The sequence below is a fragment of the Rhinolophus sinicus genome, linkage group LG04, assembly GCF_036562045.2.
Source record: "Rhinolophus sinicus isolate RSC01 linkage group LG04, ASM3656204v1, whole genome shotgun sequence".
In the NCBI taxonomy this organism is placed as follows: Eukaryota; Metazoa; Chordata; class Mammalia; order Chiroptera; family Rhinolophidae; genus Rhinolophus; species Rhinolophus sinicus.
Genome location: NC_133754.1, coordinates 67,402,752 through 67,463,699, shown reverse-complemented (window position 1 = coordinate 67,463,699; position 60,948 = coordinate 67,402,752). Strand labels below are relative to the sequence as shown.

At 45.9% G+C, this 60,948-nt stretch overlaps 1 protein-coding gene and 1 long non-coding RNA gene across 2 annotated transcripts; one reads left to right on the top strand and one right to left on the bottom strand.

The window, feature by feature from the left end:
- Nucleotides 1–292: 292 nt before the first annotated feature.
- Nucleotides 293–16,438, bottom strand: DUSP4 (dual specificity phosphatase 4). The gene is made up of 4 exons (XM_019750552.2): nt 15,564–16,438; nt 6,134–6,279; nt 4,910–5,129; nt 293–4,331 (listed from the first exon to the last, which is right to left on the bottom strand). Exons 1-4 carry the CDS (start codon nt 15,994–15,996, stop codon nt 3,946–3,948), a joined length of 1,185 nt encoding a protein of 394 aa, XP_019606111.1. The 5' UTR covers nt 15,997–16,438; the 3' UTR covers nt 293–3,945.
- Nucleotides 16,439–16,700: 262 nt separating this feature from the next.
- Nucleotides 16,701–25,156, top strand: LOC141571041 (uncharacterized). Its single transcript, XR_012495531.1, has 3 exons — nt 16,701–21,329; nt 23,759–23,815; nt 24,852–25,156. It is a non-coding gene; the product is annotated as an uncharacterized LOC141571041 (long non-coding RNA).
- Nucleotides 25,157–60,948: the final 35,792 nt, after the last annotated feature.

Below are 60,948 nucleotides of genomic sequence, written 5' to 3'. Positions count from 1 at the left end.
ATCTCCAACTGTTACTTAAAATGAAAAGGAGACACATAAAAACACACCAGGCACGTGGTAACTAAAGGAAGGTCTCTTTGCCTAGAGAACTTAGGTTCTTAGAGATTCCTACCAGCCTTCTGTCACCGTCCTTGAGTGGTGTTCAGGGAGCAGCAACAGGCTCACTGATTTTATGAGCCAGTGTCCACTGTAGAGATTCCTAAGTGCACAAGATTAAATGACCCAGATCTTTCCTCCTCTTCCAAGTCATCGTAGCAGCAGATTTCAAGAAAAAGATAAACTAAGCCAGAAGTGGTTGAAAATGTATTTATTTTTCATCAAATGATCTTTTTCAAGCAATAAATAAAAACAGATGTGTTGACTTTTCTAAAAAACAAAACCAAACAAAATCCCCTAAACTATATACATCCTACAGAAATACAAGCATATCAAATGTAGAAATGACATCACTCTGAAAGGTGGGGCTATTTACAGAAGTTACAAGTATTGCATTGCTCTGTCTTGAAGAAGCCTCTTCCTGGTGTGACTCATAAGCTCTAAGGAAGGACAGGTTGCTCCTGTGCTCCTGGGGGAGGAGGGCTAGTAGCTCCAAAGAGGTGAAACTCTCCATCCTTTTTGATAGACAAGGAGACACTGTATCCAGCTCCCTAACAATGCTCCCCAGATCGGCTGACTTGCAAGGAGCATGAAATGGTGCCACATTCAGGTCACCTGCTCCGTGACATGAGCTCCTGAGAGACACGATCTTGTCCCCTCAGCTGGGCTGGGACTGGCAGTGAGACCATGCTGAGCTGGTGACAAACGCACTGGCTGTGGTTTCTGTGAGACAAGCTAGCTCTAATACCCAGACCCAGCCTCCCACAGCACCTTGCCATCCAGAAAGCAACTTGGTTACACACGGAGAGCGCTTGGGGAGCTTTGAAACATGCTGGTGCGTGGGTCGCTCCTCCAGAAACCTGGGTTTAATTGGTCTGGGGTAGCCTGGTAGCAGGATTTTCAAAGCTCCCCTTCTGATGCTAATGGGCAGCCAAGGTAACCACCACTTTAATATTCATATTACGGGCTTGGGGGACAGCCCCCAATCTAACCGCACCTTCCCCTCACATTGGAATCAACCATCCTGCCTCCCTCTGTCCACCTTCCCAAGGATTTCAAAATTTTTCTCATGACTTCCCAATCTTTTTGAAAACTATCTGGAATCCACCTGGAATGAGCACTCGAGGACAGTGGCCTCAGGAGGGAATGACTGAAGCTGGGAGCTCCTGCCACCGGCTCATGGTGACATCAACTTAATACTGCTCTGTGGAAAGTACTCCCCAAATACCCTTGGGTAACGCAAGATTCCCTCCCAAAGGGAACCGACAGCATTGCTTCGTCTCTACAGAAGACACAATAAAGTCTACTGCCTTCCGCAGCCCACAGCACAGTTGATAATCAGTGAAAGTGACAATGCTTTCTGGCCATTACAAAACTCTCACATCACCAGAAACTACTTCCTGGGAGGCATGTCTACTGAAACCCACTGGCCACTTGAACTGATCCTGTAGTGTCTTCATTAGAGCTTTTCCAAGTCATCAAAGAGGCTTCTGATGGGAGACCAACAACCAAAAACCCCCTTTTCCAATCAAGCCAACTTCCTATTTTATTTCTACCGTTTGGAGACTCCAAGGCTGTTATCAAGTACAAAGAAAATGGCTTTATAAATAGCAGTTTGACATTGTGCGAAAAGACTTGAATTAGCAGGGACGACAGCCTGGGGCTGGTCCTGAGCTCCAACGGGACACGTGGCTGGAATCCAGTCTGGGAAAGCAGGATACATGGGTTTTGGCGATATATAGTCATTCTAGAAAAAGTGAATCTGTTCCAAGCTACTTTCCCTTCTCACTCTAGAAGCGCGTCTTCTCAGAACTATCTGCTCTTAAAACCCATAGCTTTTCAACTGCAGAACCCATTTGGCCTCATTCATCACAAAATATGAAGCAACTTCCGGGGATCAAGGAAAAGGTGGGAACACCCAACTGTGCTGTCTCTAAATAGTTCCAATGACCAGGGACGGCTGCCCGTCCATGCCTCACTCCTAACTAGTCAGCCAAGCAGCTCCTGGGGAAGGAGGAGCCCCAGGCTTTCCTAAAACCAGGAAGTGAGAACTATGGCATCACCCAGACAGGACTTGACAAAGGCAGGATGACTGATGCCAACACAGGTTCATGTTTATGGAAGGAAATGGAATGAACCAGGTCCTGTCTGGTGTGCCAGGATGAGAAAGAGCATTCCAACACTTCTGACATTGAGGCTGCAAGTTATTTATGGCTCAGCAAGACTGTTCATTTAAATTTACTCTCTCAAAGGGCTAATACAAACAAAACAAAACGCTCTCATTTCTAGACAAATTTGCAATTACCTCTAATCTGGCACTCCATAACAACACTGTTCCACAATGTTACAAATGAAATAACACATAGTTTGTTCCCTTCACCCTCCCCCCAAGCCCAACCCACCAACATCCTTCTTCCTCCAAAAGCCATTCCTCCATTTGGAAAGACCCCTTAATACGGCATTATCCCAAGAAAGGATTCTAAAATGGCTCCCGAGTACCCATGATGCCCGTCACAGAAGTCCAGCAGCCAGCTCCCCAGCAAAGAGTCTCCCCTGACCCCTCACTCAAGCTCTCTTCCATTCTAGACTTCAAGGACACCTGAAATGTCGTGTACACTCCCCTTTTTATTCAAAAGACGGGCTTCAAAAATATTCACCTAAACCAAGAATTTGAAGAACACAAGAATTTATTGGTGTACTTCATTCCAAGTACACCCCCTGAAATCAAAAACTCCAATTTAGGCAAAAGAGACAAGATGGTGCTTCCACTTACGAAAGGATTCATTTTGGGTCTGTCTCTAGTTAGCTGGTTTCCCCAATGGCCTTGCCAATGATTCCCTGTAGGAAAATCTGAATTGCACCCAATTTTTCAGGAGCACCTAAAATGATATGGCATTTATCACAGATGCTATATAAGTCCTCAGGCAGGTCTATGCAGAAAATGCTCCCACCGCCAAACTGAGTTATTGACCATCAGGGAGAAAAGGTTGTGTTGTTGTGGTTTAACATCACTTCAGTGGTCCAGGTAGCCAGCAACCAGCTTTGAACGTAAAAAGTAGTCCCTTCCTTCCTTCCTTCTCCCATCCCACCCTGCCTGCTTCTCAGTGGCAACAAGTACAAGCTGAGCTAGCGAACGGGGCCATAACCTCCGAGGTCCCGCCGCCTGCCTTCCTAACCGCTTTGACATGAGCACGCTTTGTGCTGCATTCGACATCAACATAAATATATTCTACAGTCACTGTCACTAGACTCCTCGTACTTACATACTCTGAGAAAATGCTTAATAAATACTTTTATTATTACGCATAATTATTCACTTGTTGGTGACCTGGAAAGGAAAACCATGTCCTAACATTTCTTTTTTTAAAAACTCCTGTAACTTAACGGCAACAACAAAAAAAGGGCCAAGCACACGGAACCAGGCACTTCTGGCAAACTTGTTTTCTTCTTGTCCCTTTCCCTAACCCCCACCCCGCCACCCCCTTAGTAAAACTGGATGGGCACATTTTGCCAGGACCTGTGGGTTTCATAACTTCAAGCCTTGCTGCTTAAAAAATGAGGTAAGAAATTCCTATCTGAAAAGTAAAACTGACACACAAACCAAACCAAGGTCTTCCCTGCCCGCGGAGGCAGCCGTTATTGCTCTAAGTTGGAGGGGGGCTGTTTGTTTGCTTTGAATATGTATTTGAAGTCCTTATTGCCATTCTGGTGGCCCGGTGGTCGGCCGAGGAGAAATGGATGGGAAGGGGCTTGGTCGCCGGCCCCCAACTGGTCAGTCTGACTCGCTGCCCGCCCGCGGCCCCCCACCCCTTGCTGAAGGCGCCTGGTTTGGGGGTGCTCCGAGCAGCCCTAACAGGTGGGAGAGGTGGTGATGGGGCTGTGCAGGTAGGGCAAGCTGCTGGGGGCCGCGTGAACGCCCACCGACACCGGGAAGCTGAAGACGAACTGCGACGTGGGCGTGGGGGTGGCCTTGCCCCGCTCCCGCAGGGGCCCCGACGGACTGGCGGCCTCCACCGCGCAGGACGTGGCCAGCACCTGCGACTCGAACTGCAGCAGCTGCCCCATGAAGCTGAAGTTGGGCGAGATGATGCTCCGCCGCTGCTTGACGAACTCGAAGGCCTCCTCCAGCCTCACCCGCTTCTTCATCATCAGGTAGGCCAGGCAGATGGTGGCCGAGCGCGAGATGCCCGCCTGGCAGTGCACCAGCACGCGCCCGCGGCACTCCTTCACCGCATCTGGGGGACAGGGCGTCCCGTCAGTGCCCGCCTCCCGCCGCCGACCCGATCCTGCCCCCAAACGCCAGGGCAGGTGCGTAAGCCGGCCGTGGGGCGGCGGAAGGAGGGGACCGGGATTGGAGGAATAATGGGCAGAGGAGGGGTGGAAAGAAACCTATGGGGAAGGGACTGGAGAATTCCACCTCAGAAGGGGTGTGTCGGAGACTTAAGGAAACCCATGCAATGCACTACACTTGGTGAAAACGCGTGCTAAATCCAGTGAGATCCCAGCATACACTCAAGGACTTCCATTTGCACCATCTTTGTCTTTCTCCCCATCCCCTAAGCCTTATCTAGACATCTCGAGACAAGCACGGAAAAGGTGATTGGCTCTATCGGCCAACAGCCCTGGCGTAGGACCCAGTCTTCCTATTCCCGCACAACACACCGCCCACCAGGCCAGCCGTCCTACTGAGCGAGGAGGAACCGGGTACAGCCGGGTCCCGACCTCCTACGTCCCTCCTTCAGCACCAGTTACAAGGGCTCCCTGTCTCCCGCCCAGCAGCCTGGGCCCCAGCGCCCAGCCAGGGCCGGCCTACCGATGTACTCGATGGCTTCCATGAACCAGGAGCTGATGTCGGCTTTGTGGTTGTCTTCCACCGGGATGCACTTGTACTGATAGTGGCCTTCAAAGTGGTTTGGGCAGTCGGAGGAGACGTTCAACAGGGCCGTGATCCCCAGGGCGTCCAGCATGTCTCTCCGAGCAGCATGATAGGCACTGCCAAGGTAGAGGAAGGGGAGGATCTCCACAGGACCGCCCTACACAGAGAGGGGAAACAAAGACCCCCAACATCACGCGTAAGGCAAGCAGCTTAGGACAGGGACAGGTGGGCCGTCACAGGCCCTGGGGAGAATGCCTGTGGACACAGCCCTTCCAGGTTTCCTCTTCACCTGCTGGGGTTTCTGGAGGGAACGATGGGCTCAGTGGGACTCGCGCCTTTACACTGCACTCTGCCAGGGACAGAGAAGCCAGGACAGGGAACGCCTTGCTCAGGCAGCCCACCCCCCGGTGAAACATGGATGGCAGACACAGGCCATTTGCTGCACCACTTGTCTGTAGCACTAAGAGTTTCCAGCTGCCAGTCACCAGGCTGTCTGTTGTGTGGGTCAGGGCCTTCCTTGGTTGGGTGGGTCTTCACTTAGTACATGGAAAACATGCCATGTCGGTCTCACAGACAAGAGGAGGGATCTTGGCAAAATTAGGTAAGCTGGGCTTAATGACAACTTTCTGAGTCAGATCAACCAGTGATCTGGGATTTGGGGAGCAGGGTTGTCAGAGCCCATAAATTCACCCCTTCTGTCTAAATAAAGGGCTAAAAGGGGTGAGCTTGTAAGAAATGGGGTGGCCTCAGCTGGTTTTCTTGGAGGAGGGTTGGCTCACCATTTATGTCCATTTAGCATTTACAATTGGCTCGCAATGGGGACAGCCTGACTGTTCTGGACCTGGGGGTTGGGGTCCACAGGCCACGCCTCAAAGAAGGGTATTCTCTCAGCTTCCTACAGGAAGGTCATACACGTCTAGTTTCAGCAGGTCTCCTAGTTTGTCTGCACATAACTCTAGAGGTTAATCAGGGAGTTATGTCTAAGTGGGGATAATAAGTAAGAGAGGGAAGGAGAAGGGCTCCAAAGAATAAACAGAATTTATTCCTAACCTGCCATCCGTCCCAGCCCAGTATCAGGATTCACTACCTTCCCCCCACACTGCGGCACTGCATCCAAAGCCTCCAACAAGCAGAACTCTGACGAGAAGCACCCCCACACACCTGGTCATGCAGTGGGGTTCCACAGGAGCTGCAGCCCAGGTCCAGAGACTCCACAGTGCTGGGGGGCACCACGGGTGGGATGGCTGCCAGCGCCTTGGTTTTGGAACAGAATTCCGGGTACTCCGAGGAAAACCTCTCATAGCCACCTTTAAAAGAGAAAGAAGTTCAGATTAATAGGGTCACTAAGCCAGCAGGAAACCAGAAAGAGCTTGAATCCTACCCGACTGAGAAGAGCTGTTGAGAAGCAAGGGCTGGCTGGACCTACATTGGCCACTGGGTGGCGCTGTGGGCCCAGATAGACTGGCTACAGACCCTTTGACAGAGATGCAGTCTACATTGGGCCAGGATTGCACTCTGAAGCCAGGAAAGAAAGCTTTATGCCCAAGACTTTGGTTTGGGACGCAGATACACAGAGGAAGATGCACAGGGTATGCAGAAGGGACTATTTCACGAGGAGTCCCTTAGGGTGATGACAAGGCACGAAAGAGGGAATGGCCACTGTGGGTCTGCATGAGCACTAAGCAGCCTATAGCCAGTTGGGCCCTGGGACCTGCAAAGATGTCTGTCATCCCAACATCAGCCCTTCCTTTGGAGAGGTTCTCCAATGTGAGAGAGAAGAAAAAAATTACCCTGGCACCAGCCCTTCTGGATCTCAGCAACGGAACAGATGCCAATTGCACAGCCTCGAGAACAGCTGTTCCATCAACAAGGGGCCAAAATGAGAGGAAATGGACTTAAATCTAAATAAATCCCTCTTGCTACACACAGGTTTGGGGCAAGGGAGGATTTCCTGACCTGAGAGTGCTAAGCCCTGGAATGGTTATCTGTGGGATCATCTTCCGGGGAACGAGGAGGCCTTTTAAGGAAAAAGAGGTAAACTTATCTGGAATAAGGTCAGTGCCAAGCAGAAAGGCACTGGCTGGACAGAGGCGGGCAGAGGAACACTTGGAGAAGAGAAATGCCCAGCCTGTATCTCTGATTTTCTTGTGATCTCTGGGATTTTGCTCTGCGCGTAATCTACGGTCAGTGTTTGGCCCTGCTTGTATTTTTACTTTGCAGTTTCTGTGGGACCAAAGATGGATTATAAGTTAATTTGGTCGGTGAAGATGTCAAAACTTCCAGTTGTAAGTCCTGGGGATGTAATGAATGTACAGCATTGTGACTATAGTTAACAATACCATCACGTTTGAAAGTCGCTAAGCGAGTAGATCTTAAAAGTTCTCATCACAAGGAAAAAAAAATTTTTTTTAGGCAGGTACAGAGACAGCTGTTAACTAGACTTATTGTGATCATTTTGCAATATATACAAATATCGAATCACGTTGTACACCTCAAACTAATATAATGCTATATGTCAATTATACCTAAATGTTTTAAAAACCCACAAACTTACTTAAAAATGCTTCATTCATTCACTCATGCATTCAGCAGGGCCTATATGTCTAACAGACCCATTCAAGTGGGTCGCGTATGTAGCTGGCACCTTTAAATCTTTATGACTAAGCGATATGGTGCCACTGTTCCCTATGATGTTCACAGTAACCTTCCAGACATGTGATGGTTAGTCAATTTCTTGCCTAGCATCCTAACCCTAGAGACTGCTTCGCAGAGGAAGGGAAGTGATTCTTTGCCACATTATAGGCTGGCAGAAACAGGGCACACATTTCTTCCTCTCTGAGGGGAGGCTTCTCTGTTCCCCTCCACTCCCTCCCTTACCAGGATATAAATGGCTCTCTCTCTGGTCACAGGCCTCTGCTCCTGCTGAGTCACAATGACCAGCCGTCCTGGATGGAAAACCTGCTGAGGGCCCCACACTGCCAGCTGCAGATGTGCTGGTGGCCTCAGTGGTCTCTCATCCCAGGAGCACCCCTCCCTCCTATTATCACCTCATATGTCCCCTCTGTCCTTATAAAGCTGCAGACATTACTTCCCCAAATTCAGTAAATAGAGTGGGGGGAAGAGCCAGCAAACGTCTTTTGCTTAAGTCCTCTGGGATGGGAAACTTTGTAAATGCTCCCCTTTGGAGGAAGTGGAAGGGGAAATGGACCAATCAACAAACTGTTGTTGGAACCTACATGAAAAGCCATCACGTGTTACTTTGTATACTTCTATAGGACTTGAAATTTTCAAAATAGAATGACCCTTGTGTTTATTACATGAGCTATTAAAAGACATTTTTCCCCCCAAAGAACTGAAAGGTATGGGGTGGTGCCCTCCAAAAGCTCATCACCTAGACAGGCAGAAGAGCAGAACACCCCTAAAGTTAATGGTGGCATCACAGGAATAGTGGCCAGGCTCCAAGGTCAGAGGAAGATCACCCCTGAGGAGAGAGGGGGAGGAGCCACCCAGTGGTTGAAAAAATGTTCTTCCCATTGCTGAGAAGGTGCAGGACAGTTTACCAGACTGAAGTTCTGGAAAGGACACAGCCTTTGCAGTCAGATTCACGGGTCTAGGTTGAATCAGCTGTGCCACCTGGAGCCACCACTGAACCTCTCTGAACCTCTTCCTCATCTGTAAAATGTGATGAAACATCCAAGCCTGGAGTCCTTCGAGGACTGATTGGAACAGCCAGTCCTCAGCTCCTGGCCACCGATAGACACATAATGAAGGTTTCCTTTGGGGGCATCCACTAAGGATACTCCAGCACTATTGGCAACTTTCCGGGCCACCTTATCCTCCTGGGCTTTACTGATTTTTTCCAGTGGAGTCTTGAGACCTGGTAGTTAAGACAGTGGACAGGCAGGTACCACACTTCCTGAGCTCTATGACCCCTTCCCAGTCAGGGACAGCCGCTAGCTACTCTCCCGCTCCATCATCAATCAACCAGGAGACACAGCAGAGCACCTGCCGGCCGATGACCCCAGGGGTGTGGCAGGCAGGGGCACAGGTGGCCCAGTGTGCAGGACCGAGGTGACCCCGAGGCCAGACCAGGCCCAAGGGGGCTATTCGTCGTCTCCCCTCAAGCTGCTCATAAGAGGACAGAGAGATAGCAATGGTTGGGAAAAGACATCATTGGAATGGAACAGAAAAATGATTACTGAAAAGTCAGTTCCCACTGGCAGGCCTTTGAAAAACAATCACAAAGGAGCTAAAGTGAGGAAGCAAATCTGCCCAAGGGACAGGAGCATTGGAAGGGTAGAATCTGTGACGGTGGCAGAGATGGAGGGGGTTCTCCGTCCTACGCTGTCGCTTTTGGGGATCTGTGGCTGGTTGTTACAAGGAGCATTGCAAAAGGAGGGCCTCCTGGGGGACCAGTGGCTGCACTTGGGCCAGGATCTCCAATGAGCAGAACATACCTGATCGGCCAGGATCATGCAGGCGAGTAGTACACTCGGACGGGTACAAGCTAGGAACCACCCAAGTCACCCCACAAGGCCACACTGCAGGAAGTTGTGTCTGGGTACTGGATCCGTATTAATAAAAATGATAGGCACCCTTAAGAGGAAATGCTCACTATGTACCAGGCTCTTTCCATACATGTGTTTAACCAGCAGCCCTTGAGGAAGGTGTGACTGGCCCCAATTTCACAGTAGAGGAAACAGGTACGGGGCAGCCCCCAGTTATAGGCACAGCAACCATTCGGCCCACTGGCCTCAAAGGCTCAGGAAACCACCCTGCTACTTGCCCATCTCTGCCTTCCTAGTGGTCCTTCTCTAGGGGGTTTCATCACGTGAAGACAGAATTTTCATGCAAAACCTCTAAACAGGGCACTGCTGACATTTCACCAAACTGCTTCTTTCCAGTGCTTTTTGAACTACAAGTTATCATTAAGGAACTGTGGCCAGCATTTTTATTTAATGAAATAGAATAGAAACTACTAGAATGCTTTGCATCTAAAGAGGGTACACTTTCATGCATCTCCAGTTTCAGGTATGTCTGTATCCCTGTACTGGGTCATGATGGAAATTAAAATGAATTCTTACTGTAGGTGGAAATCCAAAGACTGCTCCCAGACTCCTCAGTGCCTCCCCTTCCCATCCCTAAATCTGTGCAAATGCCAGCGCCGCAGCAGCCCTTTTAGTAAGAGCTAGATTTTAGGTCACCATGTTTTATCCAAAACTCAGGAGAGGGAAAGCTTATTCCAACCAGATACCATGGGGCTGGGTTCCGTCCTGTGCCTCCTGCAGGTGTGGAAGGAGAACAAGGGCACAGATTGGGGGTGCCAGTGGGAGCTTAAGCAAGCACATTCTCTCCTCACCCCCGTTTTTCCACCCTCAAAATGGAAGAATTTCAGACTACATCATCTCTAAATTCTAACATTCCATGATCCTAAATGTCCACAACCTACTTTTTTGCAAACTACAATTGGACAGCAGGTAACCAAGATCTGCATTTCTATCTTCTGAATATAATTTCGTAACAGATGCTAATGAATTCCACCTGTTTTTTCCTACGCCCTATGGAGTATCATCCTATAAAAGATATTCTGATGTTGACCCGTTTTTCCCATGTTTTTATTTAATATGCTTTGTAGTCTTCAAGCTCTCCTTTTCTCATCTTCAGTTTAAATCTTGAGAGTTGAGGGGGTAAACTCCACTCTTCTGTGTCTCACATGCACTCACACAGCAAGGTACTTACTTTTCGCAATTTACTAAAAATGATGACCCGTTGGCCACACGCCCTGGTGCCGGCCTCCCGGCCACACAGGGCCAGGTGGTATGTGTGTGGAAGTGCTTCCGAAAAGGCAGCCTGATGTGGGGCTGGTCCTATCACCGTAATGGGACCATTCACGTGGGTCTGTCATGGGGAAGACTTAGGTGGTGATGACAGCCATCGATCTTAATGGGACAGCTGCTTTTTTCCCATAACACTCAGAATATCACCCATTCACAGTCAGGGCTCATGGCCTCGCTCTTATCAATACAAGCAAATGTTGACCAGCAAGAAAGTCGGGTCATCTGAAGGTCATTTGGGTTTGAGACCTTACCTTGAGGTGGGTGTTGACTCAGTAAGCACCCTACTAAATGCGGAGCAGTATTTAAAATTTACTTAAGTAGGCTTCTCACCCTGGGACTCCACACACAGACCTGGCCGTCCGGGGCCAGCTGGCTGACAACTAATGCCACACTTGGCTGGATCTGGTTTGCAGTCCCTCCCCGTCTTTCTGTGCTATCGGCTACATTCAGCAAGCTGGCTTCCGTTCCAGAGGGAACTTTTCTTCCTGTCCAACTTCCTCTTTGTCAGGCAGGAACTGCCTCCCAGTAAGGAAACCGGCTATCTGGTTTCAGATGTTCTGATTTTTTTGAAGAAATGTCTTGGTTCCTTTAAAAGGCTACCTTTTGTCCCTCCCTGAGTTTCTATGCAGCCCACCTCTCCCATAAGCACTGCCCACAAGCCCAAGGAAGCTGTGATGGGCTTAATAACGATCAGGTTTTCATCCTCGATTTACATCGACACCCTGTCTTTGGTTCCTTTTGTGGGTTGGAAGCATCCAGGTCAAATGATGCAATGAGTTTGTTTCATTCCTTGTACTTCTGTAATGAATTACAGCAGGAGTTAGAAATTACCTTTAAGGCCTACCTTTTTTTTTTTTAATTCTAACAATCCTTGGCAGTAGTGGACATTTTGTCATATTTGCAAAGAGGCAAGCCAGTCCCTTTGGGTGGAAGAGGTGAGCACCGCAGAATCCCCCAGGGGCTATGCTGTTTGGTGCCACTGAGCTCCTGGGGAAGTAGGACAGACTGGACCAATGGGGAGAGAGAGACAAGACAGACGAGAGTCCCCAGAGTTCCCTGGGCTGCTAGTTGGGCCCCATCACCTCTACCCACACCATTCATTATTGGCCTTAGTGCTGTTTCCTACATAAAGTGTGCCATCGGTCTATATGGTCCGCTGGATACATGACCCAACCTGGAGGGAGAAACTGGACTATCTATCTAGTGGATCCTTCCAATTCTCAAAACAGCTCCAGGACAGCTTTTCAATCAGAACTTGGAAAACAACTGACAATGGTCATGAGCTGAGGTGAATTTCAGATAGGAGGAAACTAAGATAATCGTTCTATACCTGAAATTTTCTGAGTAACAAACTGATTTGCCATTGGGAATGTGGGAGGTAAAGAATGACTTCTCTTAGGATAAGAAAATGGTCTTTTTGTTTTTCTTTCATGACCAAGGGGGTATAAAACCCTAATCTGAGGACTTATAAAGAGGAAAGGAATTTCAAAGGAGATATGCACTGTAATAAAATCTGAAAAGCTGAAAAATATAAACTATCCCAAAAAATGCCTTACCAGATTTTAAATAAAATGAGCTTTAAAAAACAAGTTTAACCCAATGGGGCTCTTTTCCTAACAAAAAGACCAGAAAAATGCAGTGATGCAATTTTGCTTTAAAAAAAAGTATCCATTTTGCTAAAAGCAAAATTATTGCTTTTAGCAAACCTGGCTTAGTATTAGGACACATAAAAGCTAGGCAGCAGTTTATTAGCGTTAAGTAAAACTATCTTGACAATGAATTCTTGCCTGTGGTATTAGTTATTAAATACCTACAATGAGTAACCAACTGCCCTTCAAAGTGACAGAAGTAGAAAAATCAAATTTTTAAACACAATTAATTGGTAGAATTAGCTTTTGGCCAGGAAGGATAAAATAACTTCTGAAAATACCCTGCTGTTTTTACTGTCCCCCCAAGATGGCAGACACTACCAACTGACTTAATGTCTGACCATTTTTACTCCTCACCCAGCCCCACACTAGACACACAGACAAGCCCATTAGTTGCAAAATGAAATGAACAACTCCGGTGGGAACCAAACTACCCAACTTCTAATCAATTCAGGCATTTACTGAAGATAATCTAAGGGTTTTTTCTTCCTGTGTTTTCCAATGTTTCCCTTTAGTTTCCTGTCCCCTCCCACAAACCCACATTGCCTCCCTTCCACTGGCTTCTCCACATGCAGGAGGCTTTGGTTTCCTCCCCCAGCCGGCACCTTCCTGCATCTGTGTGGCAGCAGACACTGCCCAATTTCTTTCCTTCTTTACTAGGGAAGTCTTTTCCATTAGAAGGCAAAGAAAAGGAAGAGAACTGTGTTCGGACGGCCAGTGTTTAGCACATATATGAAAATAAGCTCAGTTAAACAGACTATGAGCCAGTTAACTTCAAAGATGTTCTACCAGCACTACAGAACAAGCTGCCACCTCTGTTAATATCAGGCAGCTGCTTCCAAAGGCAGGCTCCCTTTGCTCATGAAGACCCAGCTGACCCTCTCCTGGCTACTTCCTGAAGAAACAAATTCAACCTGAGGCCCAGGCCCACTCTCCATCTCAGAGGATATAGAGTTTGAGATCCTTAGGGTCTGAGTCGGATGACAGGAGGCAGTGCAGGCCTCCAGAGGCAACAGCCCTTAGAACACTGCTTTTCCGCTGGCCACGCTGGCCAGCAGCCAGGGGACTGTCATTTTACCCAGAGGCTCCTGTCCTACCCAGTCTTTACATCAGCATTTGACTCGTGCAGAGCGGCTGGCCCACGGAGCGGCTCTTGGAATCGATCAGGCTCAGGGCTCTTCCGAGCCAGAATCTGGGGGACCAGGACGGTGCCGCTAACCGGTAGAAAGAAACCTTAAAAATATACTTCCCTCTAAGGTAGCGGGGGCCTAGTGTCTGCCCCCCGGAAGCCTAAGGTTCCCGAGCTGCCGCTCTAAGGCGGTCCCCTCAGGATTTCTTCCAGGAAGAACAAAACAAAATAAACCCAGACTGCACGTGGGTCTGCCCTCCCTCGGGAAAGGTCCTGGGTTCAGAGGCCCACAGGGGAAGGAGCGCGCTGGGGTTTTAAATCAGGAGGGACCCCAGGGCAGCGCGGCACGGAGAACACCCACTGAAAGGGACTTCGTCCCAAAGCAATTTCTCTATCGTTCCCTCCAGCTCCAGGCAAGGGAGGGCAAGGCGTGCTCAACTGCCAAGACCCCACACTGGCGATCTAACCAGGACCTGGAGACGGGAGAACGCGGGACCTGCGCCCGCCACAGTGCTCCAGGGCACAACTCCGCACCAGGGTAAGCGAGGCCGATGGGTCCTTCCGGTACAAGCCCCTTCCTGGCACTTCCTCTTAAACAGCTTTTAGTACTGGGCTCCATCGGAGATGCAAAATGCAGTCTCACAGAGAAGGAAAAATCAGCAAAATCGCCTTAGTAGTTCAACCACAGGTCAACAGCAGCATTTCCCCAGCAGCTGACAGGTCAAAGGGCCAGGAAACAACTGCCGAGAACAAAGCCCCCCGCTATTCACCAGGACAAGCCCGGCTCCTCTGCACTGAGCAGTCCTGTTATGGTTTTTGGAAGGGGCGGTGAGGAGAGGTTTCCGCCCCTCTTCCCTCCACCATCTCCCTTCCTCCGGGATGAACAGGTCCGGAGAGAGAAAGAAAGGAGGGAGGGGGCGAAGGGCGCCCTCAGGGCGGCTCTTTGAAGACCGGACTGGGAAACGTCTCTCGGTTTTGGAGGCGAGGACTCGATGGCGAAAGAATGCGCGGAATGCGGCGGCGGGAGGCAGGGGCGCAGCGCGGCCAGGGGCGCCCCTACCCCACGCGCCTGCGACTCCCTCTACACTAGGGCTGCAGAGGACCGCTGCCCGACCCGGCCTGCAGGTGCCGCGGGCGCACCTTCCCTTCAGTTACTGGGACAGCACTTGGTCCCTTCTGGGTTTCTGACTTCCAGGTTTCACAACACTTCCCCTCCCCGAAGTTTCACCAGGGTTCTCTTAAATCAAGTACGCGCCGCCCTCTGTTTGTCGAGAATCGTGTCTGAACAAAAGATCGTTCTTCGTTGCCAGAATTTAGGAGGCACCGTCCCGCCTTGCGTTCCCCAAATACTCACACCTCCCGCCTCCCGCGCCCTGAGCCTGGGTCTAGCCACCGGCAGAAGTTGGCCACCTTCCGGGCGGAGCTTGGAGTTTGGCAGAACAGGAGATACAGATCGCTCCACACAATGTCCGCAGCCCGATCTTCCCTGTGCCTTTCCGAAGGGATGGTTTCCAATCGAACCAGCACTCACTTTCACCCCCTTCCCCATCTCTGGGGTTCTCGAAGTCGTGCAGAGCCCTGGCACGCCAAACCAACAGGCCTAACCTGTCCCCACGCGCACAGTGGACTTGGGAGCACTTCCTGGACTGAAAAGTGGGCAACACCGAAGAGGCTCTTAGCTCGCGAGGCCAGACCGTTAGTGAGTGTAAACAAATACAGAAGAGCCAAGAATGGTGAGGAACTGCAGGTGACGGAGAGAACGCACCCTCGCTGTCGGGAGGACTTCGGAAGCTCGCACTTGCACGCAAACGCACAAAATCCTTACAAACCCGTGCACACCGACACGCACAAAGTAGTGCGCGGGAATCCCCGCCGCCAAGATTCCCCCCAGACACTTCTTCCCCTGCCCACTAAGACGCAGGCCGCCAAACCCCTCTAAACCTCCCCACAGTTCGCGTCCCGGCGCCCGCGTTTACCTTTCAGCAGGCAGATGTCGGTGCGCTCGGCGTTGCGACGTAGCGCCTGTACTACCAGCGACACGGTGCTGTCTTCGCGGAGGCTCTCCGCACGCGGGCTGCGTTCATCGTAGACGATGACCGCCGAGTAGAGGCCGGAGCGCAGGCGGGCGCGCACCTCCTCCTCAGCAGGCAGGATCTGCTCCAGGCTCACGGAGCCCTTGGCCCGCCGCCGCACGATGGTGTTGCAACGCACGTTGACCGAGCCTCGGATGTAGCCCGCGCTGTGCGCCAGGAACGGTCTGCAGTCCAGCAGCAGGCACTTGCCGGCGCTCAGCAGCCCCAGGGCGCCGTGACTGCCGCTGCCGCCCGCGCCGCCGCCGTTCTCGTCCCGGTTCATCAGCCTTTTGAGCACACTGCAGTCCATCTCCCGCAGCTCCTCCACCGTCACCATGGTCGCCGGGAACCGCGGCTGCTGGGCACGCGAGGAGGCGAAGGACAACCGATCAGCTGGGCTGCAGGAAAGTGCGGGCGAGGGCTAAGGGAGGGCACGTGCAGAAGTGGCAGCAAACTTGGCCCCCAGGGTCTCTCCCCGACGACCCTCTTCTCCCCAGTCCCCTTCCTCCTGCAGTCTCGCAGTCACATAGTAGTCCTAGCGGCCTCGGGAGCAAGACAGTACCGCGCGCGGTGCGAGGGGGAGTCGGCGGTGGAGGGGGCTGTGTTTACGGCAAAGGGCCAAGGGTTCCCTTCTGATGTGGCCTCTTTGTATTTGGCCCGTTGTGCAGCTCCTGACGGCACCGGCGTTACGGCTCCGCTGCCGTTCCCCACAAGAAGCCGGAGCTCGGCTCACTACCCAAGCCGGAGTTTCCTCCTCCGCTTAGAGATTTATTAACGCTCCTCTGCTCCCTCCCGGGAGGGGGCAGATTCAGTACTACCTTATGAGGCCCCGCCTCTTTCCATTCGGGACCTCGCGCCTCCCGCCCCCCTCGCCTGCTCCCCGCCCCATCCCTGCTCCTTCCTCCCAGTGGGCCCCTCCTCCTCCCACCCCCTACCCGGCGCGTGAATGGAGTGCCAGCCGCTCGCTCCCAGTCACGGGAACGAGACGTCACAAAGAGCGGAGTAAACAGGGAGCTAGGCGCTCGCCGCCAGGCCCATTCATAAAACCAGGACCTAGAGGAAGAGGGAGGCGGCCTTCGACCCGCAGGCGAGCTGCGCTCCCGGACTTTGTGAATGGAGCGCGGCGACGCCTCTAGTCTTCAGCCCGCGGGTCCTGGCCTCCGCCGCGCCAGTCTTGCTCCGCACGAGTCGCGCGGTGCAGCCATGCCACCCGGCTGCGGCATTAGGCGAAAAGAAATTAGCTCGCCGCAAATCCGACCTCACCGAGGCCAGGGCTCGGTTTTGAGGATTTCATCCCTTTTTACCTCTGTGCTTCCCCTTTAACGGCCTCGCAGGCCTCCTCCCCGGCTCGGGAGAGGAAGGGACCATGGCACGGCTACCCGGACAGCAGGGCCTCGGACCTCCTCGCTCCAAGCTTACAGAGCGCATTCGGCCCGGCCGGCCAGTCGTTTTTTCAAATGCGATTCCTCTGACGTTAGCTTATGCATTAGCGTGATCGATTTTCATTTTAAGCCATTAAATCAGCTTTACAGCTTCCAAAGGACGTGGGCAAGCCCCAATTTAGAAGATGAAAGAGAAAGCTCTCCCGCCGAAGCCCAGTAATGGGAGCGAGGTGTTGGGTCTGTCTCTTTACGACCCAGAGGGAGGCATTCATTGCCGGAATGTTGTTCCTCTGGAGAAAGGCTGGGGTGCCGCTCCAGTCCACGCTTTCTAAAGATACTTGTTTAACCCGGGGGGAGGGGGTTAAGGGACAAAAAACCCCGACGTTTTCGGCTTTGGAAAAGTCCCCACCCCATCCTGCACACATGTGAGTTGTCTTCTCAGTAAATGACAATGAGGGTCCACATTTTGTGCGAAGCTAGACCCTGAGAAATCTACGCGCAAAGAAATAAGCTCTGGGACGATTCGGGTCTCTGCATCCCTCTTTCCAGCTCATGTAGCATTTTTCCCCGCCCCCAGTTTTACTTATGCATTTAATTTCCCAGAGGCCGCTTTTGGCTGGGGGTTTATAAGCGCCGCGGTGGGGACACGTCAGAAGCCAAAAATTATTCGCCCGACATCTTGCCAAGTCTTGTTAGTGAGAATTAATCAACGAGCGGGGTATTGCAGGACTCGCTCGCGGCCTCGGTGGCAGCAGGGTCGAATCCTCCACTCCAGGTCCGCGTGGAAGCCCGGCCCCAGGCACCAATCGTCGCGGAACCCGCTGGGTCTCTCCGGCCTCCAACTAGGCTTTCCGCTCCGCCTTTGTTCTCCGCGGAGCGCTTTGCCTAAGCCCTCACCTCCGGCCCCCAGGGCCATCCCTCCACTCCCCTACTAGGCCCGCAGGGGTCCTCCACTTCCGAGGCCTAGGGCAACCCGACTCCCCCGCACAGGGATCTTCCTTTTACCGGGGACTACAAAATTGCTCAGCATGGCATTGCCGTGATCCTGTCCCTATTTAGAATTTAATATTTTGTTCATCACAATTTTTTGCATTAATTTTAATTGCTTAAAAATCATTGCATGAAGATATTTATTTTGACCGCAGACTTTTTGGTGCTCCTTAAATTTTGCGTCCAAGACGCATTGCTCACTCTAGTTCCAGCCCTGGAAGGCGCCCCAACGGCGGATCGAAGGAGGCTTCCAGGTGGCGGGACCTCGGGCGCTGGGCACTCCGGGCTCATTGCGTGGCCTCTCCAGTGGGGACGGGTTTGTACTCCCTTCCCGAGGTCAAAAGGGGCTTGGGTCCGGTTTCTCATAGGCTGAAGTAGCTGTGAGGTTCTGTCTAAAGCCTGGCTCTCCCTGGTACTCCGGGAGAGCGCCCTTTCCAAGGAGCCCCCATGCCCCGACCGTCCCGGGCTCATCCGCTGTCCCGGGCAGACCAGGAATCCCGTCCCTGCCAGGCCCTCGGGCCGGGACTTCTCCCCGCCCAGGGAAACGTCGACGCCTTCACAAGGGCTTGGAAGAGCCTCTCAAGCGGAGGCAGGTCCAGGCCAATTTCACATGTGTTGTAGGAGCTGGGGAGACGTCCTTGGGCTGCACTGGCCGCGTTCTGCCAGCCTTTGTCTCCCTGCGCTGGGGTCGCCTCCCGGCGGGCCGACCCCCACCCAGCGCTCACGTGGCCCGTAAATAAGTCAAATCCCGGGGGAGGAAAATACCCACGGAAGAAAGACTTGCTTTTTGCACCTGACAGTAATGCGTGCTGGCGAAGCCCGTGAATCCCTCTGGCGATGAATAAGGAAGGGGGTGTGGGCGGGCGCGTGTGAGTGATTGTGTGCCCACGTGTGCGTGCCCGCGCCTGCGCTCCCGCACCCTGGAGGGGAACCGCAGCTTCTGACCGAATGGATTTAAGCCAAGAGCCGCTTTAATTACGAACGCGAATGCCTGATTTTTTAAAGAGACTAATTAAAAAAAGTCCTCTCCTGCACTCAGGAATTTGCCTTCAGCTGTGTGAATTTCAGCAAATGAGATTTAAATTTTGTATTTATCTGGATCCTATGTAAGCACCTAGTTTTTTAAATTTTTAATTGTTGTTATTTGAAATTTGTCGGCCTTTCTGTATACAGTTAAATGAATACAATGTGTGGGCTACCCGATACTGACTATAGAGAAGATAAAATTTGTCTCCAATTAGTATGCAGGCTGGGGTTGGGACACTCAATCGGTTTACACAGGAACTTGTGAAACAGCTTGTCAATAAGTAGATCTTGGAGAAAAAGGCATTTGGAAGGAAGACATTGTTTGAATGTTATTTCAAAGTTAATTTAATTAACGAAGGCATATCTGCAGGAGCTGGGATGGGATTGCCCAAGGAAAGAGATTTCAGTTACATTCAGCAGTAAACCTCTGAGGTGAAAATACTTTAAAAATTCACTGTGACGGGTAAATCCAATTTCTCTCTCTTCAGACAGTCCTTAGACCAACCTTATTAGTCACTGTGAGGCCTGGCAAAACCTATGTTCTTGTTTAAAAACATTTCTTTCCAATTAGAAAGTTGTGTGATCTGGGAATTTAAAGCCCAGAGTAGGATCCCCAGGGAGGACAATGCCTTCTATTCTGGTTTTGATGCCAACCTCTGACTCACACTGTCCCAAAGTGCCTGAATAAAAACTAGCCTGAAAAAATCATTAATGAATTAATCAAGGTGGTGATGGAAAGAAAGGTCCTGTGGATTCCTCCTTCCTGAGCAGGTAGGGTACCTTGCTCATCACTCTCAACTGGAGCAGGAATGATCTGTTTTGCGTGGACCTGTTCACTAGGCTTCTTCCTTCAGCTGATGGGGAACTTCCCCTCTGGGAGTGGGAATGTTCAAAAGCACTCGGAAGCTGTTTCCTGCTCCTCAAAGGGGAGAAGTCTGTTTCTATTTTGTGTTCTTAGGCAACATGTTTATATGGAATTGAGGAATGTGTGTCCTTCCCTGCCCACCTCTGGCCATCAAGTCAGGACTCAAAGCAATGGGAGAGTCTCCAGAGTTTAGACTGAACATCACCAAACAACCTCAAACGCATAAGGTTTTTTTCAGTCCTGCCTTTGTCACAGATCTGTTCAGTAGCCTCCATTTATTTTCTATGCATGTTACTCTAGCACTCGCTAATGATTTAAAATGCTAGGTTTCTCACTTAGGATCTCTGCAGAAAGGTTTTAATATGTTGCTTCATTCACTATTTTATTTTAAAACCATTCAATCTAGGCTATGCCACCACGTAGCTTGGTGATCTAGAGCAAGGTAGTTTCCTTGGGTCTCAGTTTCTTCATCTGCAAATGAATGTTTGGGCACGATGGTGTCTCAGGTTTAGGGCAGGATAGTGTCTCAGGTCTAGTCTGTTTCCAGCCCTGTGTGATTCTGAGCAGGAGAAGCCCTCTGTCAACCCCAAGCTTCGGAAGCCATCTTCTCCCTGCCCAAAGCCAGGCGCATGAATGCCACAATGTAGGGAACAATCTCAAGTTCCTCTCTCTTTCTGTCCCTCTGTTGTTTATGGAGAGCTAAGTTCGTAGTTTTCACACACAGCTTCTTCAGCTTTTCAGAATCAAACTTTGGAAACAACTACTTCTCAAAATAGGAGATAAAATGAACTCAACTTTTTTTCTTTTTCTTTTTTTTCTTTTTTTGTGGTCACTCTAGCTTTGAATATTTTCTTATTTATTCAACAAAACTCGTTAAACTCCGTGGAGGAAAGAAATTTGTCCAAAACACTGACTGTGCCTTCAAAGAGTTTGTAATCTAGTCTGTCTGGTCAGGATGTGATTGTCACTGTATGTAGGCAAGGCAGGATCTAATAAATGTCCTTCGGGAAGAACAAACAAAATGCTAGGGGGATTCAGACAAGAAAGGCATTGAACTTTGTTGTGGGATTAGGGAAATGGGAGGAAAAGTTCATGAATAAAATGCATTTCACCCACTTGCATGTTAACCTTAACTTTTCTTATGGTCCTTATTCTTTTTTTAATTTTTATCCCACCTCTGACATTCTGTCCTTGTGCCTTATATCTTTTCCTTTCATTTGTTAACTTCTCTTTTCCCCAGTGGTTTTGCTTGCTAAAAATAAGTGAGCTATTGGTCTGAAGCTACATGAGAGGCAAGATGATGCAAAGGCTCTGTAGAAAATCTATGCCATGGCTGTCCATGAGCCGACCTAGATGCAAGATGACCTAGGTGTGGGCCTGCTTCTGGAACTTTCATTGTCATCTTAAGTAAGTTAGTTATTCTCTACCTTAGTTTGACCATCTGTAAAGCTAGGAAAAAAATAATGTAATTATTCACTTTTTTTTTTTAGGACACCAAAATGTCTAAATCACTTTTCCAAGGATCCAACAGTGAACATATTTTCCAAACCAAATGCTAGAGTATGAGGTCAGAAAAGATTTTTGGACTTGTGGAATTATTTAGATAAAAATTCTTACCAAGAAATAAACATTAAATCACGTTTATTTATTTATAGTCTAAATATGTCTTTTGTTGAAAGCAATAAAACAACCCCAGATTAAGACGATCAGGGAAAATCTGGGACATTAGGGCATTATTTCTTCATTGGTGAAAGAAACAGTATAAGGAAAGTCACAAGAGACCCCTGCGGTGCTGCCTGTTTGCTACCGCAGCCCTGGGTCTTATCATCCACTGATGGCTCCACACGCGTTGTGCAGTGTCCTGCTCATCGTCCTTCCTGCCCAATAAGTGTGGGGAGTGTGCGTCCTGTCTTTCAGATGTTTTAGCTATTCTTTGCCTCCACATCTTGACCTCATTGAGGTTGTTTCATGTAGCGGTTGGTTAATTCTTTTCATAACTTTGGAGAAAGAAAAAAATCTTTCCTCTATGCTTTTAAGTTTGTACCTGGGCCTGCAAATTAAACTGACAAAGACAGTTCAACAGGAGAAAAAGCAAACAATTTAATTGACATATATAGATACAGATATAGATGATATAGATATCATAATGCACAGGAACTTCACAGAAAAGAAATGAAAACCCAAAGAAGTGGTTAGACTTGGGGGCTTATATGACGTTTTTACAAAAGGCAGTAAATTGTAGGTAAGCAACTAGCCAAAGGAAAGCGGGCTTTGGGCTTCTAGGGCTGATAAATTATGGGACGGCGACAAGAAAATAAAGAGGGGAAACTAATGATAGAGAGGGGTTACTTAGTAAGGTTTACTTTTGCAGACTCATCTTGGGGCCATCTCTGTCTCTGGTGATAAGAGTTGTTCTCCTTCGCTGGTGTGGGAGGAGACACCTGCACAAGTAAAATTTATACCTTCCTTTTAGGCAGATGGGAAGGGTAGCAGAGAGCTCTTCTTATGTCTGCTTTTTCTCAGTTGCCTTCAGTTCAAAATAATCCTTATGCCAAAGTGGCATATTTTGGAGTGGCACGTTATTATTCCTTTCATAACCATGTCACAGCTTAACCAGATGCCAGGCAGTGCAAAGAGAGGTGTCCGTTTCTGCTTGAGCTTTGTGTGAATGAGGAGTAAGTCCCATTCCGCCAACAGTGGTTTTAAAAACCCTGTAGTCCTTTAGAAACTCTAAAGTCTTTACCTCTGAGTTTTCAGGTAGACAAATGGAAAGGGACAAGGACCAACAATTCCTAAATGAAAAATACCCATTTTTAACTAGTTTTGCAAAATTCCTTTGACACAGCATGAGATTGATCAATTCACTTCGGTTAAAATAAGGGTTTTCTGAAGTCAGTGAACAGCCTCACCTAGCTAGAGAACATACTCAGATTACTAGCCCTGGAAAACAACAAAAGGAGAAGCAGAGGTGAGAAGGACCAAAAGAACTCCACCTTCCACCCCAAACTTGTCAGTGGGCTGAGAGGACATTTTGAGATGACCCCTGCAGAATGACAGCCCCACCTGCTCAGGCACCCCCAGTCCAACTTCTGCCTCAATCATCCTGCATCATGAAGCTGCTCCTCTGATAGTGTAAATTTTCCTCTGTATAATCTAACCTATGTAATCCAGTTGTTGTTGTTTTTAAATAAATTTTATGGGGGAACAGTGTGTTTCTCCAGGGCCCATCAGCTCCAAGTCGTTGTCTTTCAATCTAGTTGTGGAGGGCACAGCTCAGCTCCAAGTCCAGTTGCTGTTTTCCATCTTTAGTTGCAGGGGGCTCAACCCACCATCCCATGCGGGAATTGAACTGGCAACCTTGTTGAGAGCTTGCGCTCTAACAAACCAAGCCATCCGTCCGCGGCTCTGGAAGTTCAGTAGCAACTCGTTGTCTTCAATCTAGTTGTGGAGGGCACAGCTCACTGGCCCATGTGGGAATCGAACCAGCAACCCTGTTGTTCAGGGCTCGCGCTCTAACAAACTGAGCCATCTGGCCGCCCCTATGTAATCCAGTTTTTGTCTTTTCAAAAACTTATCCGGGTTATCCAGAATCAATACACAAAAGGAGTACAGCTAAATGTGTTCTAGTCTTTTCCAGATAAGAATTGTAGTCTCTCTCTATCTTTTCTGTTGGCAGTAGCATGACAAGCCACAGGGGTTTAGTCACTGAGGGAAATATCTAGGGTCCTCTTTAAGGAGTGGTTAATTACATCCTGCTATTTATCCCGTGTATTAGGAGTTAACTATTTAACACCCAGCGAACTCCATTTTTAATGTAATATATTTCTCTTCTCCAGACTCCCGGGGTCCTGCGTCCTTTAAGTCAGTCTTGAACCTCCCCACCACGTGACAAGGTAATAAGATCTGTCTTTTCTTCTAGGTGACCAAGGCCCCTTTTTCAGCGTCCTTCTGGATGCTGCCCTGGTTCTGAGCTGTATCTTCTCCAGACCTGGGTATTGTTTGGTGTAAAGAAAAAGGACACAGGCTTTGGAGCCAAACAAATGTGGTTTTCTTTGTGGGGAGGGCGGGCGGGTGGGGAATGGGCTTTAAGATTTTTATTAAAAATATAGCTAACAGACAATATTATATTAGTTTCAGGGATACACCACAATTATTCAACATTTATACACCTAAAGAAGTGATCACCATAAGTCCAGCAACCATCAGACACCGTACCACGCTATGACAGTATTACATACCCATGACTTAATTTGAACCTCTTATTCCCCTTCATTTTCCCCCCCTTTTAAAATTTTTCAATTACAGTTGAAATTGTTAATTTCAGCTGTACAGTATAGTGGTTAGACATTTATATAATTTAAGAAGTGATCCCCCTGACTAGTCTAGTACCACCTTGCACTATACATGGTTATTACTGTATCATTTACTATATTCCCTGTGCTGTATTTTACATCCCCATGACTGTTTTGTAGCTGCCAATTTGTACGTTTTAATCCTTTCATCTTTTTCACTCTGTCCCCAACCGCCTCCCATCTATCACCCCAACATATCTAGTATCCATTTGACAGCATATTACAATATTATTGACTATATTCCTTATGCTATACCCTATATCCCCATGACTACTTTGTAACTACCAATTTGTACTTCTTAATCCCTTCCCCTTTTTTCATCTGGCAACCTTCACAATGTTTTTTGTATCTATGAGTTTGTTTCTGTTTGTCTGTTTATTTTATTCTTTAGATTCCACATACTTGTATAAGCAAAATCACATTACATCTGTCTTTCTCTGTCTGACACTCCACTAGTACCCTCCAGGTCTATCTATCCCACTGCACATGGCAAGAACCTATTCCCTTTCTTGACTGAACAATATTCTATTGTATATATGTACCACCTCCTCTTTATCCATTCTTCCATCAATACCAGGCTGCCTCCACATCTTGCTCATTGTAAATGATGCTGCAATGAACATATGGATGCACAGGTCCCTCGAAGTAGCACTTTGCATTTCTTCAGATAAATACCTTGAAGTGGAATTATTGGGTCCTGCTTTGTCTCTTTTTACAGCCATTGTTTTAAAGTCTATTTTGTCTGGTATAAGTATCGTTACCCCAGCCTTTGTTTTTGTTTTTGTTTGTTTATTTCCATTCCTTAGAGTGCATTCTTCATTTCAGTTATTCTATTCTTCACTTCTGACTGGTTCTTTTTTATGGTTTCTAGGTCCTTTTTTATGCTTGCTATCTCTCTGTTGAAGTTCTAAGTTCCTTGAGCATCCTTATAGCCATTGTTTTGAACTCTGTCTCTAGTAGGTTGGTTGTCTCCATTTTGTTTAGTTCTTTTTCCTGGAGTTTTCTCCTTTTCTTTCATTTAGGACATATTTCTTTGTTTCTGTGTTTATTTCTATGTATTAGGTAGATCTTCTATGTCTCCCAGTCTTGGCTGGGTGGCCTTATGTAATAGGTGCCCTATGGGGCCCTGGCACAGTCTCCCTGGTCACCTGCTCTGGGTGCTCCAGGAGTGTCCCTTGTGTGGGTTGTCGGTGCCCTCCTGTGATAGTTGAGCCTTGATTGCTATTGGCGTGTCAGTGGGTGTCATTGGCCCTCAGACTGATTGGCTGTGGGGTTTGGCCACGTCTACAGATTACGGACTGCTGTGCAGGGTGCTTACCCCACTGAGTGAGATTCGCCCCAGTGGGCTGTGGTGCCTGTTGAGATCACCCTTTGTCTGTGCCACTTATGGGGCTAATTGGGTGGTGCTCTGCTGTGGTCTGAAGCCAGCCTCCAAATGTGTTGGTTCTGGGTACTCTTGGGAGGGGCTCCAGTGCTGGCCCAGGTACCCACTGCCTCTGACCCTCTAGGGACTACCTGGTAAAAGCTACAAAACTATCCACAGTTGTTCACTGCCTGTGTTAATCCTAGAGGTGCGTGGGAGAGGCCATGCTGTGAACCAAGGATGGCTACCACCAGTACCGAGCCTGGGGTAGCTCCACAAAAAGCCAGGACACCTCCAAGGCCTGCTGCCATCTGCCAGCTCTCTTAAGGTTCAGCCACTGATAAACCCTTTTGAGGTATCCGAGTTGGATGAGGCAAGGTCTCAGGGAGTCACTACAGTAGGAAGAGTTGTGGCCCCCAGGTTAATGTAGACTCTGGTTTGGTGCCAGTGCTGAGCCTGGAGCTACTCAGCAAAAGTCTCAGAGCACACTGAGTGGCCACCCACCTCAGGCTCACAAACTCCAATAGTTTTCCAAGAAACAGTGCAATATGGGCGGGGCTGGCTGCTCTCCAGAAAGTGCCTCTGGCATTGGGGGAGTTGGGTAGGTCGGGGTACCTGTGAGTCAACAGGGTGGAACATCAGAGCTCTTCAGGCCAATCAGATTCAGATTTGGCTGTGGTGGGGGCGGGTTCAACACAGAAAAGATGGCGTCTGCCTGCCGGGCGCACAGGAAGAGGACCTCACACAGGGAAAATGCCGACTGTCCCCCAGTCCTCCCTCCTAAGCCACATACCTCAGTCTCCACCCCCACCCGTATGTCTCCAAAACCACCCAGGTCACTGTGCCGCTGCCAAAGCCCAAGGTGAGTGCCTGCGAGCGAGTGAGTGTGTGCATGGGCTGTCTAAGAGGACGTTTGGGTTTCCTGGAGCCTTTTATCCCGCCAGGAAGTTCGGAACCCCCACTGTTTTTCACAACCAGATGTGGGGGCGCCTCTTGACGGCACCAGTATCCTGGGCTGGGGAGCCTGGTATGGGGGGCTGGAGTCCCTAGCTTCTCTGGTGGGGAACCTCCATGGCCAAGATAACCCTCCTGATTCTCAGCCACCTGACGGAGGTTTGTGGCCCGTCCCTTTTGCGTCTTCACCCCTCCTACCATTCTCGATGTGGCTTCTTCTTTACATCCTCAGTTATAAAATTTCTGTTCAGCCAGACTTCAGATGGCTCTCCAGGTTGATTGTTCTATAATTTAGTTGTCATTTTAATGTGTTCGTGGAAGTAAGCATGGACAGTGTTTATCTACTCCGCCATCTTGGATCCTTCAGACAAGTGTGGTTTTCAGTGCTAGCTCAACCATTTAGCAGCTGGGGAACTTTTAGTAAATTCTGATCCTCATGTTCCACATCTTCTCAGTGGGAATGTTACTGACACCTAGTCTAATTAGGAATGGTATTCAACGAATCTTATTCATAGAGAATTTTTTTTAAGAAGCTAAGAGAGGTCTGTGCAGCAGCATTCCTAAATTATACATTATTCTCTCTACGGAGGTGCAATTGGCAAAACTCCAGGCACTTTGAAAGCACAGGTAGGCTCTGGTGTCACCATCAACTGGCTGCTCAGTTGGCCCAATGTCAGCCCAGGAGTTTGCCCAGTTGTTTGCCTCAGCCACCATGACATGAAAGACTCCTGGATTCTTTCTGTTGCTTCCCATTCTTCTGAATTGCTCCCTGTCCCCCACCTTCCAATCCCTTGATGTGTCTTCACACCACCCTCCGTTTATCCAAGCACGAATCTCACTGCATCAGTAACATCTTCTGTGACCACTTCAGCAGGAAAGGAAATCCTTCCCTCCTCTAGTTTTCTCCAACTCTTACTGCCTTTCACTTGCTTATTTCTTACTGTTTCCTGCACAGTACCTATCTTACCAGCATTATATGAAAATTTTTCTTGATGTCATAGTAGCCTCAAATTCTACTACTCGGTAACCTGTCTGTCTTAGTCTGTTCAGGTAACAAAAATACCATAGATTGTGTGGCTTAAACAATAGACATTTATTTCTCCCAGTTCTGAAGTCTGGGAATTCCATCCAGGATCAAGGTGCTGGCAGGTCTAGTGTCTGGTGAGGGGCCACTTTCTGGTTTGCAGATGGCTGTCTTTTCATTACATCATCACATGGTACAGAACAGAGACAGAAAAAGCAAGTCCTCTCCTGTCTCTTTTTATGAGGGCAGTAATGCCATTTATAAGGGCTCTGCCCTCATGACCTAATGACCTCTGAAAGCTGTATTAGCCCAACGTCCTAATACCCTCACATTGAGAGGTTAGGGTTCCAACATACAAATTTTGAGGGGACACAAACATTTAATCTATAGACAAGCTACGTCTATACTTAGTTTCCCTCATTTTCTATAGCAGAATTAAGTAATCTCAGATACTGCAGCAAATTCGCCTTATAACCCCTGTCCATAATATCTGCTTAGCAACCCTGTAAGATCTGTTCTTGGATCTTGACAAAACTTGTACAATCTTTAGGCCAGAACCATGCATAGAATACTTGGAACAGAAATCTGTTAACTTATTAATTATTATGACTGCGCTCAGAATAAATGCCATAAGCTCTTCCATCTCCCCATCCGCACCCCTGCTACCCTCTCTGCTCCATTTGAATGCCTCACATTTTTTTCAAGCACGCTGTAGGATTTACCTGTTCCACCACAGCATCACTGTTGCTAGCTTCTCTCGCCACCATTTCTTACTCCTTTTATGTGGTTTTGATGTTTGCTGCCGGTGTACGCAGGGCCATGGCTCCATTCTTGGAGAGACCCATCCAGACCTTCATTTTCTGACCAGTCCACCCTGGCCAAATGCCCTTGGGCTCGCTCGGCTCCATTTACAGTCTAAGAACCCCAGACACTTTCCAACCCTGCCCTGAACAGGCAGGTTTAATCCTCTCATGTGCTTTGCAGGAACTTCTGACCAACTAACTGCTTCTACTGAACTCAGGTGCACGAAGGTGGTCACACTGAAATGCGCTGTTGTACGTAGATGGCTGTTCAGAGCAGAACCCACGCTAAAGGGTGTACTTCCTGGCCTGAGGCATAAACACCACATGTATTTTTTTCCCTTTCAGAAAGGATATTTTTCATACTTGTAATGAAGTATGGTCAGAATGTATTCTCTTCTAGAATATTAGGTCAGGCAGAGGTTTTGCCTTCTTCTGTTTTATACATAATAAAAATGGAGTAAACAAAACATGCTGTTAAATATTTTACACATATGTCAGTAGATGCAATTCTAAAGCAGACTTTTTCTGGGGTATTTGTTGTTGGTTTAAGGGGAAAAGCGGGAGATTAGACCGTGTGCCTTTAGCCATATGTTCACAGTCTATGGGTTGGGAAAAACACAAAAATAGTTTCTAAAAATATCAGGATTTCCACTTGGAAATTATCAAGTGTAAAGAATACCAAACTGCAGAATGCTAAAAATATAGATTTTGTTTTTAGTCTTACTTATGAAGGCTCCTGTTTTGTGCCCTCTCTCCAATTTACTGACGAATCAAGAAAAATATTGGAGATGGACTTAAATCTTCCCTGTGGGGCAGCTCTGGCAAAGGCCCTTTCCCTGTATGAAATTCCACAAGGCCTTGCACTGCAGAAATGAGGTGTGTATATGAGTGTGTGTCTCTGTGTGCACATATACAAGTATGCACACATATATACACATACATGTACATATATACACATACATGTGTATGTATAAAATTAATTTTTTTCTCTTTGAAACACCCACTTCCAAAGTCTCCCCCTATACTTGGGCTCATGTTTGTAAACCCCCTTTTTTCCTCCCCAACACCTTGCAATCGAAAGGGGTTTTCTTCTCCCTGCTTTGTGTGAGTGTTAACTCATGTTCACGCATGACAGGATGTATTCAAATTGAATGCCTGAAAAAATGAAAGACTGATTTTGTTCCATTTCCAGTCTGGGTTTTCTCACCTGTTGATGCATCTTCCCTTTGAAGGTCAGCAGCAGTCGCTGGGTGATGATTGACAGGTGGAAATGGGGAAGCTCAGGGAGTGCCAGGAGTGAGGTATCTTGTGTTTATTTATCCCTGAGCTCATTACAGAGGAGAAAAGCAGTTGCTCAAATTAAGCTATGGGAAGAAGTGCCTGGCATCCCACCTAATCTGCCTGAAGGTCAGGGAGGGTCGGTGTCTGTCCATCTGACAGCCTCTTGCACTCCTTCAAGTCCTGCTTTGAGGGGAGGCAGAGGCGGTTGTTGCCAGGATAATTAAAACAGAAAGGCAGTTATAGAAGCATATGCCATATGCCTAGTTTTGTAGACAAAGCGTGCCATTAGTTAAGGGGTTCTGTGGACAACAGCAACTTCTCAGCCTCCCTGCAGAGGGTCTAGAAAACAACAAACACTCAGTGAATGGGGACTTGTCTTAGTCTGCTTGGACTGCTGCAACAAAGGACCACATGCTGAGTGGCTTAAACAACAGAAATTTATTTTCTCAGAGTTCTGGGGGCCAGAAGTTTCAGATCAAGGTGTTGGCAGGGGTGGTTTCTTCTGAGGTGTCTCTCTTTGGTTTGTAGATGCTGCCTTTTCTCTGTGTCTTCACATGCCCTTTCTTCTGTGTGTTGTGTCCTAATTCTCTCCTCTGATAAGGACACTAGTTATATCAGGTTAGGGCCCACCCTAATGACCACGTTTTAATTTAATTATCTCTTTAAAGACCCTCTCTACAAACATATCACATTCTGAGGTACTGGGAGTTAGGACTTCCACATAAATTTTGGTGACATCAGAGAACTGTTAGTAATTTTTCTTAGAAAGGGACATGAACCCCCAGCATTGTTCTTCTGACAGTCTTTTTTCAGGAGGTAGTTCTGGGTAGTGGAGATTGCTTAGGTTCTGGAGTCAACCAAAGCTGGATTTGGACCCCAGCTTGGCCCTTCTAGCTATATGACATTAAGTGGGTTACTTAATATCTCTGAGCTCTGGTTTCCTCTGCTGTGAAACAGGGACAAAATACATATATTTCAGGGTAAAGCCCAAGGATTCAATAAGATGATACAACAGAGCCTGGCATGGTACCCAGTTCACCTATCTTGCCTCCTGATCCATTCTCTTCTCTGAGGTCCCCAAGTACATGCCCATCCAGAGGTCAGACAGATGCATTTATTTCTGATCAGGTGAGCAACTGCCTGCTGGGTCAATCATTTATGTCCACCTCATGACATCTCAGAAACTCCAGGGTAGGACCGCATCTCCTGGGGCCCTTGTCTCTTCCTGGTTCCCACATGCACAGCTGAACCTGCTGTGTGCTCCTTCCCCTGCTGGCTGGGGCTGGGGGAGGGCGAGGGAGCCTTGTTTCCAAGGGCACTTGATCCAAGACAAGTGGGGAGGGGACAGAGGTCTCCTAGTAGAGTTCTGGAGTGGCCTCTCCAGCCTTGGATTGGGGCCAAGGCAAAAGCCACCTGCACTAGTTGTCACCTTCCAGGGATTAGCAGTTTCCCAGGCTGGGGGAGGTGAAATATGGCTTGTCAGGAGAGTCAGAAGCAATTGCTAAGAGCTATTGCAGAGAGCAAAGGAGATGGGGAAGGTGCCAGATTCGCTGGGAGAACTTGGCTGTCCTTGCTCTAGATGGCAGCGTGGGGAGCACGTCCCTGAAGACAAGGAAGGAATTTCTCAATCAGGAGTGTTGCAGGGCTGCTGGAATCAGTGCCTTCCAAGGCCACCTCCACCTCTCTCCCACGCTCACCATCCATGGAGGTTGGGGCTCTAGTGGGCAGCACTGTCTGGCAAAGGAATAACAAGAGAGAAGAGGTCAGCCACACGAAGGGCTTTGCATGGGGCCAGCTGGTCCTTTGGTGGCCATGTTCTCTCCTTTCTCCCTGTTGCCTTTTCCTGCCCTTTCACTGCTAGTTTCCATCTTCTACAGAAGGTGGAGAAAGGGCAAGAGGTGACAAAGAAGCAAGTCTGTTTTCCTTGGCAGGGGTAGCTGTGTTACAGTTATTTGGGTATTGTGTCCTCAGAGCACCCCTTCCCAATGCAACAGGAAAAGACAGGGTTAAATAAGCACTGGCCATTCCATAGCTGAGTGTCTTCCTGAACCTTTGTTGGAAAGTGGGAGGGGGAAAATTAGGTAGGAAAGGGTCTTCCCAGCTTCCCTGACTGTATCCATTAAGACACAGATGTCTCTTAGCCCCACTGTCCCTCAGCCAAGCCTGGCTGTGTGTCTGGAGCCCTTTCCCCACCAACTGGCAGGCCCTGTGGTTGGTTTGGTAACTTCACTCTGGGTCTGCCCAGGGCCCGGCCCTGGCCTCTCACCATGATTTCCTGATTTCTGCTCCAACTCTCTCCTGGGCCTGGGCTCTTGCTGTCTGAATCGTATTTCCTTTGGCTGGGTCTGCTGGCAGGGCTCAATGCTACTCATTGAACCCTCACCTCCTAGATTGGAAGCTGATCCACCTGGTGGGACCAAAAGACCCTGCTCTCCCAGAGTGACCCCCTTTGTGTGTCGGTGCCAGCTGGAGGTATATTGGAGCAGCCACACTGTCCACTGACCACTGGAATTTACACTTCCTGCCCTTCCCTCCACTTCTCCCCAGTGGCCAGCTAAACCAACTGGGTTAGTCCCTCCAGGCTGCCAGCCTGCCACTGTAGAGTCAAGCATGCCACCACCTTAGGATCTGGGAGAGTGTCAACGTGGGAGCTACACACTAAAGCAGTGGGCTTTAGACCAACTGTGGTCTCGCCCAGAGCCATCTCTGACTTCTCCCAGCCCCTTCTTTGATCACCTGCCTGGCAGCCTGCTTGCCTGTCCCACCGGCTCCAAGTCTTTCTGTTTCTACTACCTCTCACCTGGGATACTGCACCCCCCGCCCGCCTGTGTCTTCCCGCTGGAGTGAATCCTACGTGCTGCTGCTGGGTTGGTCTTTTCCAACACAGCTCTAAGCATATTTTTTTTCCTTTTAATTGTTCCTATGTTTACTAGATTGTGTTAGATGTACAAATTGTCTTAGAAAGCATTAATATCTTTTTGATGTTAATCTTTCCTATCCAAGCATATAGCCTATCTTTTCATTTGTTCAAATTGAGTTAACTTGATGGCTGTTACTTGCAGTCAAAAAACAGATAAAAATGAATATGTATTTATTATTGTGTGATTTGATAAAATCATCGGTTTTAGGGTATAGAAAAATTTAACTTTACTTATTCTAATATTTAAGGGTATATAAGATTATAAAATTCAATCCTACGGCAACTTGCTCAGTGCAGTAGATTTTATCAGACCTTAGGCCAACTTTATTTCTTGTTTAGCAATTATCTCTGTGAGCAATTCATTTGATATATAAGTCTAGGAAAATAAATATATCAGATATTTATTCCGTTTTATGTGTTTAAATGTTTTATGATACTCCGTTGCTGGCCGTATTCAAGGAGTCTTCAGTGGGACATCCTCCTCCTCTCCCAACACCTCCAACCTTTCCTCTGAATCGCCTGTGCCCTGTGTCTTCCCTGGACATGCTCTGTGTTTTCTTTCCTGGGTGTGTTGGCTCCCACTCTTCTCTCTGCCCCAAATGCCCTTCTCCGGGATCTCTTGAGACAACCTAAAAAAGATCTCACCAAGCTTTGGGCATGCACATGTGAATGTGCCCTCTGTGTGATCCCCACTCCCCCTGCTCCTGCCTCCCCCCCCCCAAGGGCCCTGATGCAACCCATCCTGGGTCAGCTGGAGAACAGCCCCACCCACACCCAAGTGATGCAAACCCAGAGTCGTAACCCATCTCCAGAGAGACTTTAGTCTTCACTTTGAATCAGTTGGAAATTTAGACAAAACTTCTTTTCCACTTTGTCTCTGTCCCTTTCGCTTTCAGTTCACAGAGACTCACTGGCCTTTCCTAAAGGATGTTGACTCTCCTTGCCCGGCAAGCAGTAAATTCATGTCTGTGCCTTTAGATTACACTGGTTGTCTTTGTTCCTTGGCATGGCCACGTTCTATGTTTTCTTGACTTTCCAGCCAAAAGTGATTTTCTTTCTAACTCTTTCAGTATTTTGTCTATTCTTTTGAAGCGCTCCCTTATCTTCTTTTATTCATTCATTCTACAAAAACCCAGGCATTGTTTTATACCAGGCACTGCTATTTACACTGGGTTACGGTTGTGAACAAAACATACAAATAAAGATAAAAATCCCTGTCCTCATGGAAGTTACATCATCTGCAGGTAGAGAGAGAAAATAAACCCAAAAAAGTAGCATACATAGTGTGTCAGACGCTGATAGGACGTGGAGAACAATGACATAGGAATAAAGAGAAGGAGCACGGGAGGAGAGGAAAAATTTAAAATAAGGTCCTGGAAATTTGACGTAAGCCACTTTGGATATGCTTGATTCTTAGGTTCTTTTGAGTAAATAATGGAAGCCACTAAGATTGAGGTAGGTGAGGGCTAGTCACTGCCTCATAATGTCACTATCAGGGAATAATCACATCTCAAACCAGATTCTGCTTATGACATTTATTAACCAAATAATTGTTAGCAAAGCAGGCCCCAACTTGTTCATACAACCTCTTCTGAATTCCAGTTGACCTGTGCACATTGCCGAGGTTCTGTGCCTTGAAGTTGAGATCATGCACCACAAATCCAACATCTGGATACAGGAAAGAGGAGGGAACAAGTCTCTCCTGATGGACACAAGTTACAAGAACTTCTGTCCCACATTCTATCTGTCCTTTTCACTGTCAGTGATTCTTACACCTGTTTATGTAAGAGTACGGAGTGTCCCTAAGTCCCTAACTGATTGCAGCCAGTTGTTGGAGCCAATTCACAGAAATCATTTTAATTTTAACTAAAGTGAAGCCAATTCTTCACTTTCACTACGCTACTTAACATGTTTCTGGTTTCACCAATAAAGACCTATTTTTTTGAATCCAGTGTGCTAATTAGCAAAGTGCTGGTTGTTGCCTGAGAGGCGAATAACAGGAACCCTTGGAGCAACAGCCTCAGAGTGGGGCCTCTCCTGGTAGGATGCCAGCGGAGAGGCCTGAACGGTGCATGTTCACTGACCATCTTTAGAATTAAAACATAAATGAGCTGCGGACTCTCCTGAAGTATTTTAAAGTAAATTACAAATACTATAAGAGGTGTGGAGGGAAGACCTCAATGGGGAAGTGACCTATCGGAAGGCTTGAAGGTGGCGGAGGAGTGAGCCAGGCATCCAATGGGAAGCATTGTAGGCTGAAGAAGCAGTAAGTGTCGCATTCCTGCGGCAGGAGTGTGCCTGGCCCATGTGAGGAGAAGCAGGGAGGCCAGGGCGGCTGAAGCTGAGTCAAGGACGGAGGGAGAGAGCACTGAGAGTTGGTGCCAGGAAGGTCATAGGGCCAGATGACACGGAGCCTTGCAGGCTGTTGGGAACAAGATGGGAGCCACTGGAGACTTTTGCACAGAGGAGTGGCATAACCTAGCTTACATTTTTACAGGATCCGTCCAGTTGCCCTGTTGAGAATAGACTAACAAGGGCAAAGGCCAAAGTGAGGAGTCTGGTGAGGTACCTATTGAAATAGTCCGGATGAGATGGGCCAGGGTGGTGAGACGTGGTTGGATTCTGCAAATACACTGAAGGTAGAGCAGCAGAATTTGGTGACAGGTGGGAGGCGGGGTGTGTGAGACAAAAAGAGCTCAAAGTTGACTCACGGTGTTTGGGCTGAGCAACCAGAGGGTTGGAGTCGCAATTCACCGAGATGGGGAAGACCGCAGGAGGAGAAGGTGTGGGGTGGGTGGGTCAGGATTTCAGTTTAACAAGTTTGAAAGGTAGGGTATACAGAAGGATATGGGAGCCTTACGTTCAAGAGAGCAGTATAGGCAGGAGTTAGACATTTGGGAGTAATCGACATAGAGATGGTGTTTAAAGCCATGACTCTGGATGGGGTAACCCAGAGAATGAGATAGAAAGTAGACAGAGAAGAGAAGAGGTCCAAGGACCAAGCTCTAAGACTCTCCATTAAAAGGTCGGGGAAACAAGAAAGAGCTAGTCAGGAAATCTGAGGAGGTACCAACGAGATGGGAAGAGCACCAGAAGATTGTCCTGGGAACCAGGGGAAGAAATGATCAAGGAGGAGAAGCGATCAGCTGTGAACATGAGGACAGAGATCTGATCTCTGGTTTGAACAACATGAAGCTCACTGGTGCCCCTCACGAGAAGTGTCCAGGCGAGCAGTTGGTTGGAGTCAATTCAAGAGAGAATGGGGTGAGCAGGATTGGAGACGGTCAGTATCAACCACTCTCCCAATCAGTATTGGTAAAAAGCACGAGATAAAAATGGGGGGGAGGGGGTAAGTCCCTTTAGGGTGCTGTTTGCATTAGGTCAATCCCATGTTTCTTCAGCATCTAATACATACTAGGGACAGGTGCCAAATGGACAAGCCTGGAGCCAGGCTTCGCCTTGGGAGAAGCCACCCAGCAGAGGAGATTCATCTACAAACAATGACAGGTGTTCTAATAAAGGATGGCAACATTCTATGGGAGCAGAAATAGGCAGAGACAAACTTTGAGGACATTCAGGGAAGTGACATTTGATCTGGTTTTGAAGGAAGGGTGGCGGTTGCCAAGTAAAGCGGGGGAAGAAAGTTGTTCTCAGCAGAAGGAAGAGTGTTGTCAAGGTGTGAGCGTGAGATGCCTGGAATGTGTGCCGTGAGGAGTGGGAGCTGAGTCTGTTACCGTTGTCAACCACGCTGGTAATAGCCTCGTGTGGACTTTGAACGTCTATTCGATAGACGATAGGAAACACTGACCGTTTTTAACTCGTGGAGTGACAAGATCTGTTTTGCTTTGGTAGGAGACCTCTGGGGGTTGTAGGAGTAAGACTGGATGCAGCGAGATGTGCCGGGAGTTTTGGCAGCCGCGTAGGCCAGAACCAGAGGGGCCCGGATGAGGGCTATGCCGTGAGGAAGTGAGGGGGGAAGGATGCGGTGAAAACCACAGGACCAAGTGCGGCTTGAGATGGAGACTCGGGGAGAAGGAGGCACGAATGACTCAAAGGTTTCGGCCTCAAACTGAGCAGATGGGTTGGTTAATCTTTTTGTCTCCATGGTACTTAATACATAACAGACTCATGAAAAATATCCCTCAGTTGATTGAACTTCAATATGAAAATCCTAAGAGTTTTGTAATCATTTTCTAAGAAATCAGTGCCCCCCCAACACACACACAATATCCTAGTACATGGAGACGGCCAGTCGGTGCTCGGTGTGACTGGCGACCACGAGAGAGGCCTCCCACTGGGCTGGGCATCGCGGTCTCCCTGAGAAGCAAAGATGACCACGTGGAGTAACCAGAACCATATCAAGTCACAAAAACTGTTGACGGTATGTGACATACAACATTATCTTGTGTGATTCTGCCGAGACGTACTTGGGCAGTTTGGAGGAGAGAACGACCCTGATAAGACTTCCAGTTAGGCCCTGAAGGGGAGACAGGATTAGGACAGGTGTGGAAAGAGTTAAAAATATTTATCAAACATTTGCCACGTGCCAGGAGCTGTTCTAGGTGCTACGTTAGCCCAGTTAATCCTCACAACATGTCTATGAAGTGGGTCCTGCGAGTGTGCCCAATTTGCAGATAAGGACAGTGAGGCACGCAGAGCTGAGGGCACTTCTCAGGGTTCCCTGACAGGAACTCGCAAGTGGTAGAGCCAGGATTGTGACTCAGGCGTCTGGCTCCAGAGTCCTACTCCTAACCCTCCTCCCTACTGCTCCCTGGTGTGTACAGGTAGAGGGGGGCGGAGGTAGTGCTTAAGGGGACTCAGGTGGGAGTTTGGGGTGCGGTGAGCCTCCTCAACTGGCCTGGAGGAGCCGTGCTGGGCAAAGCAGGAGGCGAGCTTTCCTAGGCTGTTGGAGGCACAGCTTTGACAGGCAGCTCTCAGCCCTTGGAAAGTTGATTGTCAAGGGGCGGGGGGGGGGGGGGGGGGGTCCTTCCTGACCACAGAAATTATGGGGAGAAGCAGAAGCCAAGAGGGACTGCAGTTAAGGACCACAGTCACCAGACCCAAACAGCAGGGTGGGAATGGGAAAGAGGGGTGATAACTGACCATGGGCTTAGCAAACAGGGCAGTGGCTGGAGAGCGGGATGGAACCCAGCCCCGCAAAGGACAACAAGGGGCTCCAGGCCCATCAGCCCCGCTGTGTCCCAGCTGTGATGAGAGTTTGTGTCCCAGGCTCAGTGAACGAAGCTTCTTTCAGTGGCAGTGTTTTTCCCCTCCTTTCATCACATCCTCGAGTTAAAGGAAGAAAAGAAGCCTAAGGATAGTGCTTGGGGGAGGGGGACACACTGTGCACAGGTCTTTGATTCCCCCCTCTTTTGTCTCTTACATAACTAGCCTGCTCGCCTTCCGGCTCTCTTTAGCTCAGGGCTCTGTGTGTGTGTTTGTGTTTCTGCTGCAAGCAACTTCCCAGAGGGGCCACAGGCCTGCGTCATGGCCTTTTTAGCTCAGTGCTGAAGGCGGAGCTCCTGACTCACCCCAGCCCTGAGCTCTGCAGAGCAGCTGGCCAGCTGCCTGGCCTGGTCACTCGGCTGCCCCCAATGGCCAGGACTGAGTGGCAGAGGTGCCCCTCTAGCCCCTCTCCACAGGCAGGCTCAGCTGCTAGAGGAGAAGATTCCCAACTATTAGTTTTGGAAAAAAGCAAAGCCAGGTTACCCATTCGTGCTACAAATACTTTGTGACTCCTGAATGGGTCAGGTGCTGCTCCAGGCGGTGGAGGCCTAGCTGTAAACAAAACAAATGAGCAACCCTGCCCTACAGGAGCTCACATTCTACTGGAGGAACAAGGGAAGTTAACCAGACTCTCAAGAATTCCAGCGTCAAGCGGGTGTTGCCCCTTTGGACATTGCATCATCCTGTGTCTTGTGGTCCCCACCTCTACCCCTGCCCCCAGCCTTGTCCTGCCTCCCGGCCCTGGTCACCTTGGGAGACGGCACAGATTATAGGGCAAGACTAAGATTAGATTTTGGTCTGGATGCCTCTTCCACCTGCATCCCCTCCTGTCAAGGCCTCCAGAAGGCGAAGAAGGCGTCGCAAAGCTTGGTTTGGGGCAGGGCTTGCAAGAGAAGGCTTGAGACTTCCTTGGCCACAGGGAGCAGAGGTGACTCAGAAAGATCATTCAGTGATCGCTCAGGGATAACTCCCACTCAGTTTGAGCTTAGGTTGGTTCAAACTCCGGGTCCCAGTCAACTCACATGTGTGAGCCTAACATGGCTGGTGGATTTGGAAAAAAGGACATTCCAGAATCCATATTATCCACATCCTCTGCGTACTCTTTGAGGTCTAAGCTGGCTGACTGCAGGGGAGAGGACTTGAAAGGAGCTGCGGGGTAGCTGGGGTGTTCAGGGATGGCACGCCGTTTTGCTCCATAAAATCACGTGACCTGGAAAATGCCCTACGGCTCATGGTGACACAAACCAAGCGCTGAGGACAGTGAAACCACACTAGGCATTCCATCTGCACAGTATTCCCTCTTTTGGCCACAGCACCATGACTTTCCTTTGAGGGAATAAATATACTTTCCCTCACTCTTGACGGGATTGTCAATCAAGCTGCCTGCCTCCAATGGACACAACCCCCAGGCTGGCCTAGCGGACTCTTTCTCAGGAGCAGACGTGAGGTCAGCTGACACAGATTTGTCCCAGTGCGCCTTTGATGTGATTCTGCCACGCAGGTCCCAGATGCACTTGTTCCTGTCCTTTTCAAGCTTGATTATTCATTTCTCTCTCCCATTCTGAGAACTAGCCTGGATCTCTTTTCAACAGGTTTATTTTCTTGCCTGGATTATCCAGAGTCATTTTCTGTTGCTGTTAGCCTCAGCACCTTAAGCGCCCGGAAAGCAAATCTGCAGCTCGTCCCTGGACTCGATCCTGCGCAGTGAGAGGTCGACACACAGCCAGTCAGCTTCACTGTAATGTCCGTGGAAAAGCTGGCCTGCCCCCACCTTCTGCTGTGTGCTCAATGTTGCCCAGAAGAAAATGCCTTCATGTTTTAGAGCACAGTTTCCAGAACATTCTCTTTAACGTGCCTGTGTCCTGGGTGGAGAAGAGAGAGGTCCTCTCAGCATTTGCCCAGCGTCCAGCCTGGCCTCCCAGCTCGGACTCCTTTCGAGGCCGGGCTCCAAGTTGCCTATCTCTCTCCTTGCCCTTCTTCCCTCTTCCAGACCATCTCATCTAAGAGCTCTGGAGCTAGGTCCGTGTTGGGAGACAAGGAGCGTGTAAAGCAGAGAGGAAAGAATCAGAACTTTGAGTCCAATACAGCTGTTGGCGGCAGCTCTGCCCCTGGCAGGGACACGGTTCAGCCTTTCTCCCCTCTTTTGCGTGTCCAGTGGTGCCTCCCAGTCCTTATTCCGTGAATGGTGGTTCTCAAACAGACCCGCTCCTCCTTTCCCCCTCTAAACTTCCATGGTACCTCCCTGGCTGTTGCGCTCATTGTTTTAGTTTTGGAATATGCTGCCCCGGGAGGTAGTAAGCACTCTCTTTCAATGGGTTCACGTCAAGTTTTGGAGACCATCTAACAGGGATGTTTTAAGGGGATCCAAGTTCAAGATAGAAGTTGGGTTAAATGAACTCTAAGATCCTTTCTAACTTGGGCTTTGGTTACTCTACATCTATGTCTTGCTTTTCAACTTTTAAAATATTTTATTGTGAATTTTTTAAGCATACAGAAAAATGTACAAATAATACAATGAATAACAAACACAGATGTAACTACGACATAACTCTCAGATTTTAACTTTGTGCCATGCTTGTTCCAGATGCAAATGAATCCTGTGTAGATTTGTTTTAATTCAATATTTATTGAGGTATAATTTGCATATAATACAGTACACAGATTTTGAATGTACGGTGTGGCAAGTTTTGACAACTGTGTACATCTGTGTAACCGCCACCCCAGACAAGATATAGAATTTTCTCTCATGTATTTTTTCCAGTCTCTCCTCCCTGCCAGAGGCAACCACTGTCCTGATTTTTTTCACCATAGATTAGTTTTGCCTGTTCTAGAACTTTATATAAATAGAATCATACAAAATGAACTCTTTGGTGCCTGGCTTCTTTTGCTCATGATAATATTTTTGGGATCCTTCCATGATGTTTCAAGTGTCAGTAGTTCATTCCTTTTATTTCTGCGTGATATTCTATTGGGTGAAAATACCATAATTTATGTATTCACCCAATAATGGACCTTTGTATAACATGTTTACCCAAAATTTATGAAAACATATGTCCACAAAAAGAACTATACAAGTATATCTGTAGCAGCTTTTCTCATAATAGCCCCAAACTGGAAACAACCCAAATGAGCGTTCTATTTTTATGTGAGCATCTTCCCTCCCCAACAATGAGGGCAGGATGCTTATCTGATTCATCTGCGTGCCCTCACCATGTTTTAAACATTGGAGATGAATCAGTAAGTCTTTGTTCAGTGGATGAAAGGCAGAAGAGGATGCAGAGTTCTCCAAGCCTCGTCCAAGAGCTGAGGGGTAAGGCCCCGGCCTGCTCAGCCCCCAGGAGGAAGACAGAATGTTAGCAGGAAAATGTTGGCTCATACCAGCGGCTCAGGGCTAAGCACTGAGCCTAACACAGAAGAACTGTTCAGGATCTATATGTTGAATTAATAAAAAGGAGTAAGCAGGCTGTTGAGTGTTGCAATCACTAGACCCTCTTGCTTTTGGACTGTCCTTGCTTCCAGGTCATTCTTGCTTCCTGGAAAGACACACCTTCCAGGTACAGGGACAACAGGACAGCGTCAAGCAGGGAGGAGGATCTAGGGAAGTACTCTGGAGATACGCAGGAGGAAGTTAGAGTTTCTAGAACAAAAGCTAGAATAAACTGGGTTCTCTCTCTTGTCCCCAAGTCCCATGCCTTCTCTCTCTTATTCTTATACATGGCAGATCCAAGCACAGGATTCCTCCCATTTAGGATCAGGAAATCACCTGGAGAGCCCCACGGAGCCCTCCGTGTCTAGGATACATTACCTCTCTCCCTTTACATTCCTGCTTCACACAGATGTTTTCAGATCTTCATAAAAGCATCAAACAACCCAGATGATGGATAGCTTTCACTCACCCTGGCCAGGGGCTCTGACCATTCAGTTGTTGAGGAAACCAGACATTTGGCTTGGATGGGAAGTTGATTTTGCAAGGGATGAAAAATGTGGCCTCACTTCAGTGTGTTTGTTCCAACGCAGGGATAAATATATTTCCTTAAATGACAAGTCTTAAAACCTTCAAGTCTTTCCAGGCAGGATCTAAATGTTTCAAGAGACGTGTGGAGCAGTGTGACTTTTATCATAGAAGGATCTACAGATTTTTATCTATTGATGCTCCAACTCTATCAAGAAACCACAAGCACTTTAGCTTCTAATAAGTGGTATTAGGAAAAGGACACTTAGGATTCCAAATTCCTGCATTTTTCTGGTTCTCATCTAGCAATTTATGAGGCTTCAGGTAAGCTTGTTTCCTCACCTGTACAATGAGAATGCTGGATTAGACCATCTCTAAGACCTCCCTTCCCGCTCTGAAACCTATACTTCTAAGCTGTGATCGCCTTGGTCTCACCACAAAGAATGCGTTCAGAGGAAGCATTCACAGCGGTCTCTTGCAGTGAGTTCATGTGTTTTAAAGACTAAGATGAATGTTTTAAAGACTACAATTATTGTTCATTCCCATTGAGGTGATTTTCCTGCTCACATTGTTTTCTTTTTTGGGGTCCAATTTGGAAATGCTTTTAGTCAACTGTCAATGTAGATGGGGAAAAAAAAAACACAGGAAGATTTTCTGCTTTATATCCTTGTTGATAATACAAACAAGGCCCTTCAAAGGATGGTGGAAGGATAGGAAATTCTCATCCTTTCAGGTCTAAAAATAAGTGTTTGTTGATGATCTAGACAACCTGGTTGCTTGAAACAGCAGCAGCCTGGAGTCTTAACACATGGAAGAGAAGGGTGCATCTCCCTGGCTTCCCAGAGTTAAAATAAAGCTGACCTTTTGAAAAGGAACCCTGAGACACTTGGGTCAGTCGTGGTTTCCATCTCCCCCTTCCCCACTCTATGGGCCCTGTACTGAATCTTTCATGAGATGCCCTAAGTACATACATCAAACTGAACATTGTTTATCTCCTGGTAGGTCTTAATGTGGATTATATATCCAACCTGACCTTTAAAAAACTTGTAACATAGTGGGATTTCTAAGGATTCACTTTATAAAAGATCCTGGAGATTAGCTCAGTCAGTAAAAGGGATTTTTTCCTACTTGTTGACTGAGAGCCGTTGGTCTCAAATGATTGTTTGTTCACTTGGGCCTTCATCCTTTATTTCAAGTGGAACAACTGTGATATTCCCAGAGACAGTGAAAGCCAATCTTAGACTAAATTCTGCCAAGTGTACAAACGTTCATTGGCACACTGGTACGAAATGGTCATACAACCTGTTCACCCAATTGCTTTGTAGTTGCTCTGGCAAGGACCTTGCCTGGAAGGTTTGCTGAGAGGTGCATCGTGTGTCTCCGGCAGGGGACTGGAGGGACGCAGGACCAGCAGGGTTGCCCTGTGGCATTAAACTGCCTGACTTGTCTACTTTTTAAGCCTGATTTACAAAAGGGCACTGAAGACTATGTCGTCTTTCTAACTAATGACCTATCTTAGAATATATCACCCAATTCATTTCACCAATAGAAATAGTTCTAGCATGCCTTATGCTAGAAACTCTTTAGTGTAGAGTTCAATACTGTAATGTGAATGCTAAGTAACTTTCTCTGAGGGTACTGATTCTTGACTAGGACACGTCATCTATTGACCATACCTGGAGGTTTGGCTCCTGGTTTAGCCTTGAATACTCACTAACTGACCCCAGGGTATAGATTACAGGTATCTTGTCCCAAGTGTCATACTGTTTTTACTGAAGCTTTTCTTTTGTTTTTTTGAAAGTGTTAATATTTTTATTTTGGGTATATATTGCACTTAGGTTTAACTTTGTATTTATTTTTTTAATGTATTTTTATTAGTTTGAGGTATATATATTTAATTATAGCTGACATTCAATATTATTTTATATTAGTTTCAGTTTACAGCTCAGTGGTTCGGCATTTATATAATCTATGATGTGATCACCCCAATAAATCCAATACCTATCTGACACTACATGGTCTTTACATTATTGATTATATTCCCCATGCTGTATTTCATATCCGTGTGACTCTTTTGTGACTATCAATTTGAACCTCCTAATCCCATCACCCTTCTCACCCGTCCCCTCACCCCCTTCCCATCTAGCAACTGTCAGTTTGTTCTCTATATTTATGAGTCTATTTCTGTTTTGTTTGCTCATTTATCCTGTTCTTTAGATGCCACATACAAATTTGGACAATTAAGTTCACGAACTCACCCTAGAAAAAGTGCTGCACACCTCATTGCTGAATATCACTGTGGTCACCTTCAAAGTACTCCCCTTGGGAAGCTATGCACTGACGCCAGCACCTAGTCCACCCTTCAGAGCAATTTTGGAACTCTTTTTCTGGAATGGCCATTAGAGCTGTCGTCATATTACCCTTGATGTCCTGAATGTCATCAAAATGTCCTCTTTTCAATATTTCCTTTATCTTTGGGTAAGGAAAGAAGTCATTGGGGGCCAGATCAGGTGAGTAGGGAGGGTGTTCCAATACAGTTATTTGTTTACTGGTTAAAAACACCCTCACAGACAGTGCCATGTGAGCTGGTGCATTGTTGTGATGCAAGAGCCATGAATTGTTGGCGAAAAGTTCAGGTCATCTAACTTTTTCACACAGTCTTTTCAGCACTGCCAAATAGTAAACTTTGTGAACTGTTTGTCCAATTAGCACAAATTCATAATGAATAATCCCTCTGATATCAAAAAAGTTTATCAACATCGTTGCAACAAGTTCGTGAACTTAATTGTCATACCTCGTAAAAGTGAGCTCATATGGTATTTGTCTTTCTCTGTCTGACTTATTTCACTTAGCATAATATCCTCTAGGTCCATCCATGTTGTTGCAAATGGTAAGATTTCATTCTTTTTTATGGTAGAGTAATAGTACATTGTATTAATGTACCACAATTTCTTTATCCAATCCTTTATCAATGGTGTTTCAGTTGTTTCCATATCTTGGCTATTGTGAATAGCGCTGCAGTAAACATAAGGGTGCATATACCATATTTTGCCACATATAATGCTCACCCACGTTTTTGGCCCAACTTTCAAGGAAAAAAATCTTTTGTTTTAATTTTTTAATTCAAATTTTTATTTCTTTACATTTAGGTACTTGTTTTTTGTATTATAAAGGAATTTTAGCATTTATTTTTTCACATATTATGGTACAAGAATAACAAATAATTACAAAACACAAGAACAGATACAAGGTACAAGAAATTTTATGTACCGGTAACAAATTTACCATATTTACGCATCATGGAAGGCCAAGAACTCTTTGTCGTTGCAAGTTTGTTGTAAGTTCAACAAAACCGATTATTGTATTCCAGGGTATTATTTTGCATACGGATATCATTATTGATTTCTAGATTATACTTTTAACTCATAGCATAAATAAAAGAATTAAAGACATTTATATAGCTATAGAATTAGTACTACCTATGTATAATGTGCGTCCTTATTTTTCCCTCACAAATTTGGGCAAAAAAAAGTGTGCATTATACATGGCAAAATATGGTATTTTTTCAAATTAATGTTTTAGATTTCTTTGGGTAAATACACAGGAATGGAATTGCTGGGTCATGAGGTAGTTCTATTTTTAATTTTTTGAGGAACGTCCATACTGTTTTCCATAGTGGCTGCACCAATCTGCAATCCCACCAACAGTGCACAGGGGTTCCCTTTTCTCCACAGCCTTGCCAACACTTGTTGTTTGTTGATTTATTGATGATGGCTATTCTGACAGGATTGAGGTGGAATCTTTTTGTGGTTTTTATACTTCTCTGATGCTTAGTGACGTTGAGCATCTTTTCATATGTCTATTGGCCATCTGTATGTCCTCTTTGGACAAATGTCTATCAGGTGCTCTGCATATTTTTTATTTGGATTGTTTTATTTTTTTGGTGTTGAGTTTACTGAAGCTTTTTGAAGTAAATTACTATACAAGCGATGTAGCAGTGACCAATCACAAATTACTTAACCTCTCCAAGGTTCAGTGTCCTCATCTGAAAATGGAGATGTGAATACCCTGTAAGGGTATGTTGTGAGGATTAAAGGAAATAATGTGGATAAAATAAACAAAATTGTGTGTCTGTGTGCATGTGTGCACGCGCGTGTGCAATGACTGGTGCACAGAACTTCTAAACTTTAATCCGCTTACACTTTCTTTTTCAGGTAGCCAAAGAGGGAAAAGGGAGAAGTTTGACAGGGTAGAAAGAGAAAGCAGAGATATCAAATATGGGGAACTGGGAGGATCCTTTACATTTTAAAGAAAATGAAGAAATGTCAAAGTCACACTCCTACCCTTCTCTTAGAAATGTTCCCTTGTAGAACAGAACAACATCGAAAGAGAGATTCAGCAAAAGAGAGAGACCAAGAAGTTGTTCTAGGAGATGTTTTTTCCCAGGAGTTTTTCAACAAAGATCCTCCAGAAGCCCAACAGCTAAGACCCGTAGAGGATGCCACTGCCCACGAATGACCTGATTTGATGAGGTTTACACCTCAGGCTTTAGAGATGCCCAGCGCTTTCAGCCAAGAAGAAAACACTCTCTTCTTTATCTGGGGAAGGAGCCACGCCTGTGCCCCATCCCCCACTGAATGGTGGGGGCAGTCTTGTCCAGCTCCTCCTACAACAGAAGGTCATCAAGTGAGGGTGACTAAAATGAAGAAGGAGGTGTAGGTGCCAACTGGGTGAGAAAACGGAGGCTCCTGGGAGGGCGAAGCTGAGAGAAGTCAGGTGAGCACAGAACTGCCGGCTCCCAGATGGTGTGAGCTGGGCCTTCGGGCTGGGGGCTGTCCATACACGTAGCAGGCACTGCAGCTCAAGTGGTGAAAGGTTACTCTGTAATTAACAAAAGGATCACCGTGGGCCTCAAGCATTGGGCACTCAAGTTAACAAACTGGAACCTGGCACTTGCGTCAGTTACTTCGACACCGTTGGGAATTATGTTCACCCACCACTAACCCAGCCAAGGGCCGATAACCCATCCTCAGTGGCTCAAGATAAAAAATTCAAATATTTCACAATAGATCAATCATATTTTGAATGCCAGATTTTTCAGTGGTTTATTAAGGATGGTTTGAAATGTATGGGATTATTACCTTTGGGGCTTCCCAACAACCTGGCTGAAGTGTCATTGTGAAATGTCCTTACTCATAATACAAAACATCCAGTTTCTGCTCTTGGTAGATCATGAGCCTGATCCAGCTATTACGTTTGAGGTCATCACCAGGACACCACCAACTATGTCAGAACACATTGTGAATCCAAGTCTGTGCTTCAGACTTGGATTCACAACTCAGCTCTTACCACTTATTAAGCTGTGTGACCTTGGGTGAGTTACTTAACTTTTCTGAGCCTCAGGCTCTTCCCGTAAAATTAATTTTTATTATCCCCTATTTTGACAGGAAGACCTGAGACTGTTCCTGTCTGTTTCTCTTTCTTTACCCAGCCTCCCTCACTCCCAGTCCTTCATCGCCTTGGAAAGGTTTTGTCTGCCTCTCCAGGTCTTTGCCTGGGGAAATAACAGGAACTATAACATACCACTGCTCAGGGAGAGTCATAATTTAAACTGATTGAGGTGGAGAGGAAGAAAAGGCAGGCGATAGCCTCGTAAAATGTCATAAGACATCCTTTTCTGTTTGTTTTACCTCAAATAAAGCCTTGTTTTATCTGGTCTTCGTGCACCTGAAACCAGAGGTTATCTTCAGAGTTTCCCTTTTATCACTCTGAACTTGACCCCAGAGAAAACAGATACAGCAGCCAAATTTAGGTGAGTGTATTTGAGGTGGGGGGCTTATTTTATTTTTCCCACGGGTAGTTTTTCTGACTCATTTCCTGTTTTTATTTTCCTCTGAGGAGTGACCAAAATCACAGATCTTCAGGTCTGTTCCATAAAGCAGCTGAGGATAGCAGCAGAACCCTCAGAGCTCCCAGCCTTCCAGGCATGAAGAGGAAGCCACGCGCTGCGGGGAAGGGAGGGGGCGGCACGTGTCATTCCATGAGCCGGTTTGCCGGTTGGCACAATATGTGTGTGCTCCAGAGCACAAATGTCAGGGGCTCCTGCTGAGTAATCGACGGAAGCCCAGGCTTTGCTTTCTTATAAATGAAAATTGATTGTGTGTGTGTGTGTGTGTGTTTCGTTATAAAAAAAAGTTCAGACAATAAAGACATTCCATATATAAGAAAGAATCTCACCACCCACAAATGTTAATTATGATTAACATTTCAGTGTGTATTCTTCCAGTTTCTTCTATATAAGTATAATTAAATTTTTTTTGCAAAAAATTAAATCACATACATATGTGCCTATTTTTTAAAAAACCCAAACATGGAATCATACTATAAACACCATTTGGCAACTTGCTTTTTTAACTTACCATGTTGTAGCTATCTAATTGTGTCAGTGTGAAAATTTATAACGCTGTTGTTTTTACAATGTTGTGTTTAAATGGCTCCATAGTATTGCGCCCTATGAATATACCATAATTGATTTAACTTATGTTCTGATGGTTTTTCCCCCATTTTTTTGCTGTTATAAATAATGCTAAGACACACATAGTTGCACACATATATGTGTGTGTCCAGTAATTTCTTAGAACAAGTTCCCAGAAGTGGAATTGCTGGTCGTATCATTATTTTCAGTGCCTTCCCTCCACCTGATTCCCTGTCACCTCCTGTTTTCACAAATTTCATTTCTCTTTGAGCACTTTGTGTTTGTGTGTATTTCCCAACTAATTCAGGGGCCTATTACATTGTGAGTAATACAAAGGAGAAAAAGAGGCAAATACGCTGGATAAACTGCAAATATTTCTTTCTTCCATTGTCCATATTGAAATATTTGTCTTCTTAAAGATCCTTAAGGCTCTGCGGGTACCCAGGCCCCAGGTATCTGGGTGGGGGTGGGGCGGGGCCGACTGCACCGGAGCCAACAGGCCCGTTGACCCTGGGCTTCCTTTCCTTGTATTAACCCTTCTCTCTCAACACACACATTGCTTTCCAGGACCTGTAATGTGCTTTCCGTGCGGAACACTTCGTGATCTGAATTTTCTTCTTCAAATTCCACGAATGAAGAACCACCATGTGTTGATCAACTATTCTGATTTCTGGTCCTCATTGTTCTGTCCTCCCTTCTAAAGCCTGATCCCTGAGGACCCGTCACTGGGGGCTGGACCTGGTGGATGAGGAAAGGGCTGGGAGCAGGAGAAGAGCCACCAGAGAGCCCCTGCTTTCTTCCTGTTCCTGTCTCCCCTGTCTATTCACTCTTTCCACCTGATCAGGGGGTTGAGAGAGAGCAGGGAACTGCGGGGTGGGGGGGGAGCTTTTAACCTTCAGGTCACTCAGCAGCTCCAATGAATGGATGGAAATGGAATTTGACCTTGTGGGTGGGAATGCCTGGAGACGCTCGCTGTGGGAGGCCAGTGAAACTGTAAACATTGAATAAACAGAAAACTCGAGTCCTCACCACTCCTGTAAGACAGGACACCTGAGTTTCAGTTTAGTCTCTTTATCGCCTCAGATTATTGATGAGAAGATCAAATGGGGGTGACATTTATTTGCTTTGAAAATAAGTTAGAGCATATAACTGAAAAAACAACCAGGGAAATATGTACCACTCCAATGAAAAATAGAGTAAGGTCATCAGCCTACCTCTAGCCCTTATTCACATAGTTAGAAAACTGACTGAACAAGTGTGGACAGTTGCTAGAAACTTAACGAGATGCACAGGAGGTACCAAGCTGTCTTGAGAGACCAGCCTAAAAATGTCTAGCTCTTGGTTACTTTATTTGAAACAAAGCTGTTCAATTTTTAAGCTTTCCAATTCTTCCAATTTATCGTATTTATAGATATCTTTCTTTAAACATAAACAAATTCTTCGTCTCCAAAGTTTGGCAACGCTAAGGTTGTGGAGACAGTAAGTGGCAGGAAATGTGGGCTTGACTCTGACTGTTTTTACTTAAAAGATGGAGAAAGTGAAGTAAAACTATCTATGATCCCTGATACGAGACTTTAAGCCAGTCATTTCCCCCACATCCTGGGACAGTCGGTACTTGAAGGTACAACCAGAATGTATTCCTATCGTTTTCCCAGCGGGAAAGGATTCATGAGGATCACTGCTCAGCCTGAAGTGGGGAGAATTCATGAAAACCCAGTGTGAGCAGTGAGGTACACGTGGGGGACAGATGGAAGCTGAAGACGCGGTGAAAATCTTTCATTCACCTTGTGGTGGTGGGGGGACTCCTGTTCTGTAAATTCTTCATCTGACCTCACGTTGGTTTGCTAAAGCAAATTTTATCAGCTGTGCAGGTCCCTACCTCTGGCATCTCTCCCTCTGTAGGAACTCCGCGTAGCAACAGCTGTCAACACCCCAGCTCACACTGTCAGCTGCGGGGCAGTGGGAGCAGCTGAGGTTGGGGAGGGGCCACACCTGTGTTTCTGGTGTCAGGATGGAATGAGGCAGAGGGGAGGGAGCGGGTAAGGATGGGGCGGCTGGCTGGGGTGTGGGGTGTGGGCTGAAGCTCAACTTGGCAATTCCAAACCCAAAGAGTCAATGTGGCTTTCACTGATTAATTCATGAATGAAAACTAAAGTCAGTAATAGGGATTGCTAAGAATTAGATGTTAATCTAAGACTCATTGAAAATCTTTTAGCATTTCATAGTCCCATGGCCCAAAGAGAATAACTAGAGAGATGTACACTCACTGTGCTTTGAAGGAAGTGGAGTATGTTTGGTTCTTTATTAAGTTAGACTCTTTTGGGTTTGATTGGATTTTGTATAATGGTTTCTGCTCCCTACCCATGATCAGCTGGAAGGGGAGCCTGAAGCCTTCTGATTTTCCAACTTCTTTTTTTCTGTAGAATGATGTGCTGCCCTGTAACTGTCTTAGAACTCAATTCTGCCCTTCAAGTCTGGGGGAAATCTGTGTGTGTGTGTGTGTGTGTGTGTGTGTGTGTGTGTGTGTGTGTGTGTTAGTCTCTTTCCCCTTCTTTCAGCCTCTTGTGAACTTCAAGGGAGGCAATCTGGCACTTAACCTACCACAAAGCTGGTTTGTTATATCAGCTATTGGGAGTCGTGGAAGCTTCTGTGTCTGTTTCATAATGCCTGGATCTCTTTCATAACAACATAATTCCGTATCTTAACACTGAGGGATCTAAGTCTTCCTTCTTAAGTCTGCATTTTATACCAAAAGGCTTTAATTATTTTGCCCTTGATACCCACTGAGAAAGCCTCCGGGGACTTTTAGAAGTAGTTAAACTGTGTGTGCCAGGTCTCCTGGTAAGTGACTTATAAGGAAACAGGATTTAACAAACACAAGGAAAGTGTTTTACAAATAATTTGCCAGATGGCTCTTCTCTACTTGTCATATTAGCTTGGTTTTGTGACTTATGAGTAAATGTCCTTGTCCCGTTCCCATCAGAGCTGCAGGATTAGATTAGCATAAGTTTGTCAGAGCACCATCTAAATAAATCCTAGGGCAGGGGTGTTTTCCATTGTAAAACTTCTTGGTGTCTTGAATCACATGGGGGATCCTCACAGGGCATTTATGAAGTCGCCCAACAGCCTGTGGAGGAGACAGGACTCTCTTTCCACCACAAAAACTAAATGGAATCCAATTGAACACAACTTGTGGTTAAATCTCTCCCCTCGACTTAGTGCAACTGTACTTCCTTCAGCATTGGGATTAGAGGTACCAAAATAGTACATGTGACACTGGCTCTTCCCAGGTTGCATGGGTCACAATCAGGAAGAATAAGAAAATGCCCAGTTTCTCAAGGCAAAACCTTTCCTTGGTTTTCCATACAGACAAGCAGGGAATGGTTTTTCAACTCCTTCAAGGCAGGTAGGTTTTAATAGTTACTATCATCTGAGGAAGAAAAATGGAGAGAATCCTCCCCCAAGAGTAAGATATAATTCCACTTTAAGGTCTCCTGCTCAACTGCAAAGTATTATTTATTTTAGGTTTGATTTTTCCAAGTCTGAAATTGAGTGTACAGTAGAACTTCACCCTCGAAGAACCTTGAGATTAGGTGCTGTTTCTGTGCCTGCAGGTAGAACTCGGGCCAGGAAAGACAGGTCCAAGTGTATTTGATGGACTCCAAGATCATTCATAGATGGTCTCTTATGTAATTGTCCCACTGTTGTTTGTGATTCCGTTTAAATTGGAATCAATGGGAATAGTAAATGTCCTTTCGCAGTCCAGTTGAGTAAACTAATATTTGGTTAGACGATTGAGTTTTTCTTAAAACAAAACAAAAAATCCCTAACAAGAGCATTAAAACTGGAAGTCATGAGACCTGGCTGCTCTCCCATTCCAGCTCTGCCATTGGTTTAGTTTGGGACTTAAACACTTTGATCCTTGTTTTTCCACCTGTAAAATGGGGGTGAAAGGGTAGGATCAGACTAGACCACTTTTAGGCTTCCTTCTACTCTGGATATGAAACTGTTATTTTCCTTTTCATCTTCTTTGGATTATACATTATTAACCCTCACTTCCTTTCTTGGGTGGTTGGATAAGTGGTGGCATAAATCATCTTTCTTTAGAAAATTCTTAAAATTAACATCTTAGAAGTACGTAGATGTGAAGGGTTGATGTTTATCTCTGTCAATGATTACATGTTTTAGGTATGTTGAAAAGTCTGAATAACTGAATAGCTAACTGAATAACTAACTGAATAGAACTTCAAAACCAATTATGAATAAGATTGTGAATAAAACCTTGGATTTCTGAGCAGTCATCTTAGTGGGTGAGGCTAACCGTCTTTGCATTTGCTTTGCACTCTGCCTGGGACCTCTCTCCTTGAACTTGACATGGCAGCCATCTTGGCATTTGGTTCCCAGCCAAGATGTCTCCTCTCCACTTTAGGGTTGTCTCTGACCACCTGTCTAAAGAAGGTCCCTCTCCATCCCCATTGCATTGTTCTGTTCTGTTCTCTTTCTAGCCTTTATCTCTGAGATTCTTTTACATTTTACATTTGTTGGCTTGTTTCTTGCCAGTGTTCCTCCATCACAAAGTAAAATCATGAGAACCTAAAAGTTTTCTAGTTCTCTGTTATATCCCCAAGGCCAAATATAAAATTTATAATAAGTCTTAGTTGAACAAATGAGTAAATCTCCATTTCTCTTTCCCCCTCATGTTACTACCACTCTAAACTTCTTGCGGTTGTTCAAACATGCCATGCAATTTCCTCCTGGCTATTTGCTCTGCCAAGAAAGCCCCTTCTCTCTGTTACAATTCTACTTATCCTTGAAGCACAAATGCTGTTCCTCCTCTGGGACAGCTCTGGGACAGCTCCTACTGCAGCTCCCACCATGTTGTGCCGACTTTGTTTATCTGTCAATGCTATATGTCTGCAGGGATCCTTGACCTTACTTATTTTGGCTCAGTCTCCAGCTTAGCAGTATCTGACCTAGCCAGGGCTGATAAGCATTTGTAAATGAATGATTTCCTCCCAATCTTTTGGATGATCAGACTTGTATGTATATGCAGACACTGCCTTGCAGGCCCTTGACCTTTGGAGGCCCCTGTTTATTGTTGTGTTTCTGGAGGGACCTGACAAGGAAAGACTCATGTAAAGACCATCTGGGAGTAGACAGAGATTGCAAGATAGGAGATACGAGCAGATACAAGCAAGTGTACTGCCTTCTGCTGAGGGATACCAGGCACTCAGAAAAGTGTACATCTCTTTACCACATTGCATGTGGCCTTTTCACAATCAGTTTGTGAAACAGATGCCCATTCCACAGTTGCATGCAGTCTGAAAGCTGTGGCAGAACTTGTAATATTTTCAAGTACCAGTTGTCTGGGTGACAGATTCTCCTAAGATCCTGGGGTAAACCACAGAAAGGAAATGTAACCCTCACCCTCTTCTGATACCTTTTTCCAGTATCGCTTTACCAAAATCTGGCTAGTAAAAGGGTCTGCCATAAATGATTGATTGATAGAAATGCAAAAAAATCTTGCCTAGTTACTACAACCTTACTTCTGGTTATACACAGAGAGAAGCATTACAATAACTCTTGTAAATCTGTCTCTGACTCTGTAGTTAGTTAAACATGATAACAGACATGACAATTCCACTGTTAACTGAAGGTGGGCTATGTAAAGATGAGTCATTTTTATTCAAAATAGTTATCACAATGCAAAACACCCCACACATCAATGCTACCTTTTACTTTTAGGGGATATTACTGAATATTTTTATAATGCAGAAAGTATTTCCTAAAAGTGATAGGGAAAACAATACTAGTAGAACAACATAGCATTCTATAAATATTTATTGGTTGAAACATGAATTTCTTTCTTCTAGTTTGTCAAGTGTGTGGAAAATAGGAAGACTAGAAAAATAACATTTAAGTAATTAGCCTAGGCTTTAGGATCAGCCTTAAAAGTCTTAAATTTGGGAAGATTTAATGGAAGGTTTGATTAATGAAGCAAGATTTCCCGGAGGGCTTGATATTATGATTGTAATGATTTTAGATGCTTATGTGTATGTCTATGATGAATATTGTCACGGGGTAATACTCTTCCTCTTGCATTGCTCTTTTGGATGTCTTCTCAGTTGGGTGTGATTTCTCCTTACTTTTAATGCCTCAGCCCTTTTTATGTTTTTCTGTTTCAATCTTACATTATAAAGTTTGTATCTTATTTCCCTTTTAAATTTTCAATTCTTTGAGGGCAGAGCTGATTAATTTATTCATCTCTGTAGCTCTTGCATAACTTAGCATAGAGATATTAATTCAATACATTGAACCAAATTTAGAACTTACTTATGTAGCCATGTTCCTCTATAATCAAAAATAAGGAGGAAAAAAAGCAACTCATGAGAGAGTGATTTTTAAATCAGAATACCAATTAATGATAAAGGTTTATGCTAATACTCCTTGGCAAATATTTCTGGTCACATTCTCTGATTATACTGCCCTGCCCATCTTTGTGGTTGGGTGAGGCCATGTGGCTGATTCTAGACGTTGAGTTGTGAATAGAAATGGTATGTGTCACTTCTGAGCTAGAGCTCTGACCAACTGTCCCAGTTTGCCTGAGATTGATGGGTTTCCCAGGACATGGAACTTACAGTGTTAAACCAGGGCAAACTAGGCAAACTCTGGCAAACTAGGCCAGTTGTCACTTTAGCTGGAGCATTTAGTCGCTGGTTCAAGATCCTGCACAGCTCTGTCTTTTTCCTCTGACAGAGACTAGCAACATTCATGTAGGAGGTGCTCCATCTTTCTAGTCCTTGGATCACACATGAGCAGAATCCACCTGTGAATCCATGATGGGCATATAAGCAATAGCAATAAATAAAACTTTATTTTTATATAGCACATAGGTTGGGGAGTTTTTGTTATTACAGCATAACCTAGCTTATCCTGAGTGATACATAAATACAAACAATAATTGGGTTTATACACATTGGTGAATAAGTGTTTCTTCTTTTTTGTCCTTCTAATAGGGAAATTTGCTTAGGAAATCAAAGAATATTACAAGTTCTCTTGGTGAAATCAAGCAGAGCAAAATGAGTTGGATAATCTTATGATGTTTTCATTAATTTGTGTCAGGTTTATCTGTCATTCTCTTCTCTAAAGGTATGTATGACAAGTCAACTTGGTCTGTGTGTCTTTCATTAATGGTATTGGAGAAGAACTGCCTAATTAAAACATTTTAATTTTTTCCTTCAAGACTGAACATTATAATATTACTTTAGTCTCATAATACATTATACTTCTAAGTTCATAATGTAAATTAAAATGTTTCCATATTAGAACAGCAATTGTCTAGTGATACCTAGCAATTTTCCTAGGAAGGGCCTCAGTCTTAACAATAAATTTTCTCTTATGCACCTTTCAGGGGGGCAATTTTATTCATTCAGAGAGCTGAATTATTTGTTCAACAAATAGTTGTGAATGCCTATTTCCTGCTAGGTACAAACAAGGCAGACAAGATCCCTGACTTACTAGAATTTATATTTCTGTGAGTTGGGTTGGGACTAGTTATAATAATAGAGAGTTGGTTATAGTTCAGTGGTTAAAGATGATACAAGTTTATTTCCCTATCACACAACAGTCAAAAGGAACATTCCCATTGGCAGACAGCTCTATCCCACACAAGCTCTCAAGGACCCAGGTTCCTTCCACCAGTTTTCTTCACCAACAACTAGTCTTGTCATCGCTATGTAGTTGAAGCTTGGTGTTGTCACGCAGCAGCCTACCCGTCTGTCCCTCATGCCTGTCCCTAAAGAAAGAAGAGTCTGTGAGAGGGATCCTTTCAGGGACTTTGCTTCACCTTTGTGCTTACACTTTATGTCTTCCTGTTTGGCCCCCAAAAGATGGTTAGTCAGCCAATGACGGGTAAGATTCCTCACGGGAGGAAGAACCCAAGCCAGGCGGAACCATGTGGGGACCACCAGGAGAACTCACTGGGTCAATAGAGGTGGGCACAGCCCTCTACCATCCCCCAGCTAAGGAGAGCTTCTGCCTATGTGGCTATATTCCTTCCCACAACCTGCTTGGGAAGTGAACCAATGGTGTAATAACATCAGTTCTCCTTCCATTCTTAACAATAAGTTTTAGCATAAAGGATTGTTCCTGGGGAGGCACATATCATAATTGTTAAGACATCATGGGACTTTCTATTCCAGCTGTTTGCAGGCAAGGGTGATTGGTTTGAATCAGTTTTCTGGTATGATGGATGAGACTCACAGACCGTGGAGAAAACAATGCTACTTCCTTGTGTGTTCATCAATGAAAGCCAGAAGGCACCCCTATTGGGGCTCTCAGTCCTTTGAGGCTGGGAGACCCTTGACCCCCTGTTTCATAACTTTCTTGGTTTCTGTTTCTTTCTTAACCCTTCGCTGCCCCTTCTCATTCTCTCACTGCCCGTGTTGCGCTTGACGCGACAACTTGGGTGGTGGGTGAGTTTGCTTGTAGAAAGGGATACAAGAATATAGAGGAGGTACAACCACTCTTGTAAGGCTCAAACCTAGAAGTGACAAGTATTTTTTCTATTCACACTTTGTTGGGTGACAGCTTACTCACAGGGTCTCCTAACTGCATGAGAGTCTGGGAAATGCGGTTGGCTTATGTGCCCAGAAATAAGGATGAAGTGGATTTTGGAGGGCAGTTAGCAACCTCAATTACAACATTCTAATTGGAGATATAAGAACTTATTACATACTTCTCTGTGTACAAACCTCTTCTTGTCACTGTGTCTTCTTGTCACCTTGGAGGATTCAAAGAGAAAAATAAGGCATCATCTCTACCCTAAAGAATTTACATCGTAGTAGAGTAAATATTCTATATGTATTACAGACCCATAGCTGTAGTATAAGACAATGTTACAAACAGCAAGACTGGTACAAGTACAACATACACAGGGAGTTCAAAGGACAAAGGCTTGTAACATGCTATGATGTCCCTGTGGGGTGGTAACACTTCCCGACTCTCCCCTGTGTAATATCAGTGTTTCTTTCTTTTCATATTTATGCCTTACAACATCCTCTGTGGAATACCAACTTGCCTGTATTTTTCTCTTCTAAAAAAGTAAATCTTCTTTATCATCCCTCATGGAACATTTAACACCTTTCTAATGTAGCCCACTGGTGGGATGAATATATAACTTATCTCCCAAACAGGGACAGTTTTGAGAGTGAAAGGAGGTGCAATTACTCCTTAAACTGGAGCTGCAGGCATAACCCATGATCATGTCAGGCAAACTGTCAGATGGGTAAGATTAGTAGGGCTGTCTGGTCACCCTACTAATGGATATTACATTGGCACATGAACCTCTCCTGATAGCTGCTACCCCAGGACTGACTCCTAGCTTGTAGATTCATGTTAATGTAGATACAAAAGGAAATTTTTCCTAGACTTAAATGTCCTGGTTTTGAAATTTTATGTTTATTTTTTTGTTTGGTTTAATTTTCTCAAATTATTCTTTTCCTCAATGTTGAGATGTTTTGGTCATACAGTGCTTGTTTTATTCAATGCACTAATGCCTGGTATTCATGGCCTAAGTTACTTCATTCCAATATCTCTACTCAAAATAAACAGGACACAACCTGCTTTGAGGAAGACCTAGCACACAAATGCCAGGCTTCTTATTTATTAATTATTTTTTTTTAGTTATTGTTATTTGGCAGGGGTGGGGTGGGAATGGTAGGGGTGGAGTGGGGGAAAGGGAAAATGCCATGGGAGTATAGTATGTATTCTCATAGACTCCTTTTAGAAACACAGTGGTGGAATTTAGGGAGCATATCAAGCAAATTGGAATTAAGCCAATCTGCATGGCTCTATCCTTACATCGGTGGGAAAGTGTTCGTTTTGAACACAAGTGCCTTATATACTGAATTTCTCAGTGCTGTGGGATATAGGAAATGTGCTTTGTTTGTCATGTAAAAAAAATCCAAATTCTGTGACCTTGAGACCTCAGCACAGTGATCTGAAGGAGAATGGTTGGAAATTCCTGAGTCCTCTGAACTCACTTGCTCACTCTGTTAGCAGCTGGGATGCTTTTTTCTCGTTCGGGGAAGCTGGCAGCTGATGTTCACGAACTCTGTAAGTGTTTTGCGTGGGACCAATGAGATTTTGAAAAATTCTTGCCCTCTCCTTGCCAACTTCCCAGACTATTTGGAGTTTCAGAAAAAAATTTTAAGCCAATTTTTTATTGTTCAGAATTCTCTTAGAAAGCTTACCTGCGATCTGGGTCACATTCTAAACAATACAATTCATTCCTTCGTGACAGTGTATTGTTGCTCATTCACAGGGAGGGAGACATGGGGGTGGAGGAATGGAACTGGATAAACTCCAAGAAATTAGCTGTTAATTTTCAGGTTCTTAAAACATTAAGGGCTCTAGAACTCAGAAAGGTAGAATATAAGAATTTGGACCCTGGAAACTATGAGCAATGTTTACTCACCCATGAGATCGGCACTCTTGTTTCCACAATGTGTAGACAATGATAACAGATAATGTTGACCCAATGTATACCATGCAGTGTTCATTGGGTTAATTTTTTTATATCCTCTCATTTGAACCTTGCAAAGACTCCATGAGGGAGGTATATTTATCTTTTGTTTCATGGGTGAGGAAATAGAGACTTAAGAGATTAAAAATTTAGACCAAAATCCCAATTAAATAATTGGCAGCTCGAGTAATCGGATCCCATTCTGGGTGACTCCAAAGTCATGATTTTAATTGGTGTACTCTAACACATTGTGACAAAAAGGACAGTGAGTCTAACATGCACATAATACAAATACTTTGTGTGACACATTGGGGGACTGTACCTCTAAACTGTGCTAAATGGTACACCTTTCATTGCTTCTATTTGTAGCGTCTCTAGATTTATTTCACTTTACTTGACTTCAGCCCTCCAAAGGGAATGTAACCTAAGGAATATAATGCAGTAAACAAACTGAATTTTTATTTATTTGGAGAAGGTGTTGGGTGGATACTAAAGAGGTGGCAAAAGGGTGTAGATGCCCTGGTTCAATATTGGAATTTTCCCATTCATCAGTGGGCCATAGAGAAGCCTGTTGTTAATGGTGGTGTACTTCCTCTTTTCTGGAAAAGCTCAATCTTAGTCTATCCAAATTAGGATATATTTAATGGTATAGTTAATAAAGGGATCCTAGGCAATCTTCCATAATGCAGGAATCAGATATTTGACAACCTCCAGAGAGAAAAAAAGTTTTTAAATAAAGCATAATTTTACTTTTTACAATGCTTTTCAATATTTTCCACATTTGGCATGTGTTACTTTTATGATTGTTATAATAGAAATATTATTAAAGATTTACATATTCTTGAATCAAAGCTAAAATCTCTTTATCCTGCCAGGTATTGGAAGTGAGGTTTTGTGTGAGTGTGAGTGTGTGTGTGTGTGTGTGTGTATGTGTGTGACATTAATAAGTGTTTCATTTGCTGATAATTTTATTACTGTAACATTATACTCACTACTTCTCAGACAGAGACCACTGTTCCCTCGAGTTCTTGAGAAGCATTCAGTTTATTGATAGATAGCTTGAATAAGCAATGTATTCATTTAACATTCATAAGATATAAGAAGTTCCTCCTGGAAGCAAACAAAGTTATGAGTTTCTTAGAGATTTTTCTTATATAACTGCACGTGCGTGCACGCGTGCGCACACACACACATATATACTCACACACACATGTTTATTGCAGCAAGTTGCAAGTTGGGGCCAAAATAAAAACACAAACAAAGACTGGAAATAAAGTGAGATTTGGGTTGCTCTGCTCTGGGCTGACTTACCTACCCTCTCCTTTACCTTTTTCTTTGGGACTGAGACTTCTGGATTCTGATGCAGATTTTAATCTCTACCATGTTCTCATTGCTCTCTCTTCTAGCTCAGAGAGAAAGAGCCATTCCTATTTATTTCTGATCCCCAAACACCTGTTTCTTCTTCCATTTTTAAAAAATTTACCATTAGATGATAAAACGGCACATTCGAGCGAGAAGCAAAAATGCAGAAGAAATGGGGAGAAGAGAAGGTAAGGAGGCTGCAGCAGGCTGCTACTATCTCTGGGAAGCTGTCCCCACACACCTCCCGAGCTGTGTTCCATGCGGTCACAGACTGTGGAAAGCACGAATCCATGAAGGGGTGACTGTGGCCTCTGAGAGTGCAATGTCCCCGTCACTCCCACTTCTGTTGGGGTGGAACTTCCTCCGTCACTTCCTCCTTCATTTCCCTGGCCCATCGCCCAACGCATCACAGGTACATGTGCACTTTGAACAGTCTCCTCATTTCACTCTTGGGAAAGGCACTCAGTCACAGTGAAGGGGAATCTGAAGTAGAAAGCAGTTGCTGAGCTTCCAGCCTATTATTAATTTGCCGTATTATTAGCGACAGCAGGAATCACAAGGTTATAACTGTTTTTTTTCCCCAAAAAGTAATTTACCCACCTCTCCCACCACAGCTCAGTTTTAGTCAGAATTAAATGCTCTTCCTCCTACCAGGTTTCCAAACACACTGAAGCGGAGACTTGTTGAGAACGAGATCCTGGGGACAATACCGTCTGGCCCTCTCAATTGACAGGCCCACGTGTCTCTCACTGATCTGCTTTGAGACTTTCCAATGTCAGTATCACTACG

Bases quoted from the DNA above. Each gene is read 5' to 3' on its own strand.
- DUSP4 (XM_019750552.2), bottom strand. From the start codon at position 15,996: ATGGTGACGGTGGAGGAGCTGCGGGAGATGGACTGCAGTGTGCTCAAA. The intron at 6,280-15,563 runs GTAAACGCGGGC...TCTCTTTTAAAG, and splicing joins CGACATCTGCCTGCTGAAAG to GTGGCTATGAGAGGTTTTCC. The intron at 5,130-6,133 runs GTGTGTGGGGGT...CTCTCTGTGTAG, and splicing joins GAACCCCACTGCATGACCAG to GGCGGTCCTGTGGAGATCCT.